Below are 72,089 nucleotides of genomic sequence, written 5' to 3' on the forward strand. Positions count from 1 at the left end.
ATAGTTGCCCAGACATTTCATTAAAAACCACAAATATCAACCTCATGATGTCAGGACCAAAGCGGTGAACCGACCAACCGACTGACAGACAACAGAACCATGCCACTAATGTTGCTAAAAATGTAGGGGTTTTTTCACCTATTTTTATCTCTATTTTAAAATGGTTTTCACAGAACTGTGAGGCCTCATGCTTTGAAAGGATGTATAGTTTGACAAGGTTGAGTGAGAATTAATAGTCTATTATTAGCTGAAAAACAGTGCAATGATAGAAAATAATTGAACTATCCTTAACTAATGAATTTACTTTTAGCAAACGATAATTTGTTTCTTATAACAGATGATAGATGAGTTATAAAACCTTTCTAGAATCTGCAGATAAGCCACAACCAAATAACACTAAGTTAAAAACCTCTACAGTATATTTTCAAGATAGTGAACTTCCAGTACGATATTTTGCAAAACAGAACTTTTACATTTTAGTTTTAGAGGAATTATCCTCTACACGGGATTTTTCCGCCATCATACCAATCCCACAGGTAGTTTCCCTGCTGTGTAAAAAACAAGTTGCACCTGAAGACATAAACAGTCCACACTGAGAACATTTACAGGACAGAGGAGGGGACATTATTCTTAGAGCTGCTATTCATACCAACAAAACAAAAGAGACAGCGTCCTATTATGGGACTCTCCTCTGTCCTAACACTGGATCTGTACCGGCACAGGTGCCACTTGCAGCTCATTTATAGTCAGGTTAGCCCATGGTTAAGGCATGGAGCTGTGGTGTGACATTCACACACACACACACACACACACACACACACACACACACACACACACACACACACACACACACACACTGTACACACACTGCACTGCTGAGTGAAAGAAGCTGCTTATGGGTGTATAAAGAGGAGATTACCCTACTGTCTCTTCTAGGAACTGCCCAGTGCATCTGTAAGTCTAATGCCTGCACAATATATACGTGTGTGTGTGTGTGTGTGTGTGTGAGAGTGAAAGTGAGAGTAAGAGTGAGAGTGAGAGTGAAAGTGAGAGTGAGTGTGTGTTTCTGTGCATGCATGGGTGGATATTTGAGTTTTTAACGGTTGTACCTCAATGTCCAGACCAGTGTGGATCAGTAAATATTTCCCTTTGACTGTATGTTATGGTAAAGATTACAGTGTATGATTGCTCATGCATGTGCACGTGTGTATATGTGTGATTGTGTGTGTGAGCGTAACAGTAAGATCTTTTATCTGGATGACAATGATGCCACAAATAGGCACATGCCTCGCTATTCTTGTCCTCTCAAGGCTCCTCTGGTGTTCTGGTGGATGTACCCAGGCATACAAGGGGTTAGGGAGAGATTTGGACTTGTGTGTATGTCTGCATTTATGTACATGTGTACAACCACATGCAAACACTTATGTGTGTGTGCTCACGCTTGTACGCACATATGTTCTAGGTGACTAAAGGGGCAGTTTTGTTCCAAAATAAGAATTCCTATATCTAAAACATGTCTCCTTGCTCTAACAAATTGGCTTTTGAAATTAAATAACACTGTTGAATATCAGTGAATTTACTGGTAATTCTGAGCCTTTTATTTGGGAATTACATTCTAGGGGGAAGTAATCATTTGTGTGGTTGCATGCCAAACAACATACAGCAGAGTTTTTCTTTTCCATTGTGGGTTTTGACTGGTTTTATCTATAATAAGACCTTCAAGTGAAATGCCAAGTACCAACTGCTGTGTGGATTGTTTGTTTAGCTTCTCCCTCTGCAGCAGTAAAAATCAAAGGAAATAATCAGCAGATAACCCAACGCTTCACGCATTCTTTATTCTTTGTTCGCTTTTATGTCTCTGTTGGGTGGTGGGGGGTTTAATGCTCTATTATGAGCTGTACACTTGGCTCCTCTGGCCAGGAAGTAAAATCATCTCCTTTTCTTTCCAGAAACATTATACTTCCTCCAGAGGGGGTCATGAAGGAAAGGTGCACCTTCTCAGCCAAATGCGGCACACCCTGAGGTAAATGGAGCGGAGGGAGCTGATTGGCCCAAAGCACCTGAAACAAGCCGGCACACGACAGGATGAGGGTGTCGGCATCCTCCCGTTAAACGTTTGCTTCCTGCTGTTTTGCTGTTCTCTCTCTGTCTTTCTTCCCTTTTTTCTTTCTCTCTCTCTCTCATCCCACCCTCCAAGCAGGAAGTCATTGGAATGGGAAAAAAAAAAGTGTTAAAGGAAGACGAGGAGGGGGGGGTTTGTGTGTTCTTCCAAACAAGCAGAGCCCTGCCCAACCTGTCCACTGCAGCAGCTGAAATTCCTAAAGATGGATAAGTTAGACAGAAGAGGGGGGGGGGGGGCACATGATGGTAACGGTGGTGATGTGGGTGGAGTGGGGGGGGGGGGTCCCTCTCTAGGGTCGTGCTCAGAGGGCGTCGGGCAGCACGAGAGGCAGGATGTTATGGTTTATTCAGCCCAGGAGTGGGGGCGACGTGGACAAGGTGTGCCTTGCCCTCAGCACCAGCCTCAGTGTGATTTATGGCAGCGCTGGCAGACGCCTCTGTCCACGGGGAAGTCTTTGAAAATGCTGGGAGTGTGAGTGTGTGTGTGTGTCTGTGTGTGTATTTGTGTGCGTTTGTGTGTTTGCATGGATGTAGGCCTGTGTGTATTCATGGTATGTACTTGACAGTGCACGCTCTCAACTGTGTGTAGCGGCTCTGTGTGTGTTAATGTGTGTCCATTTACTTGTCTACATGTGCATGAGCACTTTAGTGGCTGTGGGCTTTTAACCTGTGGTTGGAGTGTGTCCATGTATGGCCCAACAGAGGATAGATTGTCACGCTACTCTGATTAATCACAAGCTACAAACATACATTAAGCTCTATAAAAATGTCTGGATCTTATTGGCAATTTACAGCAATGTCATTAATAAAGTAATGAAAACAGTATCGGGAGTGGCACTAATTTCAAAATGAAATGCACATTGGTGGAAGAAGTATTCAGATGCTTTAATTAAGTAAAGGTAGTATCACTACATTGTAAAAATACTCAATTACAAATAAAAGTTCTACATTTAAGGTACCGAAAGGTAAGTATTAAAAGTAAAAGCACTTATTGGTAGAATGGTCCCTGTCAGTGTTAAATTATTATTACTGATGCAATAATGTACAAGCATCTTTTTTAATGTTGTAGCTGGGAAAACTGGAGTTAGTTTTAACATTTTTTTTATACTGTTGGGTTTTTTAATCTGTAACAAGGCATCATATATTTAAAAAACAAAATCAATGGGTTTTTATGTAAAATTTTCATCTGCAAAGTAATTATAACTGTCTGATAAATGTAGTGGAGTAAAAAGTACAAGATTTCCATCTGAAGTGTAGTGTAGTGTAAGTATAAGGTAGTATAAAAAGGAAGTGCTCAGGTAAAGCACATGTAGAGTATCTGAGTAAATGTACAAGGCTTTTTCAACAAATGGAAATGCGCTGACTCGGCGTCAGTTTGATGGAGCCGGAAGGTTTAATTTGCAATCAACAGGTGAGCAGAAAACATTTCTTTCCTCAATCTGTGTGCGTGGGTGTGTGTGTGTGTGTGTGTGTGTATTTGCGGGACAAGTAGGCAATAACAGCGGTCCCCTCCTCCTGACCTCCCCTAAGGCAGCCGAATCTCCTCTGGTGTGAAAGGTCAAGAGAGGTCACCGGCGAAAGGCCACTCGGCTGTGGGGAGGGCCTGCTGGGTGCCGGGCCGAACTTCCACACCGGGGGTCAAAGGTTACACAGATACATAAACCTGACGAGAGGGTGCCAACAGGTACAAGACGTGTGAACGTCCACTGCTGTAACAGGAGAGCAGACTGTTGCAGAGAGCTCAACTTATAGCCGGAGACCAGTGTGTGTGGTGAGAGAGGCACTTTAAAGCTACTTAAGCCTTGCGCATGTCACTTCGTACGCTATAGACACCTCTCTTCACAGTATTTGGGGAAGTGCAGAAAGGCTGAAGCACAGGTAACTGATCACTAATTACTCTTAATTGCCTCAGTCAGCCAGAGAAAGCTTTGTGTATGACAGAGTGTGTGTGTGTGTGTGTGTGTGTGTGTGTGTGTGTGTGTCCCTTTTAACCAACCATACAGTCGTTGACGCTATTAAAAAGTCATTAACCTGCGTTTTATTTGAAGCCCCTTGCCCCTGTCCATCATAGCCCTAATGTATTTTCCGTGAGGGTTTTTTTTCCTTCAGATTTAATTTAGCTACTCTTTGATTTTACGACTCGCCTCTGTTATTGTAGGATATCTTCTCCTTTCCTTGTAATTTTATTTTATGACATGGAGAGAGTCGAGTACAATACGCCCCCCGGGGAGGACCACTTACCTCCACGCCAACAAATATAATTACCGCTGATCAGAGGAGCGAAAACAGACCGCCGCTTATCTGCCACGGCCCGTGTTTTTTTTTTTTTTTTTTTTTTAAGCGGTATAGCTGCAGTAGAGGATAATGGCTGTGGAAATCTAAAACAGGAAAAGCGCAGAGACCGGCGCTTGATATGTATGTGCCATACTTCATTGAAAAAATTGGAAATTTATCCGACCTTGTTTGTCAACAAAAAAATTCACACATTACAGAAGAAACTTAAGACATTACACGAATCACTGAAGGCCACTTTTTGATTCGGCATTCGAGCATTGCACGAATAAACACGCATTTTGATTAAATTACAACTTTTTGTAACTGTTAACCTTCTTATTCCCTCAAGCGCTCATCAAAATACCCTACACCGTGGGGCGGTAGAGAGCAGCGTGGACCACAAAAGTTGATCCGCAAGTCAGTTTGATGAAATCAAGCCAACTCGGATGCATGCCCGATGTAGCCTATCGGTGGGCCACACACTCTCGGAATATAAGTCGAGTCAAGTGCTCGAAAATGAGCAGGCTAACAGTGGCCGCATTAAAATTGTCCCATCGTTGAACTTAGTTCGGCGTGGATGTAAGCTCGTCTCGAAATGCACTCAAAGCACCCGGACAACCAGCTGTGACCGCGGCCTTGCAGTTGAATAAAACAGGCTACCGCCAGAAGTAAACAGCTAAAGTCCTTTCGTGTTTACCAAGTAAAGTCCTCTGCTCCATGTTGACAGGTGAGAGTTCACAGGAGCAAAGTTGGTCCCCTCCCAATGGAGCTGCGAGCCTGAGTGTGTAACCCCCAAGAAATGGTGTGTGTGTGTGTGTGTGTGTGTGTGCGTGCGCGTGTGTGTCAGGCAGAGGGAGAGATAAACAGGGAGAGTTGCTGAGGGGGCTCTTTGACTTTGAGAGCATAAGCCCTTATTTCATGGTGCCATTGTTTGTTTTAAGGACGTCAGGCTTAATACTGTTCCAGGCGATTTCCCAGCATGTCTGTCCGCCCAAGCACCTCCAAGGCGCTCTGCGCGTCTGTCTGTGTGTGTGTGTGTGTGTGTGTGTGTGTGTGTGTGTGTTTGTCTGCGTGCGCGCTCCCCTGTGTGCGCGCACCTCCGTTCCTGTTGACTTTAGCCTGTCATAGGCAGAGATTTTTTAAACATTCGCGTACTTCCAAGGTTGCTCGTAAGACATGTCGAATTAACTCAGACTTGGCGCATGTCACTACTTTATTTTTCCGCCGAAGAAATTTCTAATACGCCGATAATTTCGAGGATTTTAAACACGGCTAAGACTAATAATGTTTGGAAGATATGTGGTTTTAATGAGTTTGACTCCAGCCATATTCCCATCAGCATCACTGAGCAGCATTCTTTTAATTGCCTATTACCTCCACATAGGCCAAACATATGTTGGGGAGGGGGGGGGGGTTATAATGTTAGAGCAAACAGGTTTTTTTTTATCTAAAAGCTGAAAACAGGGTCTGTTAATATCTAGAAAGATGTTGCAATACTGCATCTGCATCTGATCACTCAGAATGTAAGGACTGTTTGTGTGTGTGTGAGGAAAAGTTGAGATGCTCTAGAGGCTGTGTGTATACATGTAAATTCTTACATATGTGTATAAGAATTCTTATGTATGTGGCATCAGTGTTTTCCATTTCACATGTTATCATCAATGATTTTTCATCAGCAGGTTACTCAGTGCCTGGTTCACATTTCACTGTTACGTTGTCTTCATAGTGTGTCAGACATTTACTTCTGCAACAATGGCCAATACCCATTCATGCAAATGAAGCATATTTAAATTTGAGTTTGAGTGTGTGTTTGTATAGTATTATGTAGTCTCATTGAATGGCTCGCTAAAACAGGCCACAGAGGATGACCAACTTCTCTCTCTCTCTCTCTCTCACACACACACACACACACACACACACACACACACACACACACACACACACACACACACACACACACACACACACACACACACACACAATCGCCTCCATAATAACCACAACTTGTAGCCTAGAAAGAGGGATGTGGGTCATGGGGGGCAACACTGTGCCGGCTATCACAGCCCTGGCAAACAAGAAGTAATATCACTAATAATCACATCTTTGCAAATTGTTGTTATTTTACTGCAGCATTTGGACCTAATAGACGTTTTCTTATCTCATGTTCAGGTCACAAGGACTTGCTTTTTTTTTTTGAAACGGGTTTTTGCCTTGACAACAGAAACAAGTGCATATTTTCCTGCAACATCCTCATCACCAAGTCCTGCACACGGGGCCGAACAAGGACTTAGAGGAGATAAGAGTCAGACGCCTACTCACTTATTACACTCGGGTAAATCCTGCATCCTCCTCTCCTCTCCTCTGTCCTGTCTCCTAAACCTTTTTATTCAGGGACCCGGAGACCTCTCCGGAACAAAACAGCTTTTAGCGCTACCATCTCTCTCTGCTTGTGTTTTCGCAAATAGCTCTCTCTCTTTCTCTGTCTGTGTGTGTGTGTGTGTGTGTGTGTGTGTGTGTGTGTGTGTGTGTGTCTCTCTCTCTCTCTCTCTCTCACATTTCTCTAAAAAACTGTATCTGTGAAAAGAAATGGATTGGTTCTAGGAGCTCATCAAGTCATTATCTGATTAAGGCCATTTTTATAAACGCTGCTGCTCAAGAGATAACATTCATTCTTTCAACCATGATTCAAGCAACTTATATTCAGGAAAACTCAGCTTGGTTGTTCGTTGGGTTTTTTTTGGTTTTTTTTTTGCGTTAAATTCGCTCCAAAACTGGGATGAAAAACAGTAGATAACAGCCTTCTTTAGAATACTACAACAACAACAACAATAGTAATAATGATAATAATAACAATAGTAATAATTATAATAATATTAATGATAATAATAACAACAGTAATAATAATAATATTAATTACCATTATTATTATTATTATTATACAGATGGGCTGCCGTTGATCCAAATGGATACTGAGGAAAAATAGGCCACTGGCTCCTCTCCACTCCGGCATACCATCACCCCCCGCGCGCACTTATTGTGATTTAGTGTTCAGAATGTGATAAAAACGTACCTTTATAACACCTCTGGGGGAAATACTGTTTTCAACGTCTCCCTCCTTCTGCATTTGGGCCAAACTCTAATAAATGTGTCAATAAATTCAGCCATCAGTGCGCAGTGCCAGGGCGCATTATCAGTCTTGGGCATCGAGGTGTGTCGCACTCGACCCAAAAGAGAGGGGGGGGGGAGTGAGTTTGAAATAAATACACGCGTTGATCCACCTGGAATGGGCCGCGATAAGAGCAGCCAGTGTTAACCAACACGTTTCCTCTACACCTCATCCGAGTCTTCCTTTTCCAAACACGCGTTTCTTTAATGTCCCGGCCTGTTTTTCCAGCCTGTGTGCGCACCGACGGCACCCAGGGGAGCCGAGGCCAAATCAGCCACAGACCAGTGAGCGGAGCGAGGGGGCCGGGACACCTGCTTTGGAAAAGACACTCTAGACACTAAACTTTGCTGACTTCGTTGCAACTCGTTCGTCCTAAAAAACACTTGCTTGCGACATGGAAAAAAGACTCGCCTTTTCCTTTCTGGCACCTGACAGGGGGGCATATGGAAAATAAGATTTCTCGTTAAGTACTTTAGGATCCTGTTTGTGTAGAGGATAAAAAAAGAAGATTCTGCATGCAACAAATGATTCCAAAGTGAAAAGCTGGGGGGGGGGGTCAAAAGCTCGCCCATCAGATACCCACAGTGCATGAAAAACTTTCTCCTATCATGGTTTTACCAAACTGACTCACGCGAATAAACGCAACTCGATTCCCCGATAACGATAATAATTATACTTCTACTAATAATAAACACAATATATATTTTTTTACATGTTCCGTGTGAAATAAATTTATGGGGAACGTCTTGCATGCGCTTTAATCCCAGGCATACGGTTTCTCTTATTGCAGGAACGCCGGCCGAGTCGAAATGCAGACGAATGTGACCTCGATTATCCAGAAATATGGTTGCATCCGATGAAAAAAATAATTCTCCTGCGCACAGATTAATTTCAGTGGCACAAGAAAAAAACAAACAAACAACATAACAATTATTTCCTAATAATATTACTAAACAACTCGTGTACACACCTGTTGTAAAGGTCGAAGGCTAAAATATTTGCAGAGGGCGAAAGCCGCCGTGTAATTGCAAGTGTGTAATTTGTTAAGAAGGCAGGGGAGGATGAGGGCGAGCGGCCGTCATCGTTTCATAAATCAGGTTTGATATGTGGAAAGGATCAGGTGTCAGTGTCCGCAGGGTCCAGCGTTACAGGTGGGGAAGTTTTTTCAAAGGGAGAAAAATCTAATGGTTTCTATTAAAAAAAAGGGGGAAAAAAAGTCTTTGGATTCGTAAACACTAAGGAGGATTTTTGTGTTAATTCACTATCGGTTTTACTTAATAATCGCGTCTGATGGCAGTGCAGTCCCTACGCACGGGGATGTGTCGGTGGCAGCAGGTTGCAGATCCCAGGGACAGACGTTTCATGATGGTTTTCGGCTCTTAACTAAGCATTTCACAAAGAGACGTTTAGCCCTCCTCAGATATTGGCTTCTCTGGATAATCTGAGTTCCAAAGCAAAGCCGAGAGCCTCTGTGCTGCTTTGCTTGTCCATAAAAAAAATAAATTAAAAAAAAAAAATCAGACTTCCCTGCAACCAATGAGAAAACTCTGCACGTAAAATATCTCTGCACGCCACTTTGAACCTCCGATTACCCAAGTGACCCAGTGCTGTTAGTAGGTCTGAATCTGTCTAAATGTGTACCAGTCGTCTTTGCAGAAAAAAAAAAAAAAAAAACAAAAAAGTATGATCCTTAAAACACAAGTGCGCTATGCATCGTTATTTAGACATATAAAAAAGGAGCAGGTTACAAAGTTGGTCATCACTAAAAATGGCCGGGCTTGAATGAACGTTACTACATTTTAATGGACTCTCGTGGACACGATCGAAACACGAATTATCCCTCGCGCAGGAGAAGTCGTGTGCGATGTAAAACAGTTCATTTTGTCGTTTTACCGCCACAAGGAAAGACTGGAAGACGTCTGGACTCAAGCGGCGCAGAGCTGCCCGCTCTGACAACCCATCCGAAGCCAAGGGACGGGTCGCCCCACTGGTTGGCAAGCGGATCAACGCGTTTTGTGAGTTTTCTTAGCAGTTGTTGTCGTGAAATTATTCTCACCCTGACGTCTTCTCAAAAGGCATCGGCGCTCGATTTAACATCAGGCAGCCCTGACATTTTGCCATTTATTATGGGAGCTTTCCAATTGGAAACCTGGATGTAAGAACAGGCAACATAACAACATGTAAATCTGTGTGTGTGTGTGTGTGTGTGTGTGTGTTGTTTTTTTTTATTACGGATTAGGTGGTGTAATGTCAGAGTGCGGAACGATTCTTACTCGCGCAGTCGGTCATTTGGGAAGAAAGAGATTAGTACGAGTGGTATTTCCTTTTTTCCTCTCTCTCTCTCTCTCTTTAGTTGCAATGCCCAAGTCCCGTTCTCTGGTCAAGTTCAGTGCGTTGTTCTCCGGACCGGACGGACGCCTCTTATTGGTAGGTTGCGACGGTTACATCACGCCGCTCGTGACGCGCACGTCTTCCTGTTTCCTTCAGCCGCGTCTTAAAGTGAATCTTAGAGGCGGAGGAGCGCTCCAGCATCCAGCCCTCCGCATCCAGTGCGCCTCGGAGACGCACACACACGCACACAGACACACGCAGTCTCGCGCTGTCTCTCTCTCTCTCTCGCTCTCTCTCTCTCTCTTTCTCGCACTCTCTCTATGTCTCTCACTCTTTCAGTCACAGCAGAGGATAGAGGGAGAGACCGACGCGCAAGAGCTCTTTTCATCTTCTATATTTTTTTTTCGTTTTCGCACCTTTCGCTCGCGTCGCTGACTTTATTCCAGCTCTTCCTTCTCCGAGAAACTGTTCTTTCCCAGCGTCCAGCAATCCGCCGTGCCCCGCGTATATTCTCTATTTTGCCGTAGGAGTTCAGGTTGTCCCCCCTCTTCATCTAAAGGGTAAGTAACCTTGTCCTCGGATACCTCCCTCTCTTGTTCTTGCTCTGCCTCGCCTGCGCACGGGGGGCGGAAAGAAAGGAGAGAGAAAAAAAAAGAAAGAAAGAAAAAAAAAAAAAAAAACCCCAAACGAATCAAACCTCATTGACGGGGGGGAATTTATTCTGGTGATCGGCAGCTAATCACAGCTATATGAGATGATTTGCTCCGTTTCGCTCCCCTCGTCTTGATATGTGCCGGGAGTTGCGTGAGCAGCCCGTATTTGTGCGAGGATGATTTGCGGCCGGTAGCCCAACCTTCCTCATCAAAGCGGAGATCAAGTTGATTTGCAACTTTGCGAAGTAAGTTTGGGAAGCGTGTGTTGTTTTTGGGGGGTTTTTTTGTATCCACTTTTTTTTTTTTTTTTTTTTTGGTCTGTTTTTTTGTTGTTTGTCTTTGTTTTTCCGACGAGACGTGATTTAAACCACCACTTGTTTTTAGACGGGAACTTCGACTCACTTGTATATGCGCTCTCGTGTGAGTGCTGAAAAGCGGGACTTTGCTGTTACCTCAGATCGTCTTCATCCTGTGGGTTAAATCTCGTTTCAACACCTGATACACGCCTTTTTGTTTTATTCACGCCAAATGCCCGTCCAGGCAGTTACGGGGCTTGTCGGCTCTCCCGTGTTGTGAATGTGGCGTCTCCATCCTGCGGCTCCACTTTTGGACAGTCGCGGTGAAACGCTGCCTGGATATTGTCGTGAGTGTACGCAAACCTGTCTCTCGTAGGTCTTGATGTCTTCGCCTGTCCACTGGCAACCCACTGTACAAACAGTTGCACTCACTTTTACCATCTTATAGAGCAATTGTTGTTGGATTTTCAGTTTAAAGTGACAGCACCTGTATATTTATTTTTAATTCAGGTCAAGTTTCACGTTGGTTTTTCTTCACTTTGTGTTTCTTATCAGCTGGATGTTTGGTTCAGGGTTTAAAACAAGAGGAGGGAACGGGGTTAAAAATGATGGGGTGTAAAAGTTGAAGTGGAGATTTATAGCTCGGTGTTCATATGTGTAGCTCATAGTTGCTTGAAATTGTTGAAGGTCTTTTTTTTGAGGGGGGGGGGGGTGTTGCGCATGGGCAATGGAAGACAGGTGCGCGGTTGGAAAAGACAGGTGCTGGTGACTATTTCAAGCTCATTGTTAAGATCCTGAGGTAATCAAGTCAAGTTTTGTTTCTTGTTTGGTTTGGTTTTGTTTTTCTTGTAGATGTGTCACCTCTTGTCTGAACTGCTAGATATGGCTGTCAAGACTTGGGCCAAAGCCATTTGTCAAAGGGTTTTATTCTAGAATCCTGGTGTTACTTCAATAGCACAGTTTTTAAGGGGGGAAACGCATTGAATCCAACTGGTGCTCACAGCAAATTTGAACTTTTACGGTTTTTAATTGTAATTCCACAAAATGTCAATTTACAAAATGTTTTTGTTTTTTTTCCCAGAGCGAAAAACCTGCCAATCCATGTCACTTGTGTGGTGCATCAAACTGTTTCTAACAAACCCAACAGCAAAGTTGTGTGTGCGCGCTTGTGTGTATAATACAGTGTGCATGCGTCTGGTGAGGTTTAGTGACAAGAGAGAAGCCTACTTATTTAAAAAAAAAAAAAAAAAAAAGGAAGAAAAGAAAAAAGACTAATCACATGCAGTGATAATGTGAAGATGATACAATTGCTTTTAGTTAGAGGAAGGAAATAATCACTCAAACAGAATGTTGTTAAATCTCACCAGAGTTCGATTTCCCCTGCTGTTTGCCCCCACTTACCACTGAAACTGAGCCTTTAAAAATAAATGTCTTTGAATGACTATCGTTGTAAAATATCATATCAAAATTAAACTACGATCTGAACCAGCCGTGACATTTTTTAATTTAAAATTCAAAATTTTTAGTTGCTTTGCTGCTCTACCTAAAAGTCAACTTGAATCAGAGCAACATTTGAGTATATGCGCAACCTCTAAAATTAAATTTTTGCCTTGTATTTGTATTTTTTAATATTTTATTATTTTTGACAGAGCCTTTATGGGTCTTAACAAGGGCTGGTGTTTTCCTAAAGAGTGCAAAAAGAAAAATGTAAACTCATGTACCATTTTTCTTGATGCTGTTAAAAATCATTGGCAAATTTATAAATGTACTAACCTCAGAAATCTTTTCATTTTTTAAAGAGAGGCATACAAATTAAACAGTTTCTGATCAATACATTTGAGACTGGATGCATCTGATATGGCTCTGGCTAAGACACTGCCACTGCTGCTTACGTAGCATTATTGATGCAGGCCTGTACTGACAAAACGTTTTGCTTTCAGTAGGGCAATAGGGTTTTTTGTGTGCTTTAAGTTGCTCCTTGCCAGAGTTGACCCTTGTAACCTATTCATTTGAGCAGAATTAACTGCCCTTGCCAGATGAAAAGACAAACAAAAAAACACAGAAGTGAGCTCACGCTGGCACCAAAATCAATACGCCTATTTTGTGTTTCTTTTATGTGTCACTCTCCCCGTTGCTTAAGATATGACGTTTGTGTTGATAAATGTGAACACAGAACTTGCATTTTAAAATTACACACTGTGTAAAAATGGTTTAAAATGAGTATATTTTGTTGACCTTACCAAATGGCAGCTCACTTACAGAATAGGCTTTAGTAAAGGCTACATAACGACATGTACAATGTGCATTGCGTCTCCTTGTATGCAATATTTTTTTCAGATAATCTTAACCCTATTTTTTTATTTTTTTTTATTTTGTGAGTTAATAGCTCCTATGTTGGCTAACACTGCACAAACATGGAAATGAGGACAAGTACTTAAGTAATTATCATAATTTTATGCAGCTTTGTGTTCCGTGGGAACTGGTTCAGTGTCGCGCGCCATGTAACAGGGGACAGGATAAAATGTAGGACTTTGCCCTGGAATGTCAAGCCAAGGCCTAATTCTGACCCGATCTCGCCTGTTCCCTTTACCCCTCTGTCATTAGGGCCTAAATGTAATCACGGATGTCCCTGCCCTTGTAGAAATATATTAAGAGGGACTGCCTGCTGGCTTGAGACAATATTCTTCAGCTTGTATCCATAATGTCAGCAAATGCATTTCTCTAGAGGTTGATCAATTTTGATAGATTCAGTCTGTGGAAATCTTTCAAGCTTTTCTGTTTAATTTGGATTTTGTTTTGAAATTGAAGTGGTCGAGGACACTGCCTGAGTGAGTGAGTGACTTTGTTTCTGAAAATATTTTTCACTTCTGTGAGTCATGCATCTTTGAATTCTTGCCCACAGGTACTCAGAGGCTTTGATCCAAGAGGACTGGGTTTGTGGGATATGGCCCAATAGCAGCAGCCCGTGATGCCGGACCATGACAGCGACTCCCTCCTGAACAGACAGACCAAGCGAAGACGTGTGGACATTGGTGTTAAGAGGACCGTGGGCAGCACAGCCTCCTCCACAGCAGCAGCCACAACAGCAACCACTGATAACATTGCCCGCGCCAAAGCAGCCATTTTCAGTGCCATGAACTCTCTGAGCTCCCACTCTCACCACGGATCAGACACTGACTCCATGGAGTGCTCTGTAGTGCAGCCACATGGTGGGCCTGGCGTTGTTACAGCCAGCGACAGTGAGTCCAAGTCCAATGTACTCCGAAAGTTACTGAAGAGGGCCAACTCATATGAGGACACCATGATGCCCTTTCCTGGCACGACTATTATCTCTCAGCTTCTCAAGAATAACATGGCTAAAAATGGAGGAGGACCCGAGAGGGGAGAAAGAGGGGACAGGGGGGATAGAGGGGAGTCAGGCTTCCCCGGATCAGGGCTCTCCAATGCAAGCTCAGATGCTCCCCAGGAGGATGCCTGCAGTAACTCCTCCCAGGACAGCACCCCTCAAGAGTGCTTGTCACCATTTGGCCGTCCTCCAGGCCTGGCCACCTTTGACATCGAACGTCTCAATGATGAACACCTGCGTGCCAAGCGAGCTCGTGTAGAGAACATTATACGTGGTATGAGCCACTCACCCAGTGTGGTGGTACCTGCTGCTTCCCGTCATGAACGTGATCATGAGATGGATGGAGAGCGGGACATGGAGCTAGACTGCCCACCTCCTCAGTCTCAGCAGCAGGCCCCCAGCAGCCCACGGGGAGGCGAGGTGTGCAGCAGTAGTAGTAGCAGCCGAGAGAACAAGCGTAAGCAGCGTCTGCCTCAACAGCAACAGCAGAGCTTCACCCAGCTGGTGTGCCAGAGGAAGGAACAGAAGCAAGAGGAGCGACGGCAACTGAAGCTGCAGCTGGAGGACATGCAGAAACAGCTTCGCCAGCTGCAGGAGAAGTTCTTTCAGATTTATGACTCAACCGACGACTCGGAACACAACGACCTCCACAATGACCTCCACAATGACATAGGAAACATGTCTGAGGACAGCCCAGCCAGGTCTGACACCGGCGGCGATGACCGGGGTGGAGATGACTTGCGCTCTGACAATGAGATGTCTGACCTGGACCCGGGCCATTTCCTGGACAGGGCGCGGGCATTGCTTCAGGAGCAGGCCCTGCTGGCTGACGGAGAGAAGCCAAGAAGAGAAGGGCTCGGCCGGACCAAAGGACAGGGAGGTCCAGGATCCTCCATGCATGCAGAAGGTAAACAGCTGGCAGAAACATTGAAGCAGGAACTCAATTCAGCCATGACCCAGGTGGTGGACACAGTGGTTAAGGTGTTTGCAAAACCTCCACGCCCTACACCCCAGCAGGCCTTCCCCCCACTTTCCATACCTCCTGAAAGATTTCCGACCGCTGTCAATGGAGACAACCCCAATTTCCACACCGCCAACCAGAGGCTGCAGTGCTTCGGTGATGTCATCATTCCCAATCCCCTAGACTCCTTTGCCAGCATGCCCGGGATGCCAGGTGCTACCAATGACCAAACCGAGGCACTGCCCTTAGTGGTGAGGAAGACACCCAGTGAGCACCACCACCAGTCCTCAGCTGTGGGTGCCCATGGCGGTCACCACCACCCCGCCCTTCACCCTTCCTCGCTCTCTGCCTCCATGGGCTTCAGCCCCCCATCCTTTAGACACCCGTTTCCACTGCCTCTCATGGGATACCCTTTCCAGAGTCCCCTTGGTGCACCCACAGGTGGCTACACAGGCAAAGACCGTTCCTCTCCAGACTCCATGGACCTGTCCCGGGAGACCACCAGCCTGAGGACCAAGATGGCTTCAGGTCACCACCTGGGGCACCACCATCGCTCTTGTTCACCAGCGCACCCTGGCAGCACAGCCGAGGGCCTTTCCTTGTCCCTAATCAAGTCCGAGTGCAGTGACCTCCAGGACATGGCTGACATCTCACCTTACTCAGGCAGCAATGTATCCTTTAAAAAAATCTTGATGGTGATGGGGTGTGCGCTCGTGTGTTTGTGTGTGTGTTTTGAGGGGGTTGACAGGCAATAACAAGTGAATGTGTGTGTGACAGATGTTTTAACCCTACGTGGTCCACTTCAGACCAGCTCATGCCTGTGTAAGCCAGGAAAAATTTGATTTCAGGTGGTAATTCCCTGCAGAGACTGATGCGAAACATTGCATCTGAACCACAAAGAGTTAAAAATCAAATCTTTTTGAGCCTGAAAGTAGCCTAAGAAACTGAGAAATTGTTGATGAATCACTTTTCCTCCCACTGCTGTTCTCTTCTCCATTGTACTGCATTGTTGTATTTATTTTTATACTTATACCTCTTCCTTCTCGCGGCACCATACAGCCTTTTCTTCCATCTTCAATCCTGAGTGCTTTAAAAGCTCTCTTGTCACATATCACTTACTCACGAAGATTAGGTCCCCACGACATTTACTGCCCCAATTCCTTTTATAAAAAATAGCCTGAAAGAACATGGAGGCAGATAGCATCCCGAAACTTGGCACACAATGGTGTGTATATAGCCTCCCTTATAGTTTAACCCCAGTGTGCCCCAATCATGCCCTGCAGATAAAGAGGCTATCCCCTATGGGAGGCTCAAATTGAATCCCTCAGGGGCTCAGGACTAATAGCTTAAAAAGATACATTCAGTCCCTTCTCTGTTTCCCCTATACCTCCTTAGTCCCTAAGTATTCAACACCCCTTAACCCTTATGAAAGTTTCATTCGTGACACACCGGCTGTCCTTAGAAATCCTTGTCTTCAAGTAGTTAACATTCATTACATGCTTAAGAAATGAACCCTAGTGCTTTTTAGCTGTTATGGATATGTTAGTTAAGAGAGTATGTATATTTAACACTTTGGATCCCTTGTTTTTGCTACTGAGTGCACGGGTGCCTAGGCTTTTTAGTGTGTGTGTGTGTGTGTGTGTGTGTGTGTGTGTGTGTGTGTCTTTTCGTGTGTGCATGTCACAAAAGGTTCGCCTGAGGACTCAGTAAAGATGTATATTTATGATTGCTTGTGTTTTCTCTTGTGTTCCTCTTATCACCCATCGCTGTTGTAAAAAGCCCACAATCATTGTCGTTTCTTTTCTCTTTTTTTCATTTCATAAAGATCTGTCAACAGCCCGGGGGGCCCTTCGGCTGTTGCTTGGCAGCCAAATACTTCTTTTTTTGTTTTCCCTCCCTGCAAACCCCCCTCCTCCCTGTCTTTTCTTTGAAGCGGACGTTAACAGGTGTTTGCAGCGAGCTGTTTATCTTTCATTACCTCGCCTTGTCTTGTCTTCTGACCCAAGGGTGAACGCTTTCCAGAGATCCATAATCCTTTGCTTCTATGGGCTCCCGATGGAGGGATGAAAAGAGAAAAGGGAGAGAGAGACATACAGAGACTGAGAGAAAGTAGAAAACAATCAAACAATAACCACATATGCCAGATGCTGTGGCTTTCATTGTAACAGTTATAAATTCAGGGCATTAAAAGATGTACATCCCTAAATGGAAAGAATAGGCAGAACAACATGTCCACATATGTTGTTTTTCTTTTTCTTTTTTTCATCTTTTATTTTTGATTCCCAGAGTTTATTCCACAGGTTTAGGAACAAAGTTTGGCATTTACAAGTTATAGTTTTGTACATTTTTCTATTGTAATGAGTATGACATTTATGAATCAGTTTATTTGTATCTCTACTCTCTGTATATAGCTGGTTCTACTGATGTAGAATTTTTGATATTTCTGCTGCTCTCTTTTTTTTCCAAGCCTCTGAAGTCAGAGACAGCTTGTCATACATTTTGCGAGGTGTGTTCAAGTTCACCAGCTCTCGGCAGCATTGTGGAGCAGATGGCTGCTATCAATTTCCTCATTTGTTCTCAGTCCGACTCCAAATTTTCTTGTCCTTACACCTGGAATTAGGAAGTGGAGCAGCTATTTTCCTCTCATGACTCTGGGCTTTGGGGAAGTGTTGTGAGAATGATGATGTCTTGTCAGATGTGGCAGGCAAACAGTGGGCCAGCTGGTATGAGTGCACCATCATGACAAAATAATAGCCTTGCACGCCACCCCTAAGTCCAATCACAATTACATTTGCAAGCTGTGAGTGAATTGGAGATGAAAATGCCTCATCGGGAGATATGAAGCTTCTTAATTGTCGTCTGAAGGGAGGTGATATTGCCTTTATGGCCGGAAAGGTAAAACCTTGACGTCTTTGTTTTACAATAATTTTTAATTTCAATGATAAGAGGAAAGCAATGTTAATCCTAATTGAAAAAGCAAAAACAAATTAATCTAAGTGTACTGTAAGTGCACAGCTTTCACAGCAAACAAATCCCACCTTGCCTTACTGAAAAAGAGCTCTCTTTTTCTCTGTCTCTCCCTCTGTGTCTGAGGATCCATTGTATCCCCTCCACTTGGAGCAGATGGTGTGGTGTGGAGAGTGAAGTGCTGCTCTTTTGGCCAGGCCTGACAGAGTAACACCAGTCTGCCAGGGTTTCCCCCACAAGACCCTCGCTGCGTATACAACTAACTCTCTCTCTCTCCCTCTCCCTCTCTCTCACTGAATCAGACAAAGTAGACAGGGTCTTTAAGGAGCCAACCCAGCGTGGTTCAGCATTTGCTGGCTTTGCTGTGTAACCCTGGGGCCAAGGGCAATCCAATCTAGCAGCTGATGCCTTCTTCCCACTCTATAGTTACAGCTACATCTGGACACTTGACTGATTTTAACGATCACAGCCACCCCTGTAGATCATAAATAATGTCAAGCAATGTATTTTGTCCACTCAAGTGTAAATAGTCTTCATGAAAACTTAGGGCTGTATTTTGTGTGTAATTTAAGGCCCTGTCTTGCTTCTGCTTGATGAAAACCCTTGTTGTAACAGCCTGAGGTTTTAACATGCAGCCCACCCCCATCCCGTTCCCTTTTCAATGTCTTATCCTCCAGATTGATATTATCAGTTGCATTATACGGCCGTTAATTCACCATGGAAATGGCTTGGGCCATTCGGTGGCGCAGATGTGTTTCAGTCCCCCCATCACTGGCTGAGTCCAAAGCCTCAGAGCCCCTCTTCTCCTTCTCCTCCTCCTTCTTTTGCTCCTCCAAGGGTTTGGCAGCGGCAGTGAGGCTGGGGGGTAGGGGTGGAGCAGAGGGAAGAGGAGGGGGATGTAATTGAAGGTTGGAACCATACTATCCCTCAAGGTGCCCCCACCAGCCCATCTCCATCCTCGCTGTTCAATCCAGGCGATCCATTAGGAGGACAAGGCCTCTGACATGTATTTGAATATGGCCTATGTGAGTGTGAGAAGGTTTTTCATGTTGCTTGGGCCAGTGTTTGGGACCATCTCCTAGGCCTTGTTTTGTCACTGATATGAAGCCAACATCAGACCGTCATATTCAGGCTTGGCATGGGTTGTCGCCAAGCCATTAGGCCTTCTTGCCCGTCATTGGCGTTAACTGCTGTCTTTGTCTGTGATATGCAAATGTCTCCTTTTTTCTTCTTCCTTTTTTTGGGTGGAGGTTAGCTCAGGGTGCAGGCAAAGGCGTTTGCTTACTTTGACTGTGAAATGAGCCTCCTTATGTAAAAGCATCGGCTGTAGTGCTGGCCAGCGTTTTATTTACCGTGACGCTCTCACACCTGATACGGACAATGCTAATTGCAAGCAAATGGTTTTGCTTTGGTGCACTGTCTTCAGCATCCCCCTCTGCAACCCTGTGTTCATGCCTGAAAGAAAATTTGGTTACCCCTCATCCAAATGATAATTTCTTGCCAAACTTACTGCCAGTTATTAGCAAGCACATATTGTATTTCTGATAATATCAGTAGCTTCATTTGCTTCATCTACCATAAGTTGTTTCCCCTCCAAACAATCGTTAATGTCCTTAATGGCAGCTGTTTGCAGATCCAGGAGGGTCTCTCCCCCAATCATCTGAAGAAGGCCAAGCTCATGTTTTTCTACACCCGCTACCCGAGTTCTAATATGCTCAAGATGTTCTTCTCTGATGTCAAGGTGAGTCCAAACATAGTCTTGCCCCTTAGTGTTTCTTTTACTTTGCAAACTTTGCCAAAAATGTTGCCAAATCTCCTCCAATATTTTCCTTTTTAATTTAGGCAGACATTACTGTGCCTCTCTCTGGTTTGCTACTTTCAGATGCATTTATTGTACCTTTATTTTCTTGAAATGGTGACTGCTTTCACATTGTGTTTAACAAGTGTAATGACAAATTTTCACTCTTTCACCTGTTTTTTTCTGTCTTCTGCTGCACTCCGTCCTTGTACATTTGTCAAAGCACCTGCTTGAAAAGAGCAAATCTGATTTATTAATTGTGATTTGCCAGCATCAGTTGCTGTGAACAGTGTATACTTGTCTGTCTTAAAATGAGGCCCTTTCCCTAACCAAGTTATGGTTTTATGCAAAAGATTAAAGAAGAGGAAGTTGAATGGGTTTACATGAGGGAGCTGGAGAGCCTATGAGTATTCTAAAGATAAAGAGCGGTATGAGTAATGGAGGGGTAGAGAGGGCAGAGAGGAGGATGGAGCCTAGAGACGGAGGAGTGGTTATCTGAGCAGGTGTAGGGAGGATGGTTTGATAGAGGGAGGGGAGAGGAGAAAGAGTCAGTTTAGGGAACATGGCAAAGATGAGCATTACAGCCTCTGGGAGTTTAATGAAGGAAATTTAAAAAACAAAGCACAATATGTTAGCTGCTCAAAAAAACAAGAACAACAGCACAATGGCCGTTGTAGTGTGCACAACCGAGGTTGTTGGTGTTGTCGTTGCTTTGTGTGTGTGTGTGTGCCCCTGTCGGACCATACGGAGGGGTAAACACTGTGACAGATCCAGGCCATCTTATTCAAATCAGAAGATAAAGGTTCCCTTTTCTCCCAGCTGCCCCCTCTTGGATGCCATCACCACCAACCATGACTTGCGGCTCACATGGCTTTCTGAGGATTTCGTTGGCTAGGTTGAAAACAGGGCGCATGTTGGCAAAGCCGGAAGGCACCTGTAAATGGTGATTCATTACAAAACTCCTGAATATTACAGCAACCCATTTTCTGTTGTTGAAAGATTGCAGCAATATTAACATTAAAGGCTTTACCCACTTTATTTCCCTGACTTACCATTCCCAAGGAGGTGGCCTCTTCATGAATGGCTTCATCAGATACTTAAACAAGGTCAAGCTAGTTAAGGGGATTATGAGCCACATTGGTTTGTTTTGTTTTCAGTAGAGAACAATGAACTCAAGCTGTAAGTTAGTAGACATGTATGGGAATGAGACTGACTATCTAATTAGATTCAGCCTGCGCGGCGTCTTAGAGAGTGGCTGTCCTCAGACAAAAGTCTTGAAGGCTAATCAGGTCTCGACTAATCAGGTCTTGACTGTCGAGAACCTAATGAACGTGGGAAGTGGGTTTCCCTAACAACTGGGGGACGCTGTAGCTGTTTTTCCACTTGATTAAGCTCCTTTCAAAACGAGTGTGACTTTTTTTTGACTTTTGGTGTTTTGGAAATGTTTTGACAGATGTGTCATAATACCATTGTTGGTGCTGCTAATGACAGCCTAATGTACCACCCACCAGCTTTAAGACGTCTCATTATTATTGCAGATACTGTTTTGATTAAGGGTGAATAATTATAAAAAATTAATGAACAGATTAAATAAATATATATTCAGTCAATTAATAAAGTCAGCTGAAGTTCTTACCTTTGTAAACAGATACGGTGAAGGGATGTACTATATATCAATTATAGGATGTCTGCACCTTGATGTATTGTAGATATACAATTTTCTTTAATTTTTAAGCAAACACAGTCTAATTCACGCGCACACGCACACACACACACACACACACACACACACACACACACACACACACACACACACACACACACACACACACACACCCTGCATTCTTTGTCCAGTCCATCTCTCTGTAGCTCTTTTAGCAACAAGCCTCAGTATTTGGGCCAGTCATGTGCTGTGGAGTAGCGGAGGTCAGGAGGGTTTTCCCTTTTCTATATGTCATTCCTTCTCTTTTCTTTTTTTTCGCTGATGGTGTGGCATGGTATGTGTGCCTCGGCGGTGCCGGGGAGAAAGAAAAGCCAGCGGCTGGATTTTGAGTCGCCGCAGTAACAAAAGCCCGCTTTCCAGGGCCGCTTTTTGTGTGCAGTCAGCCAATAGGCAGCCGGAGATTATCTCCCACAATTCACCCCTGCGAAAACAGGAAACGTTGGAAAGCCCTGATGACTGTGAAGGGGCTTACGAGAGAGAGAGGGAGAAAGAGAAAGAGAAAGAGAGAGAGAGAGAGAGAAAGAGGGAGGCCCGTACAGGCTTCTCTGTCTTTCTGCTCTCCTCTCCGGTTGTTCTGGATGTAGCTTAGCATTCTGAGGTCATCTGTGTGCTTTCTGCTCCATTGTTGACCACTGTGTCACAGAAAGTGTTGGCGAGAGACCGCCTTTGGCTTTTCATCCAAATGCTTCACAGCTAAACATTTTTTATCCTATACAAACCAAAATACTAAACTGTTATATCAGTTTTACTCTACATATTAATAAAATCGCTGATATTTGTGTAGACGTTTGGTACTGACAGTCAAAGCGCCTGAATGTTTTTGGCAAGCGACTAATATAGTTTAGACCAAGGATACTTGAGTGTTTTCCTATTCTGGACTTAAGTATGTGTCTGTGCATGAGCAGAACATGTGTGTGTGTGTGTGTGTGTGCATGTGTTTGTGTGTGTGTGTGTGTGTGTGTGTGTGTGTGTGTGTGTGTGTGTGTGTGTGTTTGTGTGTGCGACGTTTGTGTGTGTGCATGTGTGTGTACCGCTTTCTATCTTGTGCTGTTAGCACTAAGCACTGACCTTTCACAGGCTCTTGAGCGTGAGTGTGAGAAACACGCTCTCGCTGTCTCTCTCTCATCTGCCTCTCAGCCAGGCACACACACAAACACACCCTTATACACTATGCTCAAATGCAGTGTGTTGACTCAAACACACACACACACACACACACACACACACACACACACACACACACACACACACACACACACAGACACATTTTCCTCGCTGCATCTCATGTCTGTGCTGGCTGACCCCTGCCAACTCCGATTAAGGAGCTGCAGTGATGTGCTTCTTTGAACCAATTCCCTCCTTTCACACTGAACACACTTGTTCTTAGCCGCTATCAGGGGGTCTCTGTCCCCCACCAGCAACTTAATGATCCAAGACTGCTGGAAGCTGTAGGGTAACTTGCCAAAATCGAGTCCCTGAGTGTGTTGAGTGCGGTAGATGTGGATATAATATCATTTAATTTAGTGTATGTACCTGCATGTACTCTAAATATTTTATCTTTTGTGTGCTCCGTGCTGTGCTTGAGCCACAGTTCAGTTCAGTTGCACAGGCCCTAATACATCTTCTCCTGAGCTGTCGGTATAATAAAGTAATCCTTGTCCAAAGTGACAAATCTATCCGTCACTCGGTTGCAGTGACACCAAAGGTCTCCTGCATGAGCGATGGTAACTCTTTCACTGATTTTAATCTCAGTATGTAGCGCTCAGTCTCACATGTGCTCAGATGCATGTACGCACACATGCTTGCGAGACCAATTCACTTATGTCTAAGATTCACGGCCAATAAGACTTGTTCTGATCTTACATACGAGGAAGGGTTTATGCCACACTGACAGCTTGAGTGTGTTTGTGCTGTCACCCTCCGACTGTCTGCTACATTGTGTGTGTTTAAGAATAGCCCCATGCAGCCGATGTATTTGTAAGTGTCAGTAGTTTGTTTGTTTGACACTCCGATGTCACGACCCCAGCTTGCTGACTGCTCACGTTCCGACCCTCTACCCCCCACCACAAGCAAAACGCCATTGTCCGACAGCGCTGACCTGCACCCGTCCTCCTCTCCTCCCTCCCTCCCTCATTTCCCCATTTATGCTCACCCTGCACTTTAGGACAGCCACCATGCTACCCCTCCTCTCCCCCTACACACACCCTCCCAAACCCCTGCCAAACAATGTCAAGCGGACTTATTCTTTTTCACTCCGCCATTATGTCATCATTCCAGAAAGGCACAGCCCTCTCCTTTAGCCCCGTCCCACCTTGGTCCAACTATCTCGCCTCTTCTGATTCGCCAACTTTTCTGCCTGTCTTTTCTATTCTGTTGCCTCGCCCTCCCATCTTCATGTGCTTGCGTGTGTTTGACTACCATCCCAGATCGCGAAGAGTGTGCGTGCATGTTTGTGTGTGTCTGTGTGTTGTCGAACAATAGCCAGAGCCTAATCTCCATGTCAAAACCGCTCTGCCTCCCCAGCGAGCAGTCCGCTCAGCGTTTAGTCGCGTTTTGTCCCCCCATTCTTCCAGCACCACAAAAAGAGCAGAGGGGAGGGAGGAGTGAAGGCCTGTGTGTGTGTTTTTATGTGTGTGTGTGTGTGTGTGTGTGTGTGTGTGTGTGTGTGTGTGTGTGTGTGTGTGTGTGTGTGTGTGTGTGTGTGTGTGTGTGTGTGTTTGTGTGTGCGCGCGCACGTTTGTGTGTGTGCATGTGTGTGTACCGCTTTCTATCTTGTGCTGTTAGCACTAAGCACTGACCTTTCACAGGCTCTTGAGCGTGAGTGTGAGAAACACGCTCTCGCTGTCTCTCTCTCATCTGCCTCTCAGCCAGGCACACACACAAACACACCCTTATACACTATGCTCAAATGCAGTGTGTTGACTCAAACACACACACACACACACACACACACACACACACACACACACACACACACACACACACAGACACATTTTCCTCGCTGCATCTCATGTCTGTGCTGGCTGACCCCTGCCAACTCCGATTAAGGAGCTGCAGTGATGTGCTTCTTTGAACCAATTCCCTCCTTTCACACTGAACACACTTGTTCTTAGCCGCTATCAGGGGGTCTCTGTCCCCCACCAGCAACTTAATGATCCAAGACTGCTGGAAGCTGTAGGGTAACTTGCCAAAATCGAGTCCCTGAGTGTGTTGAGTGCGGTAGATGTGGATATAATATCATTTAATTTAGTGTATGTACCTGCATGTACTCTAAATATTTTATCTTTTGTGTGCTCCGTACTGTGCTTGAGCCACAGTTCAGTTCAGTTGCACAGGCCCTAATACATCTTCTCCTGAGCTGTCGGTATAATAAAGTAATCCTTGTCCAAAGTGACAAATCTATCCGTCACTCGGTTGCAGTGACACCAAAGGTCTCCTGCATGAGCGATGGTAACTCTTTCACTGATTTTAATCTCAGTATGTAGCGCTCAGTCTCACATGTGCTCAGATGCATGTACGCACACATGCTTGCGAGACCAATTCACTTATGTCTAAGATTCACGGCCAATAAGACTTGTTCTGATCTTACATACGAGGAAGGGTTTATGCCACACTGACAGCTTGAGTGTGTTTGTGCTGTCACCCTCCGACTGTCTGCTACATTGTGTGTGTTTAAGAATAGCCCCATGCAGCCGATGTATTTGTAAGTGTCAGTAGTTTGTTTGTTTGACACTCCGATGTCACGACCCCAGCTTGCTGACTGCTCACGTTCCGACCCTCTACCCCCCACCACAAGCAAAACGCCATTGTCCGACAGCGCTGACCTGCACCCGTCCTCCTCTCCTCCCTCCCTCCCTCATTTCCCCATTTATGCTCACCCTGCACTTTAGGACAGCCACCATGCTACCCCTCCTCTCCCCCTACACACACCCTCCCAAACCCCTGCCAAACAATGTCAAGCGGACTTATTCTTTTTCACTCCGCCATTATGTCATCATTCCAGAAAGGCACAGCCCTCTCCTTTAGCCCCGTCCCACCTTGGTCCAACTATCTCGCCTCTTCTGATTCGCCAACTTTTCTGCCTGTCTTTTCTATTCTGTTGCCTCGCCCTCCCATCTTCATGTGCTTGCGTGTGTTTGACTACCATCCCAGATCGCGAAGAGTGTGCGTGCATGTTTGTGTGTGTCTGTGTGTTGTCGAACAATAGCCAGAGCCTAATCTCCATGTCAAAACCGCTCTGCCTCCCCAGCGAGCAGTCCGCTCAGCGTTTAGTCGCGTTTTGTCCCCCCATTCTTCCAGCACCACAAAAAGAGCAGAGGGGAGGGAGGAGTGAAGGCCTGTGTGTGTGTGTGTGTGTGTGTGTGTGTGTGTGTGTGTGTGTGTGCGTGTGCGTGTGCGTGTGTGTGTGTGTGTGTGTGTGTGTGTGTGAACGAAGGGCGTGGGTGATGGTTGGGGGTATCAACTTTTCAGTGGCCAGAATTTCGAATTTGTGAGATGTAATTATGGGGAGTCACTGAAGTAAAGGAGTTATTCGTATGTTTCTAGGGATTCGAGCTGAGCTGAGTGGGCTAGGAAGGATCCTGAGCCCCTGAGGTCCTTATCTAGTGGTTTGGATGTTTAGACAGTTTGTTTTCACTGCTGAGACCAGACGGAAAAAGTGCTGGGACCAGCCGAGGGTCTTAATAGGTTTACCTCGTCCTATTGAATCCAGCCGAGCGGCACAGATCAGATAGCCACAGCCTTCTCTGCTGTCTGTCTCTCTCTCTTTTTCTTTTCTTTTTTTTTTTTGCTCTTTTTCTTTTCCTTTCTTCCTGCCTGGGAGGTGAGGAGAGGGGAGGAGAATCAGGGTGTAATTTGTGAACGGGGTTAAGTACATGTTTGAGCCCCCTGCGGGCCAGGGCGCTTCAGATGATGACTTAATCGTTTTTCTGGTCAATTATGTGTTTGCGGTCTTGCCCCCCCTCCTTTCCCACCTCTCCCTCCACTCTCAGGGTTATGATAGGGGGGAGGTCTGCTCCCAGTGGGGAAGATGAACCCCCCCACCATCACCCACCACCCCTTGCTGTCTAACTTAATGTCTCTATTATCTTCCCTTACTCCAAGACCTGTGTTCTCTCTTATTCTTGTCTTTTATCTTTCTCTTTGGGTTTCTTCACACCCTTTTATGTCATCACCTCATGTCTCAACTCCCTGCTGTGAAATGATTTGCTGTCATCGTTACACTTCTTCCCTTCCCCTCATGCTCAAATCCAGTGGCTTAATGACGTTTAGACACAACAGTCCTACCTCTACAAGTGTAAATTTACAGATCCCATGTATTTCCACACAGAATGTCTTAGGATCTTAAGTGATAATTGAGAATAAAAGCACAGACTGACATCCTAAACAGTGCTAACTCCCCCACGTCTCTCGTTCCAGTTTAACCGCTGCATAACCTCCCAGCTGATCAAATGGTTCAGTAACTTCAGGGAGTTCTACTACATCCAGATGGAGAAGTTTGCCCGCCAGGCCATCAACGACGGAGTCACCGGAGCCGAGGAGTTGAGCGTCAGCCGCGACTGCGAGCTCTTCCGAGCCCTAAACATGCACTACAACAAGGCCAATGACTTCGAGGTAAACACCAGCGTCTTCGGTGAATGAATGCAGACCAAATTGTAAAGAGGCGTATGTGCTCAGTGAGTGGAGGAGCTGAGAGCTTAATGCTTTCCATATCAAAAAAAACATTGAATTTCACCTGATCCCTCGTGATGCAGACAGGTAGTGTGCCACCATCTCACTGTGTCCTCTCTGACACCGCCTTGCTGCTACTGCTCTCAATGCTGAGTTCAAGTCTCTTAGACATCCTGCCGCACTCTGCACACTGTACTATAATGTATACGGTCGCTTTGCTGTGAAAACCATCTCCATAAATAGCCCAGGTTTCTGCATTGTGACAATGTATTTTCTCAGAAATACCTCTGGATTTTTAAAAAACTACAAAAATTTTGTGTGTATTTGAAAACAGCAATAAGATGAAGAAAGTATTTTTCTAAAGTGTGCATCAGAGGCTCCAGCCATGTAGAGATGTGAGGAACTCTCATCAAATGAGGAAGAAACCTTAGTGACATCTCATTTTGCCTCTTCCTCACTGTTAATTTCCCCTTGGGGATTCTTAGTGTGTGTGTGTGTGTGTGTGTGTGTGTGTGTGTGTGTGTGTGTGTTTGAGAAACCACATTTTACTTCCCTGTCTACTTACCTATCATCTGTGGTGCAATGTTTATGTGTTTGTGTGGCTATCTTCCAGTGCGCATTAATCGTAAATTCTCAGCAGGCAACTTCAACTTTAATATGTTTCAGTTTTCATACTTCTCCTTTCAGCACCTTCTAGTGTGTGTGTGTGTGTGTGTGTGTGTCAGTGTGGGATCACCAGCGTTCTCTCAATGTCAGCTGACAATAGACCTTTAAAAGGCTTGTGTTAAGAAGGACCTGGAGTGATCTGGGCTTGTGTGTGTGTGTATGTGTGTGTGTATTTGTTAGAGAGATCAGGTCTATGTGCGTTCGTGTATGTGTGTGAGTGTTTTGTTGTTGCTGCATTTCCCAGTGTCCTGTTCACCTCGAAGGGTACAGCCGTCCCTTGGACCGGCCTGGCATGCTGGCAAAGCACTTCTCCAGTGTGTGTATGGGTGTGTGTATGTGTGTGTGTCACTTTGAGGGGGGAAAAATCTCACTGTTATCAAGGTTAAGCGTCCTACTGTTTTAGTGAGAGGAAGGGGAGAGAAAGAGGGGGAGAGGGGGAACAGTGAGATGGATAGATAGGGGATAGAGGGTGAGAGCTCGGAGACAAAGGAGAAAGCGATAAAGGGAGGGAGAATGGGAATCGGGGGGGAATGGAAAGGGGAGAAAGAAGGGTAGAAGGAGAGAGGGGGGAAAGAGAGATGACGTGCAGGAGAGAAGTGCCCTTGCGAGCAGTGGGAGTTTTGCAAGCGCTCACATTTAAAGTGCTTCACTCTCTTTCTCTCTGTTTCCGTCTATCTCCCTCTGTACGTTATTTGTCCACTGGGGCTCCTCTGTGTTCACCCAAAGACACACACGCACACACACACACGCGCGAACACACACACACACACACACACACACACACACACACACACACACACACACACACACACACACACACACACACACACACACACACATCCATCTTCTGTCCTCTTAAGGGAGGCTTTGAAAGACTCTGGCAGGCAGAAGCACTTGTATATATGAGGTCTCAATAAGCTCAAAGTCCATCAGAGCAAAGCACAAAGAAAAATGACACCATTCCTTCTGTTCAGCTGCTTGTGACTAGTGCGGAAATGATTTGTTTAGTGAAAGGAAAATAACTTTAAATCAAGAAGAGAATGTCCTTCACCTACAGCCTTGCCCTGGCATTTTACAGTCATTTACAGCAACCTTAAATGGGTGTTAGCAGTTTTGATTTTTACATGACTAACAGTAAAAGCAAACTGGATTACTGAAGGATAATAACAGTATTTTTTGAGGGTGGTCTAATTATTTAGGTTTCATTTTTCCTGATCCTGGAATCAGTGTTATATCCTTCCAGAACCTTTTCTGTTTTCATATAAATTAATGCCCTTCTTATTGTATATCACCTGACACCCACAACAGGAAATGGAAGTCCCTGTTGGGAAATAATCTCCCAAATACAGGCAGCTTCACAAACTTGATTGTTATATCGCTGTCTTTGTTTTGGGGGCATTGTTTTTGGTCAGAGCAAAAGATGTCCCCCGGACATGTTTTAAGACATATAAATTACTATATTTGGAATAGTAATTTGAGTCTATGTTTTTTTCCCCACAAAAAAGTTCAATGTTAAACATTTTCTTTCACTGAAGAATCCAGAATATGTGAATATAAAACTATTTTTCATTTCAAAGGTTTAACAGCTGGACACAAGACATCTCCTACTTCACTGAAAGGTCCATCCTCAGTGTATTTGCATTGGAGTTCTCAAGTTTCCACATCACACACACATGTAAATTGTATATTGGACCATGACTGGCCTCCAAACTATTTGCAATGTCACATAATCATGCTATTACACTTAAGATTCTACAGTGAGCACAGAAAAACGTTTCCCCGTCTGCAGGTTAATGTGAAAACAGCCTTCTAGTGTCGAACTTTGCACATGCATCCTCCTGCACATTCAAGCTAAAAGGTGCCTTAAAAATAAATCCTACTATGTGAAGCTTGTATTACAGAACAGTTGGGCTAAATGTAACCTGGATGTAGACATAACTTGAAAGTATATAACACTGAATGACTGATTCTTAGACAGGTTTGCATGACACATATAGGCAGACACAGACACTTGTGGAATTGCAAATTCTAAAAAAGTTTACATGCAGCACCCGGCGAATGTGCCGTGCCGGTCCAAACTGTGGTTACGTGCCATCTTTTCCCCCTGACAAACCCCCTTCATTCTGAAGCATGTGTTTCCTGTCACACCTCAGACAAGACTATCATTCTTCTCCTGGCACCGGGAAGCTACTGTTGAAAAAGGCTTAAGGGGAACAGCCTATTTGCATACATAAATGTGAAAATTTGCAAGAAGACAGACAGAGAGGAAAAGAGTGAGAGAGGCCAGGTGAATAAGTCTTCTGTTGGCCGAGGAGCTGCAGTAGTTGGGGAACGAGGGTGGAGGAGGCAGGGAAGGTGTTTTGCATATTAAGGTTTTTTTTTTTTGCTGGGCAGGTGTCTGAGAGATACAGGAGCTGATTAGAGTTTAACACAAGGAAAATTTGCCCAGCCATGCAAATTCTAACCCCCCTGACAAACCAACCGCCTTGGTGAGCACGAAGACTCTAAGTGTTTGTGTGTGGCTCTTTGGTGTGTGTGTGTGGGGGTGTTATTTGTGTGTTTGACCATGTGTGTTTGTGAGTGCGGGTGCGTGGGTTTTGTGTTTTTTGCTGTTTGATGTTTGTGTGGGAATGATGTGTTTGTGTGTATTATATATGTGCATGGACACATTTGTTATGTTTTTCCATCTTTTCTTTGTGTGTGTGTGTGTGTGTGTGTGTGTGTGTGTGTGTGTCTGTGTCTGTGTGTGTGTGTGTGTGTGTGTGTTTGTGTGTGTCTGTGAGTCATAGAGGTAACGTGGAGATGGAAATGTACTGGATGTGTATCAGGATGCCCCCAAGGCCCTTTTCTGTGGATCTCTCCCCTTTCTCCTCCACCTCCTCCTCCTCCTCCTCCTCCTCCTCTTCCTCCCCTACCTGCCTGCACCACCACTTGAAACAGGAGCCTACGCAGATTCAGCAAGCACACACGCACACACACACACACACACACACACACACACACACACACACACACACAAACACACACAGAGTTTTCCCTTTGCCAGCTTCTGCATCATCAAAGTTCCATCCACCTTGGTGGCGTCTTTGGAATGAATATGTCCTCTGTTTCAGTGATCACACAGCACACACACACACACACACACACACACACACACACACACAGACACACACACACACACACACACACACATACACACGTCTGTGGCCTTTCTTGTTTGATGCTAATCTGCTCTGTCACTGTGCTGGCCTAATACGCGCCCCATCTCCCTCCCAGCTCCTCTTTTGTCGCGATTGTTTCCCCTTTTCCTTTCATATCCCTCCTCCCTCACTCCCTCTCGTCGTTCTCTCTTCCTTCTGTTGCCTCTCTCCTTTCACTCTTTCATCCTCCTCTTTTGCATGTCTTCCCCCCCTTCCTCCTCTCCCTCGCTTTTTCCCCCCATTAGGAAGTTTTAATGGCATAATTGTCACATTCCTTCTGGCACAATGAACACCAGCGGTAATTAAAGAGCTTGCCGTTAATTACCTAGACCCTGGCTCTACTTTCCTCTTTTCTCAGCCCCCCTCCTGATCCCCTCTCTTCTTCTCTTTCTTCTCCATTTCTCATTCGCTCAGTCCATCACCATCAAAGTCTTCCGAAACACACCCGGCCTCCCAAAGCCTTGACTTTGAGCGAGCCGCGCTTTCAAGTGAGGACTCAAGTGAAAATTCTCGCTTAATGTCCTTTTCTTTTTACTCCGCAGCCCCTCTGTCTGTCTTTGAACCCCCAATGACAACACACATCATCTTTCATAAGACAGGAATGTGTGTGACCTGGTAATGGGTTAGAGACAGCCAGGGAGAGAGGGAGAGAGGCAGAGAGGCAGAGAGGTGGGGTCTGATAAAGAGGCAGTTTTATGATGGCTCTGGGAAACTCTCAGATTTCCATAAGAGAGACTAGGTTCCTCTGTCAGTGACCACTCCTCCCACAGAGGACACACACTCACGAATACATGCATGCATGCATACACACACCTCGGCATTTAAAAGAGGAAGTCCCTATGATCTCCATATGAGAGGGTGGTACCAGCGGAAGCAGTGAGAAGCATTCTTACTCACACACACGCAGGTATCGTGTGTCCTCCCTTATCAGCTGCTCTTTCTCCTTTTGGAAAGATGTGTCACCCCTTTTGTCCCTCTTCCTCTTTTGTCTATCCATCCGTCTGTCATCCCTTTATCTCAATTGATAACACCATTCCACAGACACGCACTTATCCACTGTGCTTTTATTTGTTTTCTTACCAATCGTGACCAAACAATGACAGAAAACTTTCTAAAGTTTGACTTTCCGCTCCAAGTTCTCCTTTCCTCTCCTCCTCCCTTTGCCTTTTCCTATCCCCTCTTCCTTTCCTGCTTTTCATCCCGTTGTCTCTCCGTCTCCCTCCTTTCCGCTCTCTCAGTGGCTCTCCAACTCTCCATCCATTACCAGAGCCACAGAGAGCTGAGAGCAGATGCTGTCTGTCCAACCGCCGTGCCCCATAGCATTGTGTGCTTCACCTCTCCTTCCCCCCTCTCTCCCTCGTTCCTCCTCTTCACGTCCCTCTCGGGGCTCCATTTGTTCTCCACCCAGAGAGGCTAATGTCTGTTTTCTCCTCCTCCTCCTGCTTTTCCCCTTCCTGTCTTGCACTCCTTCATTCCTGGTCTTTTTTTTTTGTTTGTTTGTTTTTTCTTGCCACATAGGTCATGGTGTGCTTGTGTGCCTGTGTGTGTGGGTTGTGTCTTTGACCGGGGTTCGACCTCAGGGAGTTTGAGGTGAAAAGGTCACGGCTGTTGCACTTGAGGGTCCATTCCAAGACACAGATACAGATTCAAACATTTATAAACATACATAAGTACCTAAAAACACACGAGTTTGGTGTTTTCTCTGAAAGGCTCTAGGGTTCTCTTTGAAGAACGACTGAATACAAAAAGAGGTAGAAGATAGAAGAAGAGAGATGAAAAGCCGGCCGTATAGATTTAGGTTCAGAGATGCCAAAAATACAACCAATAAAATATGCCAGTGGGTTTATGTCAACAACACACACACACCTCCCCTCACCCTCTTCTTCCCCCTCAAATTCACCCACTCCCATTGAGAAAAGATCTCATGGCACCAAACAGTCCTGCTGTAAATGTGCATTTCTCACTTGGCCAGTACAGGTGTAAAGGATGCTTACACATACAGCAAAAAATAATAAGTAGAGTACTTGCTGTCCTTGTATACATGCAACCATGTCTGCGTATGTGTGTTTGCAACTGCTTTTACCGCCTGGCTTTTTTTTTTTTTCTATTGAGTTTTTTCAATGTGAAATGATTCACGGATTTGGTAGATGATCATAGATACAGACTAAGAAATAGAAACTGAGAGAATAAATCAATTTGTGATGCTAATAGGCTTGAAACGCTGATGTACCCAAATTTTTTTTAAAAGCATATTTGTTCTGCTGAACCTCGTGCAAATTATTTATTTATACACTAAAAAAATTACAATCAAAAAGCTCAAAAGCAACATCTGTCTAAAAACAGGGTTGTTACTCTGGATGAGCAACAGTTTCCATTGGAACTACTTTCTACCGAAGAAACAGTCTCTCTGAAAACCGTTTACAGCGTGTCTTGGAGCAAAACCAGGATAAATAAAACCAAGACAATCTAAAGCCTTCAACCACTAAAGATAAGTGAGAAAAGGTGTTCCTTTGGGTGAACAAAGCCTTGAATTTGCGACTGATAACCGAGTCGGTCTCTTGGTATCTGCTGGCAGTGTCAAATGTATCTGCAAAAGATCCCAACAAATTTTCAGATACCACCCTGGACCTCCGCTGTGTCATGCGCATCATTTCCAGCTTTTCTTATGGCTTTTTAATTCTCTTAGTGAGAAGAGTTAGGGAAAGAAAAGAATAGAGAGCGGGATCATCTGCTTCTTAGTGAATAGCCGGGGGCTACCGAGGGCCTCCGCTTGACATAGGCTGACAGGTCTTTTCTTCACCCTGTGGTGTGTGTGCGTGTATGTGTATATGCATGCGTGTGTATGTGAGAATAAGCCACTTTATACTGTGCACTGATTAAATGACTAGACTAGCTGTGTGTAAAGCCTGGGGCACTGGGGGTAGCAAGGAATCACTTAAACATAAAGAACTACATGATCCCCTTCTCTCCTTTTCTCACCTGCTCTCACACAAACACATCCTCTCACTGTGCTCGCCCAACACTTGATTCTCCCTCCTTGCTGCTTTTCCACCAGCCCCCCCCCCCCTTGCTTCTTCTCCCCTCTCCTCCCTCCTTCTTCCCCTCCTCCTTCTGTCCCTGGTCACCTTGTGAGGGGCAGCCTGCTCTGTGGCACAGCTGCTGATTATGTCATTATTTCTGGACCATTTTGGTCTCCCTCCGTGTGTGCGCGCGTGTGTGTGTGTGTGTGTGTGTGCGACTAATGAAGCGTGGCAAAGGGACTCATGCCAAAATGACCAGGGCGTGCATCAGAGCTGCAGATGTGTCAAAGCAACTCCCCCATTCACATACACACACACGCACACACGCACACACACTTCCCATTCCCCTTACTGATGCCAAACTCTGCCTCCTTGAATCCAATATGCAGTTTATTATTTTTCTTTCTTCTCCTGCCATACCGTTCCCTCACTTGCCCTTCCATCCTATCTCCTTCTATCCACCCATCCATCTTCCATCCTCCCTCCTTCGCTGCAGCTCCTTGCTCTTCATCCTTTATTGTTTGCCCGCCCACCCACACCCACACCCACACCCACACCCTCCTTCCTCCGATCCTTCTATTCTTCCTCTCCCTCCCTCCCTCTGTTCTCCTCCTCTCCAGATGTCCTGTTCCTATCTTCCAGACTCCCTTGCTCCTTTCTTTCCCTTCTGCCTCCTGCTCTCTCTGTCTTTCTGAGCGGGGCTGACTTCCTGACCTCCAGAGGCCCCAGTTACAGCACTGCATGACCCCCCTGTCGTTCAGATCGCTTTCTCTCAGCCTGTGTCCACCATAAGAGCTCAGACAATTAATTTTCAAGTCTCTAAACAAGGGCTGAACTGAGATTTCGGACTTCCTCTTCTGTTTGTAATTCTTCTGAGTACAGATTTTTTTCTGTCAATTGTCTGTGCTGTTACTTGGCTTGATATAAAGCAAGCATCCCCCAAACAACCCCCATTTTTTAGAAACTGAGGGAAAGAGAGGAAACAGCAAGAGGGAGGAAAGAGATGTCAAGAGAGGCCATATTATGATATGAATTCTCACCCTTTGAGTGCGTGTCTGAAGGTGGGGGGTTGAGGCAAGTAAAGGTGGAGGCAGGAGCGAGGAAGATGGGATAAAAGAGGGACTTCATCATTTTCTTTGACCCTGTCCTGTCCTTGACTCCCCAGCAGAGGTGCACCTTGAGAAGAGCCCATGTGACGCTAGTCCTCATGCTCACATATGTACACACACACACACACACACACACACACACACACACACACACACACACACACACACAAATACATGTATACACAACAGTCCCTCAAGGCTCCATGTTCTCAAGGCTATCAGTGGAGTGAGGGTGGCTGGTGTTTGCTCAGCTTTGAGGCCCGTTTCCCGTCCCAGTAGTCTCCTAAGCACGGATCCACACTTCACAAATGGGCAATACGAGGAATTGAGAAGATTGTGAAATTCAAGAAAATCAAGCACTTAAAAAAAAAAAAAAAAAAAAGGCAGAACGAAGAACCCACTGTGACTCTGCCCTTCCAAGTTGGTTGGACTCTTCAGCCATGGCACAGTCTTATCAGCGGGAGAAGGGGTTGGGGACAAGTGCAGCGAGGGGTAGGAAGAAAGGGGACATGGGTTGTGTTTGCCTAAAGTGACAGTGTGCGCCAAGGGCTTATCAAGGCCTTTGTAGATTATTGATCGGAGCAGATATGTGAGGCACAGCGGCCTATGTGTGAGTGTGTGTTCGAGGTTCGGGAAGCTCTGGCTTAACTCACTGAAATGTCACAGGCCTGCTACAGTTTCAACTCGTTTTTTCAGTTTCACTGTCATCAGAAGTGAGAAAATTCTTAAAATGCAGTCACTTCAAAGAGACATATTACACATCAATGCCAGATGACCACATCCGGAGTTTAGTGCATTACCACGTCTATAAATTACCTGTTTCACACACAAATAGCGACCGAAAACCATGGGAAAGGCTGGTATTCCCAGGCTGAGATGGGGTTAGGAATTAACCTAGCTGGCAGCGGGGGCTAATGTTGTGTCCCTGCATTTCATCCTTCAAGGCTACAGCTCGCTAGCACACACACTCACTGCCTTATCTTCCAGGGTCTCGTCTTGTTTGGCCAACGCTGTGCAAATAGAAGGTGCAATACATCTCCTGACAGTTCCCAAAAGCAAGGGGGAGAAACACGTTGGACAAACAAACAGCCAACCCTGAGTCACCGAGAGAGAAGAGATTTCTCAGGCTTTACCGAAACATATGCAAAAATACTTACACACGCACGCACACACACATAGACTTGCACGCAGTGTGTGTAACAGTAGCCTTTATTTGAGGGCTTGGGCCTGTGGCTACCTTTTTAAACATTTGTCTAAGCAGTCTTAAGACAGGGGCCGCTGCTGGAGTGAATAGCTCCCAGCAAGCGGACCACAGGCTCCTATTGTCCTCTGTCATATTTTATTATCTCATCAAAAAGCAGGAAATCCGATTCCCTCTCTCTGAAAAAGAGCTTATCCTTCTGTCTCAAGGCAACCTGTCACGAGAGAGGGAGATGGAGAGAGGTAGAGAGAATGGGGGAGAGGGGGGAGTCAGTGAATGAGAGTGATTAACTACCTCATTGCTGTCAGAAGCCCCTCATTCTTTCTTCCTTTCTTTCTTTCTTCTTGATTGGTATTTACCCAACACACAGCACAATGCAAAGTTGAGGGCAAAAAGTATGTGTGTGTGTGTGTGTGTGTGTGTGTGTGTGTGTGTGTGTGTGTGTGTGTGTGTGTGTTAGAGACCAGCTTTATCCCCTATGCTGATTCATTTCTCCCTATTTCCCTCTCCGTCTTCCTCCTTTTATACTGTGTTACACAGGGGTAGAGCAGCAATAATATCCCTTTTCATGAAAGCTTTTGTTTTTTTTTTTTGGACCCCCTGCTACAAACACACACTTCCATCCTCTCTGTCTTTCTCGTACCTTCTCTCATAACAAAACCACTTAGTCGTCTAACAAAAATAACATTTCAGGTTGTTGACAAGAGTTGTGTCATGTGATTGTCTATATTGACATTAAAAAAAAAAAAAAAAAAAAAAAAAAAAAATTAGGCGCTGGCCATGACTAAGCGGGCTTATGTCATCATTTTCCAAAGGCTCAATTTTCCTTGTCAACACTGAAACATAAAGCCAGCATTTTCAGATTTATCCACTCTGGAGATCGTTTTCCAAAAGTTCTCTTTTCAGGTGAGAAAAACTCATAATGTGAACGAACGCCAAACAGAAAAAGGTGCGTTTTCAAATTTAGGCAGCGTAGTGTGGACGTACTCTGTCACCCCGTTTTGCCTTTTCCAGGCATCTTTACACACACAATCTATCCATCCCTCTCCTCTTTTTTCATGCCTCTCCCTCCCTCCCTCTCTCCTCCCCTCTTTGTACATCTGTCCTTTAATTTTGGGCTCTGCTGAGAAGTTGTTAAAAAGCCCTATGAAATATGTATGAAGGATTGTGAGCCACGCGATTGGCCCCATTTACCGGACAGCCCAGCGAATGAACGGCCACACTGGATAATCCCCCACAATGCCTCTGGAACAAAGGCCCAACAGCTGACCCGAGAGAGAGAGAGAGAGTTGAAGAGGGGGGAGTGAGATGCGATAGAGTGGGACAAGGGAGGGGTTGCAAACAGCTAAGGCTCACTGCTGGTCAGGAGGCAGCTCGCTCCCATACGCAACTCACACGTACTCACAAAACAAAGGCTTGTGGGACAGGAATAACTTCCTCTGCTCTCTCGCACAACTCTCTCTCCTTAGACTCTTCTCAGCCCCTCCTTCTCTCGCCATCTCTCTCTCTCTCTCTCTCCCTCCTATTCTCACCCTCTCAGTCAAGAGGATCTGAAATACCAATACCCTTTTCTCCTTGACATTGCTTTCTCCTTGCAGTCAGCGTTTTGCTGTCCTTTTATAGTCAAAACGTCAGGAGAAATTCCATGCAGGAATATTCTTAGTAATGCGGCACTCCCTGCGTCTAATGGTCAGGGCGCTGCGCTGCACCAGCCCGTTAGCGAGGTCTTTTGGGAAAAGTATGCGCATGCCCACACACACTCTTACTGTACAATGCATACACACAAAGTTGCCCTCAAACCGGGGTCATTGTGCCAGTATTTCAGAGACGACAGAAGCCCAAACAATGAATTATATCCACTTCAGTCCCACCTGAGGGGAATTCAATATTTGGGGAATTGGGTTAGCTTGTGTTTTCTCTCCCTCTCTCTGTCAAACACACACACACACACACACACACACACACACACACACACACAAACGCACACGTAGAGCGCACAAGCTCCTTATTCACGACTCACCTTTTCACTCATGCGGTTGACCGAGATAATGCACACACACTCACACGCATCAGACGCAGGGGCATCTTAGCCTCCATTCATCAGCCCAATGGGGGCGGGTGGTTGTCCCATGTGTGTATAAGTGTGTGTGTGTGCGTGTAAAGAGGTCTGCCTGTGTGTCAGATTGTGTGTGCACATGTACGTCTATGTGTGTGTGTTTGAGTTCCAGTGGCCACTAACCTTGCTGTGTCCTGACACTCCTGATGAGTATCTGCAGGACACTGGAGGAGAGGAGTGGCGTGGAGGGCGCACTGTCAGGCATTTGGGCAAGGTGCTGCTGCTGTATATGTTTGTGTGAGACTGTGTGTGTTTGTGTGTGTGTGTGTGTGTGTGAGCATCAAGGGAAGTGGGCAGGGAGACAGTCAGCATTATCCAAGCAGGTGACCCCTGAAGGCTGCATCGCCCTGGAGCTTTGAGCCGAGGAAAGAGACTCAGCCAAACAGACCGGGGTAGCGAGGGTGTGTGTGTGTGTGTATAGCAAGCATTATGTAGAGCTCTGTCACAGTGCAGGATGTGTCATCTCCTTGGCAAAAGGAGGTGTGTGTGCTGGTGTGTGTGCTCACGCCTGCATGGGCGTGTGTGTATGTGTGTGTGACGGAGTGTTGGCTTGGGGGAAGGTGTCACAGATCTTTGCCAGACTAATCATCTCCATGGTGTCGGTGAGCACTGCTGTCAGGGACACTAAAGAGGCGGCGTGTCTCCCCGTTCCCAAAGCATTTAGTACTTCCTCTTTCGCCAGCACCTCTCTGCCGCTCTTCACTCAGCTCCGCTCTCTTGTTTGGTCAAAGATTTACAATGGGACTCATAAAGATGTCACGCTCACCGTGTTGCAGGGAGGGAAGTGTGGGGTGTGAGAAACCTGAGAATTTACAAGAAGTCCCTTTTCTCAGGCCGATGCCTCAATTGACTTTTAAGGAAGTGGGTACTCAAGAGATGGGAGATTTATGGTTTTACATCCACTGTAAAAATATGCACATATCCTACAACTGAGGAGTTGACAGTGTTGAGGATAACGCAAAGAAACTACTGCAGACTGCAAAATGCAACAAAGCTGCAAAATGGCAGGAGTTATTTGAGATGTTCAGGGATCTGGAAGTAAAAGCTCCATCCATTTTTGTTACAGTGTCATTTGACAGTAATGGATGATTGGCGGTTGGAGCACTTAGGTTAGGTGAACACGAAACTCTCCTGAACTAATCATCGGTAAAAGATGAGCAACTGCGGTAGATAATGCCTGGTTCTTGGATAAAAAGTGAAAGGTACATGCCTGTGTACATAAAACCATAAGGAAAGAGGTTAACTATGGCTCCCAAAGAGCATTTCATTTAAAATTATACAATCACTAAAAATTGTGTAGTGTGTATTGCTAACGAAGGCAAAGTTACGCATTGTAGAAACCTGATAAAACTTTCTGCAACTTCCTCAAACATGTCCACATGATTAACCCCGTCTCTTCTTCCTATGTCTGTAAAGGTCCCTGATCGCTTCCTGGAGGTGGCCGAAATCACACTGAGAGAGTTCTTCAACGCCATTGTGGCCGGCAAAGACGTGGACCCGTCCTGGAAGAAGGCCATCTACAAGGTCATCTGCAAACTGGACAGCGAGGTCCCAGAGATCTTCAAGTCCCCCAACTGTCTCCAAGAGCTTCTACACGAGTAAATTTCTCCTCCTCCTCCTCCTCCTCCTCCTCGCTCGACGCTTTGCGCTTTTTTAAATTTTCTCTGATTTCATTGAATTTCAGAATGATATTCTCATTTGTTTTGTTTTTATTTCCTTTCCCCAACTCTACGTTTGATTTCCTGTTTTTTATTTTTTTATTTTTTGAATGTATGAAAGTTATGAAGTAGCATTCCCAATCTGAAGCCTCTGTGGCAGTTCCTAAATGACCTAGCTATTGTGTTGTTGTTCTTATATGATAATTATCATGATGGTTATTATTTGTTTTGTTTTTCTAAGATTCTGATGAACTGAAGAGACTCTAATCTTACTGGGTGTTTTCTGGACTGTGTGATCCCTCATCTGTTTTGGCCTGTTATATGATCAACACTAACTAAGTCCTCAGTGTGTGGAAGAAGTTCCTGATTTCCCATTTACACTACTAAGAACATAGGCTGGGTTCCTTAAAGACTTTATTCAATGACACCCAGGGGTGTCCCTCCAATCCAGTGGGTGTCCACATGAACTGTCCCTGCAAAGAGCAAAGTAGGTGCCTAACAGACTGTGCTACTGAAGATGTCCCTAATAGGACAGTCTCTCACACACATACACACACACACACACACACACACACACACGTGCGCACGAAAACAAGGCCTAGTGAGGTTATTGATTGGACTAAGACTGGGCTCGTGGTACTGGTCTGTACTGGTCTGTGGGACTTGGACTGGTTTCAAATAGCTACTGAGCTCTACCATGTTTTGAAGTGTGTTTTCCCCGCAAGTAGGGCATTTTGTTTATTGGGTGTACATTATTATTTTGATTATTATTATTATTATTATTATTATTATTATTATTATCGTTGTTGTTGTTGTTGTTTATGATTATTTTTTGTCATCACTGCTTGCTGAAGATTGGCACTTCGAGATTTGTCAGCCCCTTGATGCCGTTGCAGAAAAAAATAAATTATTGCTATAAATATTATTCCACAAGAGTTTAGATTCTGAAATATTTTTACCCCCATTTCCCATCCTTCTCCTTACTCTTGTTTTAATTTTTCCATCTCTGAAGTGGACTTTGGTTTTGTTTATTTCATTTTTAGTGGTCAGTGCAACTTACTTATAAAGTGTTTTCGATTTGGGTTTTAATCAAGGGCCATAAGATTGGGCTTCTCTATATGCATGTAGCGACTAGCCTACCCTGCACAGGACCAGTCTGGCAACGACACTGGAAAAGGAGTTAAGGTGCAGAAATGCATGAAGTCAATGGTGCAGAAGTGGCCTTTTGGTGCGTTACTTGCTGTCTTTTAAAAAGGCCAAATTTCTTAAGCCACTCCAGCTTTGATAACTACACTGCTCCCACTAAACAAGCCATTTGTTCAGCTATCAAATGAATCTTACTCATCTAATTATCTGTTTAGGATTGGTGAACATTAGCAGTAATGACTGCGTAGTTTTTTTGCCTTTTTATATAACTGTTCAGTAATTAGCTCGTGTGAGATGAAGACAGCCTGTTTATATGGCAAACTTTTAATGTGATTGGCCTATACAAGGTGTAAATTACATTATGAGGTTATTTCAATAGCAGTTGAAACTTGAATATATCAGAATACTGTGGCAATCTAAAGTACAGTGTTGCTGAAACAATAAATAATTTAATACATACAAATAGAAGTATAATTGACAGGAAGATAATTCAAGGAGGGGCAGAGAGAGAGGTGAATATAAGGTGAAACAGAGGCGTTGATTAATTCTGCTTCAGGTGGAACTTACCCCATAAACAACACACACACACACACACACACACACACGAACACACATCTCCTTCCTTCCATGTTTACCTGCCTTTGGGTGATCTAGCTCTTCTCTCAATACAACAGTGCTAGGTCGAAGGTGAGCACTCACCCCAGGGGTAGATGGAGAAGCTCTCAGCACTACAAAGAGCACGGACAAAAAGGCACAGAGCGAGAAGCGACACGCACCTGAAGCCCTCCGCTCTGTCCTACCGTCCCACGCTGGCAGCTTTTAAGACCCAAAGTATGATTCTGTTGAAGCCACTGTGCCCAGTTTGTTAAACACCATTCCTTTCACTTTTACCTGAGATACTAATCCTAGATTTTCCACTTGAGTTGTACATGTAAATCTAGTTTTTATTACTTAAATCCACCCTCTCAGGCTTCTTACGTTTTTTAAGAAGCAGTTAATGTAAGCTGGCCTTTTGATGAGGTAAGTTTGAAGCAATGAGAGGACTTGAATACTTTCTAAAGTGCGTGCGAGCTAGCTGTTGATCTCACCTTGGCGATATTAGCTTATATTGTGTCTGTGTGTGTGATCAAAAGATCAAAAGGGGCAGGTTGCTTAACCTACTGACTTGTCTAAGTGAGACAAAGCGCCTGACAAAAGGAGGCAGAGAAAGACAGAAAGCTACTCCCTTCATTATGTCACCCCCCTCTCCTCCTCCCCCAGACAGTTTTCTTCTTAAGATCCAGAGCCCTGAGAGAGCGAGCCGGACACTTTTCTCACTGAAGGATGGGCTAGGCCCTTCATGTCTCAGAGTCTCAAAGCACCAGCCAAGGGCTCTAAAGCGCCACAAACAAAGGAGAAGGGAAAGGACACTTTTATCTGATGCACAGATTATTATCGCTCCCCATCCTCCCCTTTCCTGCAACCCCACCCTAAAGTTAAAGAGTTCCTGCGCCTAAAAAGATTACTTCAGGATAATGAAGACTTATGTGCAAAAATAAAAGGATTAGCAAGACCTTAATACCGCGATGAAAATATTTTTGTCAAGTTTTCCTTTTCTGGCATCATTTGATTTTTAGGATATTATTGAAATACATATATAGCCTTTTTTAAGAAATGTAAAATATAAATCTATGAAAAATATATACTGTAGTGGAAGTTCTTTGAAAGGCACTGTTAGCAATTGTTTCATAAAAGAAATCTTGAGGGTATTTTTAGTGACGGCTTTGTTTAAATCTGTATTCTGAATAAGTGAGTTGTTGGTAGATTAGGAGCCATAGTTGTAGGTTTTTTGCAGGTTTTGTGACCAGTTTTCCTTTTGGTTTCTTTACCTTTTTGTATTGTGCTGAATGGCTGTCTTCTTGAGATCAGAAAAATAAACTTGGAATCCGTTTATGAAATATTGTTGTTGCTGCTGTAAATACTGTCAGGATGACACAAAGAATAGCTGTACAGTTTTTTCTATTATCACTCAGAGTGCTAGAGAAGGGTGAGAGTGGTTAAAAAAAAAGAGGGTGAAAAAATAAAAAAAAGAGAGATGACCCGTTCTCTCCAACTGGACTCATAACCACTCTTCCAAAAACCCAGCGAGGAGAATTTTTCGTTCATGGTTTTGTTTTTTTTGTTTTTTTTTCCCTGCCATGCCTTTAACGGGGGTCTGTTTCCCGTCGGCAGTGCCCTTGAAGTTGCACCAGCATCCATTTCTTTAATTTTTGCTGACAGAACAATGCATTAGGCTAGCAGTCGGGTAATGATGATGTCACGGAGCGTCCCGTTGGCAGTCTGCGGACCCGGTCTCGTCCAAAAACAAGGGCAGACTGCCACCGACGTAGCTCTAGATTTGACCCGGGAGAGAGACAGGAACTCATTGTCATCAGAAGACTAGTGTCATGGAGGGGGCACATGTTGTACAGTTACAGTTTAAAAAGAAAAAAGAGAGAGACTGCAGACAGAAAATAGTGATTTATACCCTTTTTTACTGGGTTCAAACAGTTGGGAAAAGTTTGGACTTCTGTGGAATTTCTGTACGCTTTGCATTGTGTGTGTGTGTGTGTGTGTGTGTGTGTGTGTGGATGTGGATGTATATGAGTGTGTTTCTGTGTGAGAGAAAAGACCGATTATGAGAACCTGTGAACCAGTGAGTGACACAATTCTCAACACTGTGGCCCCTCCCCCACCCCTGGGAGTACCATCCTGACATGTAAATGATTCTCATTAAGCGTTGGCAACGTGTGTTTGGTGTGTGTGTGTGTTGTGATAATTTCCTCTGATCTGTTTTCTGACCTGTTTGAAAGGGGTTTTTGTTTCTCTATGCTTTCAGTAGTAATTCTTTTTTTATTATTATTACATTGCTCCTCTTTTTTTGTAAATATAAATGATGTGGACTTACAGTGATAAATACTGCCTTTGTATAACTTAGCAATATGTTATGTAAATAGTGTTTTGTTGATGCTTTTTGTATGACATTATTATTCAATTCTAGCGCAGTAATTCCAACTGGAACAGCCATGTTTCAAATACAGTCTGAATTATTACACACACGTTGTAAAATAAAACTCATGACATGGCTGCTTTTTTTTTTTCTTTTATTGGTGTCTATTTGTCTTGCAGATTTTGTGTAATTTATTGGTTTAATTTATCCTAATTTATTTGATGTTGTTTTCTTTTGTTTTTCAAACAGGGAAGGCTGTACTGCATTTCATTAAGTAGAACCAACTTAAAAGATTTTAATCCTTATCTACCTAAAAGTGAATTCAAAAAATTTGTGTTTTAGAGTTCTCATTCAATTGACAGAAATGATTAAATGGAGATCTTGGCAGCTAAATGGAACTAGACAATTAAAAAAAAAAAAAATTAAAAAAAAAAAAAAGGTTGTTATGTTTTGTTCCTGGACAGAGCCGAGGGTGGGCTAGAAAGCTGAAACTAGTTTGAAGCAGTTTTGTATTTTCTTTTGAGATTTTTTTCCCCTGTATTACTTTGGCCCAGCCCAAAAACAACCAGTAGTCAAATTGCCTTTCGTGCCTTCACCCTCTATGAACTGAATGTATGTGCAGTATATATGCAAGCTTGTGCAAAATGAATAAAAAATGGAAATAAAAATGAAAAACAGAGCAGAAAATGTCTGCTGTTTGTGGTTTATTTATATCACCTTCCACAAGGTACATGCACGATAATAAAAAATGTTTGTGTGTGAGAGATGGGGAGATATTTTTTATAGAAAGAAAGATTTAAGTTATATAAAGATATGGTATTACCTTGATATCTCCTATCTCGCTTATCAACTTTTTCAGTTACCAGTGTATCACTGATCACAGTTTATATATTCACTGTACGGACGCTGTATCGCGTTCGAGTGAATCAGCGCTGTTTTGCTCCCTTAGTCATTCAATGCACTAATGAGGGGTTTAGCTACAGAGCGCCAACCTCCCAGCCTAGTTTTCACCACAAACTCCACGGACGAGTGCAGATGCCGCCTCATCAGGCATACACACGATGAAATCATCTCCTCAACCTACAGCATCTAAAAAGGCTGTAGAAATTATACATAAAAAAGGCAAGTTAACAAATATTTGAGATAAAAGTTTGAGAATTGAGCCGAAAAACAGACCACTTGGAAATTTGGTTTGTTCTAACTAGAGCTGCAGCTAACTGTTATTTTCATCATCAGTTCATCTGCCAATTATTATTATTAATTATTATTTAATCATTTTTTCTAAAATATATGTCAAATGTCCTAAATTTTCACATTGAGAAGCTGAAACCAGCGAATGTTTGGCATTTTTATTTGAAAAACAACTAAAGCAATTAATGAATTATCATAATCATTTGATTGATATTTGATCGTCGCAGCTGTAGTTGTTACCACTACACTGTGTGTGTCATGTGTGTAAGTGTTCCAACTTGTTATAATATGAAACGACAAATTACATTTTGAAAACGCAAGGAGAATCTATTTGCATTCAGCAAAACAGTTTCCCCACAATTATTAGATTATGATTTTGGTTTTGACTTCCTATATATTTTTAAAAGAAAATGCTGAACCCATTCACACATATTTTATGCTTTGCGAGTGTGGATTTTATTTAATGATGACTTTGGAAGTCTTTGAAGAAAAATAGAAGACTATTTTAACAATGCTCAGTGTTTTCCTCTCCGCGTCATTTTGCTGTTTTCCTATCATGACCTCTGTTGTATTTTCCATAACGCCTTCCCGTTGCACTGTTCCTTTTCTTCCTTTTGTTCTTGCCTGACTGCTTTTTACTCTTTTTGCTTTGATGCTCATTTTTGGAGTTGCTTCTTTTGTGTCTTTCTTGCTTGCTTGCTTTTATTCTTTTTTCTCTCTCTCCCGTGTTCCTTTTCCCTCTCGTCCTCCGCCTGCCTCCCCTCGCTTGCCTTAACCGGAGGCTACAGCTCCTTAGGTTGGGCTGAGACAGCATCTTTGTACAACACCGACCGTCTGCTCTGTAATCAAATACCATCTGTCGCTACATCTGAAGACTCACTCTCTCGCTCCCTCGATCTCACTCACACACACACACACACACACGCACACATGTAGGCACACACACGCACACCAACACACACACGCACGCACACACACACACACACACACACACACACACACACACACACACACACATGTAGGCACACACACACACACATGTAGGCACACGAACACACACACACACACACACACACACACACGCACACACGCACACACACACACACACACACACGCCACATCTGTGCTTTCCACTCCTGAACAATGTGTTTGCATGTGTGTGTAATTTTTATGTACAATGATCCGTGTACTTACAATCATTCCACCTGATTCATTCTTGGCCTGCAGGGAGGAAGTCACTGGAGTCACTTTCACCACTTCCTGTTTTTTCCACCTCTCCCACTGGGGGTTCAAAGGTCATTGTCTTCAGGTATCCATGTTTGTTCTGTGACTCTGTGTGTCAGCAAGACCTTGGCTGCTGTATCAGTCAGGAGATAGTGGACTTTAGCTCCTCAGTCTTAGATCAACGGCCCACTATCTCAAAGGCTGCCAGCCTTTCCCAATGTTTGCCCAATGTTTGTCCCTGCTCCGGCACAGAAAACGTTGACACGGTCCCCAAGGTCCCTCTCTAAGTCCCTCCTCCCTTCGTGGTCACTTGTTATCACACGTCCAGGTTCAAGAACATTTTCCAATTGGCGTTAAGAGTGTATTTGCAGCTGGAAAGGTGTAAAAGTGGATTTTACAACTTGACGGCAGTGGGGGATTAACAGCATGCCAACCCGACAACAAAAAGAAATCTTTCAGTAAATATCACCACACACAAGCACTGATGTAATTCCCCATGCTGAGGAACCTTTGTGACGAAGAAACCAGGGACTCAGGACCTCAATTTCGATTTCTTCTCTGCGCAATCCTCCTACCAGCGACCAAAATGAGCTGTCCACCGTTTGAACCACTTTGACACCTACTCCTCCAAAATGACTGTGGGCTTGAAACTAAAGCGGCAGAATATTACTGAAGTTTTATTTACAGAGGCTGGCCATCTCTTTTTATATATGTATATTTTCATTTGCTTAATAGTGGATTTATTTTATTACTGTACCTACAATTAAACTTTTCACAAAAAACGATTCCAGTTTCAATCAAAAACCATGAATATAGATTTCCACATTGCACAGATTGTTGGATTCATTCTGCATGTGTTAGTAATTAAAAACTGGATTTCATCTATTGTGGATGGAGCAACACACTGCATGCTCCAGAGCCACTGGCACAGTCTGGGATTAACTCAGGGTTGCCCACATTTGGCATCAGTGATGGGGACACCTAGTGGTCAGTATGTGCAGCTTACACTCACTGTGAGCCGTTTTTTGATGTCTTCCTCATCCCATCCTTGTCCTTTTCTTTGTTCTCATTGTTTTTGTGCCATTTGTTCTTTATTCTTTTTTTTTATTAATTTAATGATTTGCTTGTTCTTTCTTTTTCTACCCCCTCCTCTCTTCACATCTCCACATCTCCTGTGTGCTGTGTGCATTTGTTTTGTGGAACTGGAAGATTCCAGTTGGACAGATCATTGTGCCCCCTTTTTCCTCCCAACCACCCCCACCCCCCATCCCCAACTCCCTCTCTCTTCCCCTCTCTCTCTCTCTCTCTCTCTCCCCCTCTCCCTCTCTCTCTCCCTCTCCCCTTCTCCCCCTCTCTCTCTCTCCCTCTCCCCCTCTCTGGAAGGCTTCAACGCAACTGGAGCCTCAGAGGCTCAAGAGAGGAGCCTGGGAAAGGAGGAACAAAGGGCCGTCCATCTGCAGCCATCACCTCCTCTCCTCCTCCCCCCTGTTCTTCCCTCCCTTGGTCCCCTCACCTCTCTTCCCTCTTCCCACTGGCCAGCGCCCCAAATTAAGACTTCAGACAAGAAAATGGGCTCACTAAAAAAGGGAGCAGAAGCGAGAGAAAGAGAGAGAGAAGGAAGTCCATAACAAGCCAAGAGGAGCAGAGCGACAAAGCCTCTGTTGTTGGATTGCAGGGCCCCTCTGTTGCTCTGCGAGAAACTGTCACTGTGTCAACTTGGACCCCTTGTTGCAAGCAACACAATCTATAATGAACACATACAACAAACATACAGGCACAGGCAGAAACATGCTGCAGAGGACATTGCTCACCCACTCATACCTGCAAAAAAGGCTGCATGAGTGTGTAAACATACACAAGCACATACAAATCATGCCAACAAAATAATGATACTCCAAATTACAGTATAGGTGAGAAGACAGCAGCTGTGAATCCCCCGCAGCACAACTTCTCTAATGCCAAGAGAGGTGTGCAAAGTGAAGAAGGAGGAACCTCAATAAAAAGTCAATGTAAGTAAAGGTTTGTGAGTGTGTGCACATGTGTAAACGCGTTGGAAGCAAGCGATGGGGATAGGATAAATGATATATACATTTTATCGTTAGACCCACTGATACGTGGTCTTTACGGTGCAGTGGGAGTCCTAGGGGCAAACACCTGTTATATGGTCTTACGGTGTGCACAAACACACACATGCAGCAAAAGAGTAGAACAGCCTGTCCTTGGTAAATTTCTCAAAGAAAGATCAAAGAACTGTGGGTGCCAGTCACTCATTTTTGACCCCAAAATACTCTTTATATCAGCTTCAAGAGAGGAAAAGGTTAGGGGATGAGCGTGTATGTTTGTGTGTGTGTGTGTGTGTGTGTGTGTGCGTGTTTAAGTGTGTGCATATGTGTGTTTGTACATAACTGTGCATTGGGGGTAGAGCTAGAGACTGAACTGGTTTGGCTTCTTCCAGTCTAAACTGGGTCTAGAGGATCCAAGACAGATGGCACTCAGGGCAAAGCTGGTCTGGACTCTGTCTCTTTTTCTATCTATCTCTATCTCTGTCTCTCTCTCTTTCACACACACATACACACACACACACACACACACACACACACACACACACACACACACACACACACACACACACACACACACACACACACACACATCTCTTTTAATAGCCATTATTGGCATCCTTTGCCTCTTCCAGATCCCTGAATCAGAAATCACAGAGGCCCATTATATTTCCTATTGACCCATTTGGCAAGATGGTGGGAGCATCGAGTGCTGGATTAAATCGAAAGCAGTTTATAATCCCGTAATTCTAATGTTTTAATTACTTAGATGAACAGGAGGTGTTTGAGCAAGGGCTAATCTCTGAGACATAAGGGAGAGAGAGAGAGATAGAGAGGCAGGAAGAGATTTGTCTTCTTCCTTTGCAACACGCACACAGGCTTACTCGTGGAATATTAGCAGCGTATTAAAGTTCATCACCTGTTATCAACACAGATTAAAAGATTCACAGACTTTATATTCATATTAAGGTGAGGCCCACAGAGTGGAGGTTCAAAACAATTACCAAGAGATGTAACTGTGTATTGGTATGTAATTTACATTTGCATCAGATTTGTTCTGGTTTTAAAAAAAATCTGTATTTCTAGGTTGAGTTCTGTGAAATATTACAAAGATTTTTAATTGGAGACCTGCTATATCTTGAGTGACATCCATGGCTGTAACCGATAACACAACTGTCTTTGATAACCACCCCTCCTGTCAATCAGGCTGTAGGACAAAGGCTGCTAAAGCAAGGCTGATGACCTCATGCCTGGGGTCTGCTCCATACCGAAGGGGTCTTAACACCGTTCAACTTGCCTTTTGTGTCTAGGGCTGTTTTTCAGAGTCTGCCGAGTACCAAGAATCGCCTAGCAGTATCTCTTGGGGCTCAGGATGCACGCACACACACACACACACGCACAGACACACACACGCACACACACACACACACACACACACACACACACACACACACACACACACACACACACACACGGACCGCCACACATCCCCTTGATCCATGGGCTGGAGCGTTGAGCCAGGAGTGAGCCTTAAGACAAGGAGTGACAACCGGGACAGCTGCAGGGGCTGGAAGCCAGTCTTAGCCCCAACTCCACCCCCACCCCCTTCCGCCACCACCACCACCACCTCCCACACTGCCTCCAGCCAGCCAAACAAGCCATTGTTTCTGGCCAGGGCCTGTGGTATTTCATTTGTCATGAAATAGATACGGACACGGGACGACCATGAGGCTCTTTCTCCAAAAAAGACACTGCTACTGCTACTGCTGCGGCTCCTGGCTGCTGAGCCCAGATTGCTAACTCCCCTCATCCTTAACCTTCTTGTGCAGCTTGCTCCAAGCACCCTGCTCTGAACTATTAATAATCTGCCTTTTTCAAAAGGTAGCGAGAGAGAGAGGTAGGGAGGGAGTGGTCCGAAGGGTATTGTTTTCCAAAGGGCTGTAAGACGAAAGAAAAAGAGAGGGAGTGAGAGTGTGGGAGGGAGGGAGGTTAGCTTACGTGCCAATCTGTTTTTGTCATCCTTTATGATCTTCACTTTCTCAGGTTTCTCAGTGGACATTAGACAGGTTAGGCCTGTGAGCCAGGTAGGTCATCAATGTCCTGCTCAGCTGTTGTCAATTTCTGCTGAGAATGAATTTGGTTCTGTGGGCATAATGAGAGAGGGGCTATATGAGCCACCCAATAATTTGCCAACCTTTACACATTCACATGGCTGCTCGACATTAAGCTGCTTGCACATGCCGCATCTTAGTGCAACTTTCAACACGTTGTTAACAGCAAAAAGGAAGACCTGACAACATACAGCCTCGCTTCTCATGGCAGTAAACAGTCTTCAACAGTAAAGACGCTAAGATGTTCATCACCATCGCAGCTCCATCATCTATAAGTCCCCAAGGCCAAAAGAGTTCATGGACACAAAAACAATACCCTTCTATCTCCGTCAAGGGCATTCCTTGGCACAACAATAGGACCATCTCCTCTCCCCGTATTTTCCTTTCCTCCCCGCCCTCCTCATTCTGCAACCCCTCCATCAAAGAGCATTCCAGTTCCAGAGCCCCCTAAGCCCTTCACTTTGGGCCTGTCCATGTGACACGGCACACAGACAGTCATCTTTAAGAATTGATTCACTCTGGTATCCAAAGCCTAGGGAGCCTGGCTGCCAAGATACCCAGCATAGGCGCCACTCATGGGGTCCAGGTACACAACAGCTGCTCCCCAACAATAAAAGCAAAAAATGGGAGGCACTCAGGGGGAAGATGCAGCCCTAACCTCCCTCTCAAGCCTGAACTGGTCACCTTGAGCCAGTTGTTCTCTGACTGCCTGCCTTCAGAGACGACAAAGGATTGGGTCCAACTTTGGGATGAGGGTGGTGGAAGGGGGTGGCTATTGAAAGACACCTATAATTCACAACAGAAATGGAGAGAGAGGCGCAGGGCAACAGAGGGCAGGAGAAATATTTTTTTCCTTCCTTGGAAGAAGCACGCAGTCACGGCTGCGCTACCAAGATGTTACAGAGTGACACATGGAAGACCATAAATAAGACAAAGGCATGTTGTGTTCTTCTGCCGCACACTGTGTAGTAGCCTGAAGGTCAAGTGAAGGAGATGCAAGCCCATCCCAGAAACCTCACACACACATGCACACACAGAAGTAACACCGGGTATGGTGTAGTACTGCAGCTAGAGATCACAAATCATGCAGAAGGAGACAGGAGAGATATTACCTCACCTGAAGTGTTTCCATAAACTCCAGTGTACCAAAGCCTTGGGAAGTGGTATCACTCTTCAAGCAGGTCATGACCCACACACATACTGATTTATGATGATACAATCTAGCACATCATCCATCATAAATAAGGGAGATTAAATGAATAGACTAAGGTTGTGGATATAGCAATTCCACCCCCAGAAATTATGTATACTGTTGAGCCACCGTGTAGGCATAAATTCCATGATTGTTTAGGATAGAGACGAAACAAATCTCTCACTCGCTCAAAGTTAAGGGACAGAGCAAAGGCAAGAGATAGAAAGAAGAGAAAGAAAAAAGAACAGACAGCGAGAGGAAGAGAGACAGATGAGGACAGAGAAGAACTCAGCATCATTGGTCTTCCTGTTAAAGCAGAAAGGCAGAAGAGGGAAAGCAGGAGGCATAGAGGGCTTGGGAGAGAGGTGGAATTTACCAAAGCAGCTCAGGAGGGCCCTCATTACGATATTAAACAAGATTTAATAAGTGAGAGTGATTTGATGAGGTGATTATCCTGGCCCATTAATCAAGCAGGCTTCTGGCCTCGCTGTAATATGGCCCATCTTTCCCCCTGTACCAAAGCCTCTTTAGACGCTGAGCTCCTTACTGCACTAACGCCGCTTCAGAAACAACACCAAAAAAAGAAAAAAAAAAAGGCACATTACGTCTCATCTCTCAAGCCTGCGGGTATTTTCAATGCTCACTCATCCCTCCACCTCCCTGTCCGCTCTTCTGGTGCATCTGATAAATTGAACTCCTTAACATCTGGGTCAGAAAGTAAAGTCTTATCAGAGGGAGCAAAGAGTGATAACTGGTAATGATAACGTGAAAGCATCTGTTGGCTTTAAGGCTTTTGGTTTGAGAACAGAAGGAAGTTACACAGATTCCACTGGATTTTTGGGTTTTGTACGGCGGTAGCGGAAGCGCGTGTGTGTGTTTGTGTGTGGCTAAATGTGTGTGGATGGGCTGATTCATCGAACGCTTCTTAGGAAAATGGAGTACAAGATGCATAAGGACATGTGAGAGTGAGCACAGTCCCCTGTTTATATTCAGCCAGATCAGAAAAGACAAATATGGCCAAGACTGGCCCTGCAAAACACACCTTCTAGGACTGCAACGAAGGTTATTTTCACTATCTATTAGTCAGTCATTGCTTTGTTGTTGCTGTTTGTGTGTTGTTGGTGGGTTTTTTAAAATCAATTAATTGTTTAAACTATAAAATTTCCAAATATAGTGAAAAATTGCCCATTACAAATGGCTCCCAGAGCCCAAGATGATATCTTTGAACTGCATTTTTGTGCAAAACCTGGAGACGGTCCATTTAGAAGGATTTAAAAGAGAGAAAGGCAGTAGATCCTCACATCTGAGAAGCTCAGACCAGCAAATGTGTCACACAGGTGCTGGATAATTAACTTAAATGAATCAATTATCAAAATAGCTGCAGATTAATGTTCTGTCGAAGGACTAAGATTAATTTTCCACCTAACACTATCATTTTCATGCATCACACAGTGGGATATGTAATGTGATAACAGTATTTCAAGAAAAGATTGGCCCAAATAAAAACTGCTTTTCAAGGTCGTAATATCTGAGATTATTATTTTTTTTTATTTTAGCATTTTTGGTAAAATAAGTTCATTAATATGGTGTGACATCTGTCTCCCTGTGTTTTAGGCAATGGGCTTTGATTTTCTGTTGGTTACACTCTTTTTAAGCCTTTCTGGTTACCGTGTCTAAAGCTCATTATCCAGTTCTTCAGCTGTGTATTCGATAAAGTCACGTGTGCAGAGTTTTTACTTGGTATCCAACATTATCATCGTGCAATGTGGGACTATCACTCTGCATTTTAATATCTTACAATTGTTTTAGGATTATTGTTTACCATTTAAAGTTTAAAGTTTTCACTTGTCCACATGCTGCCATGTTTGTGTGGTGCTGATAGCCTGTGTCAGGGTTAAGTTCACGGTCCACACAGTTTACAAGGTGAAACTTGGGCATAGAGTGGTATTCCACAGCACGTTTAAAAGAGTCAATACTCCACCTTTCTCAATCTTAAATGCAACATTTTACTATTCAGCACCATGAAGTAAATGAACTATGTCATGAACTAACTGAACTGTGCCGTGAAGTAACTGAACTGTGCACCCAAAAAAAAGACCTACCAGTCTAGAGCTGAAATGATCACTTGGATAACTGGGAAATTGACTCAGTCATTTTTCAAGCAAAAATGCCAAAAATTGTCTAATTTCATCTTCTTCTCTTCTTCTTTTGAGGATTTGTTGCTTTTTTGTCATATATGATAGTAAAGTGAAATCTTTGGGTTTTAGACGGTTGGTTAAAACAAGGAATGTGGTTGTTACATGCATTTTTCACTATTTCCTGACATTTTATAAGCAAAACAATTAATCAAATATTTGAGAAAAAATATTCAGCAGATTTCTCGATAAACAAAAAAAAAAAATCTATGGTTGCAAGCTTTCATGAACAAACTGTTGGCTGAATCACTAGTGTGCTATTTAGGTGAAAGAAAGAAGCAAAATAGACTTTTATGTGTGTGAGAATTATTGCTGTAAAAGTGTAGGCACAGCTAAATCCTATCATTACAGCACAAAAATAAGATATCCAGGAGACACATTTGGATCTAAAGCAATGTCATTTTCTCAGTAGAATAAATCATACCTCTAGGGAAGCCATGAGCCTTCAAAACTTTTTTACTTACTTTAGTGGGTATACTGACTGAACAAGTCCAGTTAGGCACCATCCAGATCTACATATTTATTAAAAGTATATAATTTACTGCGGAGACTGATATGATAGAGCAATTGAGTCAAAGAGAAGAAGTCAAATACAACCTCAAGAATGGGACAGAATAGGTATTACAACGAAAGCCAACCCCCCCAAAACACTTTAAAAGCTCAAGTGGAAGAAGATTACCTTAAAGCAGGCACGGGACGAAGCTTTTTCTGGGAACTGCCTGAGAGTATTAATACAGCAAGCAGAGAAAATATAATACAAGAATGTTTTTATCAACGTAATCCGGAGAGATGAGGCCAAACCAACCTGGAATATAATCCCAAGGAGAAGGTCCCCTGGTTATCAGGCACCAGGCACACACACACACACACACACACACACACACACACACACACACACACACACACACACACACACACACACACACACACACACACACTTACGGAGACACACTCCCTTTCCATGTCTCAACCTCACTTCAAATAATCGACAGATAATCTTCAAGAGGATGCAGTCCCTTCAGTTTTATCTTTACTGCAACATCCCCGCCAGCAATAAGGGTCGAGAGGTCAGATGCTGGGTTAAGCTATCAATAGGAGGTCATCTTGTTAATATTTGCATTAATATGACGTTTCTGACATTAGACCGTATGATTACTTGGATACTGAAAAGGTTATTTGTTGGCTAAGATCCTAAATTTGATTAAGGCTGACCTTTGACCCATCCAGTGCTTTTTCTTTAAATTTAAGAATAAACCAAAGCATGGAATTAGTCACTCAGTATGTCCCTCTTGATGTTTAGGAAACAGTCATCTTAAGTAGTAACTCAAACCAAACATGTTGAAGCTGCATTTAGCTGCACAAAGATGAAACCAACTGCCAGTTGATTTCAAATGTCCCCCAACTTTAGCCCCTTTGGATTTTAAACTAAAAACTTTCTCATACCTGTGATAGATTAGATTAACTCTAGCACACATTTTTGTCCTTCATTAAATTTAAGGGTTATTGTTGTATTGAAACAGCATGTAACTATTATTTCTCTCCATTTGTATTTATATCGTATTTAATTTTATTCTACTTAATTGGTTTTATTTTTCTCTTTTAAATGTTGTTCCAATGCATTTCTTTGCCTTATTTAAATCACTTTGCCTCTGCCTCAGTATTTGAGAGGTACAAATTCACTTGCCTTGCCTTAATAATAAAGAAACTAGATAAAGGAAAATGATGAAGGAAATAAAATATTATAACTTTGATTGAGGGACACCGCGAGGGGAAAAAGTAAGACAGATGCAGAATTTGGTAGATGACACTCGGAGGGCTGTAAGACAATGTCGCCTTGGCGAGTAACTTTCTCTCTCCGGCTCGCTCTCTCTCCCTCCGTGTATCTAAGCAGCGTAATTTGAGTAAATGACAGGGGAACATCTGCTGTGCATAAGAGAGAGGCCAACACTTTAACATGCAGATGTCTCTCTCCATCTGCATTAATTCAATAATTACCGCAATGGAGGGAGGGGAAAAAATCTTTTTTTATAGCTTAAGACAATGTTATCTGTGCCAGTTGGTATGGGGTGGGCGAAAGGGAGGGGAGTGAATGAGCATGTGTGCATGTGTGTGTGTGTGTGTGTGTGTGTGTGTGTGTGTGTGTGTGTGTGTGTGTGTGTGTGTGTGTGTGTGTGTGTGTGTGTGAGTATGTGCTGCTGGAGGTTTGTGAGAGGAGGGGTAGATTATTACACCATTTAGCCAGAGCAAGCTGTCACATTGCAGAGAATCTCACTAATTCCATTGTGCCCTTGGTGAGTCACTGGCAGACTCCAAGTGACCGATGATGCCTCAACGCCACCACTTGGCCACCAGACAAGCAACCTGCTTCCCTGAGGGTTCAACGGTGTGTGTCTTATACTGTATGTGTGCGAGTGTGTGTGTTAGATATGACTAACCTGTGTATTTTAATTATTTTAATTTAGGAGTATGTGAGTGCCTGCATGAGTGTATGCTTGTAACTGCAACCACTTTTCAACTAGATGATCAACATGCTTCACACTGTGTGTGTGTGTGTGTGTGTGTGTGTGTGTGTGTGTGTGTGTGTGTGTGTGTGTGTGTGTGTGTGTGTGTGAGTGAGTGAGTGAGTGAGTATTTGAGCAGGAGAAAGATTATGGTATAGGGCAGCCCATCGGCCAAGGTCTCAAAATACCAAAATCGGGAGAATTTGAAGCACAGCAGTAAACGACAGAGACCGACAGGTCAAGGCTCTGGATATATTTCTACTGAATCAGTCCTTGTGACATTTAAAATGTCAGGCAATCATATTTTGGCTGGGCACCATCAATTACAGTGAAAATATAGGGCCACAGAGAGCATTAACATCTAATGGTTTCCATTCAAATTGAGCTAATTACTTTATTGAAAGGTGGGCCCAAATAACTAATTTTCATCAAAAGCATTTATAAAGCAATCAGACAAATCTGATTATAATGTCTTTGTTCGATAAATGGAAGAGATGAACTGTGGAAAAAAGGATTACCATGACAGTAAGACATTACTTTTGTACATTAAAGACAGACATTACATCACGTACCTGGAGACCATACTGTGAACACAACAGTAGCCTATGTACACTAGATTAACATGTGTTCCAACAAACAGCATACCAACGCCACAACAACCAGCCATACACATGACCTCTCAAATAAAAGGTCACACTGTCCGTGAATGGCTTACAGACACACTCACACTGACACACACAAACAATTAAAGGATGTAGCACTACATATATACGATTACACACATAAATAAACATACAACCTGACATAATACCCATGAGCATGCACACGCTTGCTCGTACAGCCACACAGACATGCACCCACATCCATGCACAGTCACACACACACACACACACACACACACACACACACACACACACACACACACACACACACACACACACACACACACACACACATATCTGACTCTTACATGCCTGCTAAACATAGGGACAAAGGAAAATATTTGTATACTTGGCAGGGCAACTTCCTTTGATTGCAGCAGTGCTGCTGTAGGAAACAATGCACAAGCCCTATTAATACACCAAGGAGAAAGAGAATTCCTCTTAGAGGAAAGCTCAAAGGAGCCATCGGCCAGGCTATTTACAGACGTACTGACTGATTGGATAACTGACTGCACTATACTTACTGTAGTCTCTGCATCTTGTCTTACTCTACGTTTTTTTCTGCAAGGACTCTGACATGCTGACACATACAGTACATTGTGCATTAGACGGCCAGTGGTACATATTCGTTCATAATACCATCTTTTATACATTTTGCTGACTATTCTGGTTATGGCAGTTTCAGTGTACAGCTATCAAATAGAAGCAAGTGCTTGGGAAATGTAACCGATCTCTAATGTACTTCCACTGCTGTATTGCATCCACATGCCCGTGACATTTGACTGGTGGTAAATAGCCGCCCAGCCACACTTATGATCGCCTCTCCTTTCTAAAAGTGCCCAGTTAAAGAGCATCAAATCCCCACTCGCTAAACCCACACAGGCCCAACCTTCATTAGCATAGCTAACAAACTCCCTGAAAGAGCAACAGTGGAGGAAGAGAACAATGGCAGTCTATTAAAGGGGGAGATGAGGGGGTGAAAGAAAGAGGAGGGGGGGAAGCTATTGTTCTGGTCTTATTTAGCCTTTGGTGTCACCCTGCAACTGTTGTCACTTCTAAGTTTAGCCGGACGGCTGAAGAGGACAGCGAAAAGAAGAAGGAGGAGGGAAGGCGGGCAGAGGAGGAGAAGGTGGGGAGGAGGACGAGAGGAAGATGAGGAACAGAGGGAGGGTGAACAGGGAGAGATGGTGTGAGGAAGATGAGATGATGAAGGGTGGAGGATAAAATGAAGTCAAGAGGAAGATGGAAAGAATGCAGAGTGAGATGTAAAAGAGAGGCAATGGGAGGAAGAAGGGGAGTGATGAGATAAAAATTATGGAGCAAAATCGGTTTAGTGTTGTGACGTCAGTCTTTGTAACCCTGAGGTGTTCCCAAAATACAAACAACTCAAGTCTCGAGAGTAGGGCTGCAACTAACGATTTTTATTCATTATTGATTAACCTGCAAATTATTTTTTTGATTCAGTGATTAGATGTTTGGAATACAAATCATCAGAAAATACTGAAAAATTAACATAATAATTTCCCAGAGGCCAAGGTGATGTTTTCAATAGCTTTTTGTGTTAGTCCAAAGGCCAAGGAAATTCAGTTTACTAAAACTGGTTCCATCAAATGTTTGGCATTTTTGCTTAAAATTGGACATAAACAACAGAAAAAGAGTTGCTGGTTATTTTTCTGTTTACTTACTATTTCATTAATCGACTAATCGTTTCAAGTCTCCTCAACCGTTTCTAAGAATAAGCTGAGATTCGGCTCTGTGAGTGACAAATCCAACCGTCTCAAGTCAAGTCAATCTTTGAGTTAGAGACGAGAGTCAAGTCCTAAGTCAAGTTCATGCTTAACAACAATATTTTACTGTAGACTCATTCTTATTACAAGCCATTATCACATGCAGGACATGACACAAGTACATAACTGTACTTCAAAAAAGTGGAAAACAGAATCAACAGCTTTGATATTTTAGAACTGTATTTTTTAACTAGCCAATAAATGGTAGCGGTAATGCAGTTTGTGACCAAGCAAATGTTTCTCATAACCTGTTTAACAACTTAGCAAATATCATCTGTCAAAGAAAGGACTTTGCATTGCCATGGAGACGCTTTAATGGTTTAATTCAACATAAGCTGTTTAAACAAGGTTAACAAGCAGCCAACACAGTGCTAACACCCAAAAACCTGATGACCTGTCTGGATGTGTTTTCAAAGACCTATGAAGCTGGGTCTGTTTAACACGTTACCTTGGATTTATTATGTTTACTTCAAGGTCTTAGAAGCGGCTGAATTCAAAGATTACAACTTATTGGATGGATCTCTTGGAAGCCGCTCCGAGAACAATTAATACTGCCAGCCACAGGTGTGTCAGCCAGTAGGCGCACAGTGTGATACACACAGTGTAAACAACATCATTAAAAGTCACCAAAGATTAATTGCAGGTCACGTGTTAAGTGAGATGTAGATGTAGCTCGAATACAACTTGGGTACAAGGAGCGGCATGTGTCCTGATGAGCCTGGGATGAGTCCCAACATGAACTCCTCTCCTGTGACTCCTCTATTCTCGAGCTCTACTGTAGCAGAGTGATACAAAAGGGGCATTTTTGGGGCTGGTATGTATGTGTGTGTGTCTGTGTACTGAAGAAAAAGAAACAGCAGTGTCAGTGTTTGAAATGCATGAGAGTAAACTAGACTACAAATACATGGCCAAAGGAGCCAAAAGAGGCGATGGGGCAAGACCTAAGGAGAAAGAAAGAGGGAGACAGAGGAGGGAAGAGGGAGACAGATTAGTCCAGCTGTCTGCTCATAAAGCGGCTGGATGGTGAGGCGCTAAGCCCTCCAGTGAAAGCAGAGCTTAGGTGGGTGACACAGGGCAGTGGACCCCACTCAGCCCACAGTGGCCTACAGCGTAGGGCCTGAGCCAAAGCAAAGACACATGGATAAACAGTGGGAGATGAGGCTCCGCGCCTGCAAAACGCACAGGGCTAAGACGGCCGAACAGGCGAGCAGGCAGGCAGGCGTCACATTCCCCCCCAGCCAGGAGTGGAGACAGGGGGGTTAAGGCTTAAGCCTTGGCTCCCTAACTGGCTGACAAGGGACAAGTCAGGATGGTAGACATTGTCTCAGTCAAGTCAGTGAGTTCATCAGAAAGAATGTGGATTTACTGTATATTGCCTGGGCTCGGCTCAGGGGGATATGGGGATAATTACATATGGTCTTGGCATGCACCCGCTCCTAAATCACAGGCCAGAATTATCAACTACTCTCTCCAAACTCTCAGCACTTGACGCAAACACACAGCACCGTCCATCTCTCAAGCCGTGCCCTGCGGATGACCCCTGGTTAGCACAGCAGCCTGGGAAAATCCTGCGATGACAAGGTCATGAGTTTAAGGTCAGGAGGCCTCAGTCCACCTCTACTGCAAGAACGAAAGAAGCAAAGGTCTTTAACCGTACTGGATTTCACACACAACCCTTGTACACGACCTCGTGGCAGAGGGGCATTAGCAGCTGCCGTTTTACGAGGTCCCAAATGTGACAATGCACTGCATCCATCAACAGTATGGCCAAGAGTTATACATACAGTGTCTTCTAAGTGTGTAAAAACAGCCACTGCGCGAATGTAGTCTGATCCTTGAAGAGAGGGGAGGGGAAGAGAGTTCTGACAGTGTGCAGATAAATTATGAGACAGTAAAAGTGTAGATTTGTGGTAAGCATTCTGCTTTGTTCATGTGACCCAAGCCACTGAACATTGTGTGTCTTCCCTTAGATAGCTTATTGATAAAAATAGACTGAGAAAAATACTGGAACTGCAGTGTTTCCACCGTTTGTCAAACATTAACAATTAACCAGTACACCCACCTTGATCTAAGCAAGGCTTAGAAGCACCGCACTCTAATTTCTATGACTAAATGGCTTAATCTGTATAGTGTGGTGCCCCCTGTTGAAGTACTATGGTCCTATGTCTGCTAGCCATGTCGACTTTTGTTGACAGATACGTTTAATGGAGTGAATACCTTACTGTTTACTTTTTGGAACATTTAATACAAGGGCTGAAAATGTATTCATCTATTTTGGATTCACTTTTGTCTAGGTCACTTGGACCTTCACCCTATCCCACCGTGCTCTGGAAAGAAGACAGGGAAACACCACAATATTACATTAACTTTTCACACATGAAATTTCATTTGCAAATAGTCTGGTATTTTTCACAAATTGCCATAAGGTTTGAGGAAGAGCAAGAGTCATATTTTCATAAAATTGTCATTTAGCATCTCAAGACCTTGTAAGATTTTCATCATTCTTTTTCACAGCTTTACTATAAGAAAATTTCCAACCTTTCTGGATGAAAGCACACACGAGGTGTACTCAAACCTAGAAGCCATTCATATGAAATTTTCATTATTATTAATATGTTGATTATTTTCCTGATTAATCAATTAATCATTCGGTCAAAAAATGTCAGAAAATAGTGGAAAATGTCCATCATAATTCCCTAAAGCTAAAGGTGACATCTTGAAAGTGCTTGTTTTGTTCAACCAACAAACCTTAAAATAATGCATTTACTAACAAATACGACAAAGAAAAGAGGCAATTTTCAACAACGGAGTAGCTGTAACCACCAAGAGTTTGGAGTTTGAGCTTGAAAAAAAAAAACAATTACATAAACAATTTATTGATCATTAAAATAGTTGCTGCTGTTTTGTGTCAATTACCTAATTGATTAATTGTCTAATGTTGTTGACAGTGACAGGAAAAAATGAACAAATATGTTTGAGTCGACATTTGCACCAACTAACTTAAGTACACTTGCCTGGAAGTTTCTTGACTCCCAGGAAGCAACTTGAGCACAAAGAGAAAAAAATTCACACCACCCCACACTCCACTCAGAAAACACAAACTTAAACACAGGGCCTTCCTCTGTGGGTCCACTGTGCTGCTGCAGACTGGTCTTCAAATTTCTAGTGTTGTCCGATCGACAGTCCATAACAAAAAGATATTCACTTTACCATCATATAAGACAGTGAAACACAACAAATCCTAACATTGGAAAAGCTGAAACAAAAGAACATTTGGCTTTTTTGCTTGAAAAACAGCTGAAACTGTTAGTCTATTATCAAAAAAGCTGTTTATTAATTTTCTGCTGATCACCTAATCAATGTACTTCTATCTGTGAATAAGAACAGTCAAACTTTGCAAGAACATAAGCCAATGAATGAATTCTAGATTAAATCTACAATAAGTGGTGTGTAAAACAACTTATTCTGAACCATTACAAATGTTATGTATAAATCTATCAAATTCCAGCCCAAAAAAAAAGAACTCAATTAACAGTATATCTCAGACCAAACACGTCAGGCCTGCTGTATTTATTTAATGCCACTGTCCTGTCTCTTTTCTGTCCTGTCTCTTATTCTGTTGATTTTCCCTAACAGGGTTTCCTTGAGAACTAAATCTACTTAGGATTTATTGTTTCTTATTATTTCTCGTCATTGGAAAATATAATCCTTTCACCTAATCCCCCTCTCCCTCCCTCTCTTTCAGATCATATTCATCAAGATCATCCCCCTCTGACAAAGCAAGAAATCAGTACAGTGGGGAGGTCTAAAGGGATCGCACACTGAAACAAGGGGGTTTCTTCCAAATCAAATCAGGTTCCTCTGATGTAATCAAGACGAGACGCCAAAGACGACGACATAATCTCCCGGGGACATGCCTCCCTTGCTTGCACGTTATTAAAAAATGAGGAGGAACAAATCTTTAGATTGAAAGACTGAAAAAATGGAATTATAATAAATCGGTCGAAACTGGGGCAAGGTTGGATAAAGCCTTCAGATACAGATGAGGTACAAATCTTCACAGTGGTTTGAGCTCGTATGTGTTTATGTGTGTGTGTGTGTGTGTGTGTGTGTGAGAGAGAGAGTAGGTGCACGGGCATGTAATGTGTTCGTGTGGTTGCTTATGAAATATTTCAATTTACTCAAGATCAAGTCCCTGACCTGAGCTCTCCCTCTCTTCTTCTGTGTAAAAAAATCAGGTGTGCTGGTCGTCCCACTAGAACTCACTCAGTTGTTGGGTAATTTGTCTGTATCTAGGGTGACTGGTGAACTGTGATGCATCATGGATGGGTTTCTTGATCATTTGAGGGTGCACTTACAAATAACACCCACATGATGGCACAATGTGACAAAAGTGGACACCAGTTAGGAACTTGAAGGCTCTTTCGATCAATCTGCTCAGGTCTGATCTCCGTGATGGATGAAGTATAGTATAGTGCATAATGCAATCAAAGCTAGTGTTGCTACAGTTGAATACTGCAGTTACAGTTGAATTTACAAACTCTAATTTGCCACAATGCAAAAGATAAACTGTACAAGAGAATAGATATCAGCTTTAATGACGCACTCTGTCTTCACCACCAGATGGCTTCAATGACTGCAGTAAAAAGTCCCAAAACTATGTTGACAAGCTGTAGGCTATTCATACTATACATATATATATAAAAAAAAAAAAAGGATTACAACAACAACATCAGACATGAGTTTAACATGTCTGATGTGGATGTCTGATATCTAAGTGTAAAAAAACCCTGTCCTCTCCCCTCATTTCTTGCAATCTCTCTGCTGTCGAATCTCCAAAAAGCTACAAAATGCCAAAAAAAATTACATAAAACAGAGTTTATTAAAGCCTCCTTAATGCACTGTGATGCCTTGTAACATCAACGACAACAACAGTAAGGCATTAAATGTACAACCAGTGTCACAACACCTCCATGAGAGCTTGTTGACTGTTTAAAGCAAAGAGAGGGTGTGCTGATATGGAGCAAACACAGCACAGGGCTCAGACAGAGTGAGGACATGACCATCGTATCAGTTCTTGAACCTTACACCAGAGGCCCCCTTCACACACCTTGAAAGAGCATAGCAGACATTCACGGTGCGAGTGTGGCAGCACAAAGGACTGAGAATCACAGCCTTGAGTAAAATAAAAATAAAAAAATACATGGGTAAGTGTAGTGGTTCAGAGAACAACAGACAAAGCAGTCTCAGACACCTCATACATGAAACACTATAATCAAGAGAGTTCTCATACCTGTCTTTCTGTCTACCTATTAATGAAGATTTGTTCATGTTTTTCATTGTTTCCTGTATTACTAATAGCATGAACAGCAAAAAGACTGTTGATGTAAAAAGCATGATTTACATCAATAATAAGGTATAAGTATTGAGGGTTGCTAAAACTCCATAATACAATACTACCATACAATGACTACCATGATATCATACACAGTACTTATATTGCCTTATGACAGCTGCAATATGAAATTATAATATGTTAAAAAGGTTCAGAGCAATTTGGATTATGGTATTTTAATGTGCATTTCACATTTAAGCAAGGTCAGTGTATGTAATTTAATTCATTGTTTACCATGAGAGATTTCATCATACCATTTACACCGTAGTGTCCGTCTTGGTCATATCTCTGGGTGATTACTCCAGTGTTTGGAATACTGAAAATGAATGATCAAGGCGGCTTTATTGCAATACTGGATTTTTATAGTCATACAACAAATCATCATCAATGTGATGAAACACCAATTATTTGTCAGGTATATAATTCACTGCATTAACCAAAGCTAGACATTAAAAGGTGGAGTGAGCATTTCTGGACAAAGACTGTTGATATTTGAACTCAACAACAAAACAAATGCACCTCTCCCTTAAGTGCTACTTCAGAAGCTCACTACCCAAAATTTATGAAAACTCATTCCAAGGCAACGACACAATGGCGAATTCCACTGCGTCTTATACGGCATGCAAGTGGATACTCTTTCTCTTTGCTGAACCAGAACAAACCGTGTAACATAAATGTCATAGAACAAACGACATGCACACAAACACAGCAAACAAAACACAACAGAGTAAAAACTAGTGAGAGTTAGTTGTTTTGATTGTTTTGACAAAACTAAAGTGACAGAAGAGAGGACCATAGGTTTGTAGCTAAGCTAACAAGGGAGGTAACGTTACCTGGCATAGCATCTGAATTAGGCATCCTACCAAACAAATCTATGCTACCAAAGTTCTGTTTTTAGGACTTTGTGGCTATAAAACCCTTCACTCGTTGTGTGGACAAATGCCACGATATAAAGCAAATAATGAGACAGCAAACTGTCGCTACAGTTGCCGCTGCATGGCCGACATGCAGAGTGGACGTGATGGTTTCCACGTTGGACTGGCCAGGGGACTACCGAGAAAAATGCCGGTGGGCCACTGCATCAGTGGGCCGCCGCATCGTTGGGGCAGTTGACCATCAAAACATATCCATATAGTTTTTAAAGTTTTTACCAGTGCCATCAGTCTCTTTACTGGTCCTCTCCGTGTACCTGTCATTCTGGGTGCAGGCCGGTCCCAGCGGATAAGTCCAGGGCTTAATTTCTTTCCCTGTTCAACCGTGCAGTCTCCATTGTTGAGAAGCCTCAACAACGTTTACGCAGCTCTTGCCTCTCACCTGATCATAGCACTTCTTTTTCAATTTCTGTTCTTCTGACCTTCTCCTCTTTACCTGTTCCTCAGCCATCTCTCCTTCTTGACCATGCGATTATGTTGTGGAGTATACGCTCCCGTCACGCTGGCGCCGGTGGACGATCCTTTCCTGACCTCACCTCAGTGACGCCGCTGCAGTCCCAAACAATCCCATTCAAAACCCCACACGGTCTGGCGACAACGGAAGGGTAGGCTGCCCCTTCTCCTTACCCTGGTAATCCTTAAATTGGCACTATCCATTACCCTGTGCAAGATTTACCATCTCTCGCTCCCACTGCCCCCTCCCCCCCCATCTCCCCCTTCTCCTTCTTTCCCTCGTCCCATGCATGAGCATGAGCGCGCCCTTTTGCTGATTGGCTGGAATAGTGTTTAGTGGGTTGTGGTCCGGGCCACTATGTATTGGATTAGAATTGCTTGCTCTACCTTTAATGTCTTACTTTTAGACAGCAGATGTATGTTCACTTCAAAAGGAAACAGGGCACATAACATAGATACACATGTACACATGATTACACATGTTTCTTATGTGTATTCATAGCATAAAAAATATACAGGCTTTCACTGTCATACAGATATGTACAGATACAGATCAGTTTTTAATACTAAAAAGACTGAACAAAAAAAAACAAAAAACACCGAGACTTAAAAAATGTTTGCGTCAAAAAGTCAGTCAATGCATGTATCAAATACATGACTTACACACCCTTCTTTCAAAATCAAAACAAGATTTAAAAAAAATGTTCACATGCAATTTGCAGACCCTCTGCACATCCTAATTCACACATCACAGACCATCACCAGGCGACTGAACAACAAATAAATGCAAAACTGAGGACTCCATAACATCAACAACAACAACAACAATGCAGCAGCAGCTGGATACACACAGTGTCAAAGAGACAGGGGTTAAAACCACGAGAAAAAACAGCGAGCAAAGAGGCAGAGGGGCAGAAACGACGGGAAAGTGTGGATGCATCTGACTCACGTTATCTGACGCAGAAAAGCCCACCCTTTCACGGAGATGAGTGGGTGAATATCCATGTCACACAGTCCCACTGCACTTGTTGCTGTGATTGTTGACAGAACTCCTCCTCTCCTGTGTCCATCGCTGCTAACTAGCTGCTAGCTAACTGGTCTAAGAAAAACAACAACATGTAAACCAGCTAATATCATTTCTTATCATTAGCAAAACTGGCGAACAAGCTAACTCTTCCCTTTTTTTTCATTTACATTGTGTTAACTTTCTGTTGTCTCTAATGAGACCAGAGTATGACTTCACAGTTCACTCGCGAGTTTTTTGTTTGTTTGTTTTATATCAACTTCACTTCACAACAGGTTTTGCTCGAACTGTTTTGAGCACAACATCACTGTTGACCACAGAGACTCGCCGCTAGAGGCGCTGTTTCGTTCACTTGAGGAAACTCAACTTGGGGAAGGCAACAAAAGAAGATCATGCGACAAGGATCATCATTAAATATATCGATTAAAATGATAATGGAAGCTGTTTCGGATAATGAGGGAGTCCTGACTTTCCTTGGTTACTGAGGGGAAATAGAAACAGCATTTTAGTGGGTGGGGGGATTCAGTCTCTTAGGGCTCCCTAAACCAGCTACTGTGTGCTTTAACAAAACAGACTTTGCCTGTCAGAAAAAAAGTTTTATATAGTTTTCTTGGATGGTATAAAAATGGCAGCTGGGCGCATTCTGTGCCTTTGGGTGCCACTATTAACTGTTATTGGGGGAGGGTAACGCCCCAACACATGGAGCTGGGGGGGGGGGGGGCGCATCCCAGTTCTCTCCCTCTGAGTGAAGAGTCATTCAGAGGGGAAGGCAACCCGGAGGAGGCACAATGACGGGCAGCATCGAGGGACTCGAGAGGTTCGACAGTCCGGGGAAGGGACGAGGTCTCCGCGTCAACAGACGCTTCAAAGTTGGAGAGCTCCTGTTCTCCAGCCCGGCGTACTCTTACGTGCTCACGGTGAAAGAGCGGGGCTGCTACTGTGAGTTCTGCTTCACCAGGTAACGACGGGGATTATGTTGCATCCCCTGCGTGCGGTGGCAACTCCAAGTCATTCCCCATCCCGCCTCGTCGTCTGCTTGTATCAGATGCAGCTTTGTGATGGTGGCACGACTGCCCCGCGGCGGCACGTCCCGCAACACCTCACAACACGTGATTTATTTCTCGGTGGACCTGCAAACACGCGGTTAAGACGCTGGTTAGCTGCGAGGCGGATTCTCTGTTTAACCACGCAGTTCATTCGTGATGGAGTCGTAACGAGCCCCGACGGCCGGACGCACATGCGGCGGAGGCATCTTTATCATAAACATGTCACTACATAAAATCTATTTCGGTTGCGTGGCTCATCTTTCCGAATGGTGGTTCCTATGTATCTTCTTTCACAGGTCTAAGTGCTCTCTCTGTGCGTATAGGAATAGTGACCATAAGAAAAAGATTTTGTTACCTGAATGGCAGCATGATTACATAATTTTAGTATTATTATTTTTTTTTTACTTTTTCAACTCTAGCTGTAGTTGGCATTGACGAAGGGGCCATGCCATTTTATTTATAATATTTAAATGATCATTTAAAAAGGTAATCATAAACACAGGTGCATATAAAACTTCCCACACAGCACCACCTATAATTTTATTATAAATCAGGTTTTCTGCATTTTACATGCATTCCTCACCATCTAGCGAGTCATTCTTCCCTCATTGTGCAGATGTTACAGTTATAATAATAACAGTCAGTAATGTTCCTTATTACTAGCACCACTCCATCGGTCTATTGTTTATTCTTTACATTTCTTTATCTTCATATATGCATATTTATATGCACTTTTGCTACTGTTTGCACTCTCTGGTTAGACTCTAAACTGCTTTTTGTTGTACTAGAACCTACTGTGTGTAATGACAATGTTACAAAGTTACATCTCATCTAATATAATCTAATGTCTAATAATTTTCTTTGTGCTGCATCCGCATCTGGTTGCACTCTGTACACACATCTTTCTCTGTATTGAGAGTACTGTGCTGTAAAAGTTACATCGCAGTACTCAGTACTCACTCTTGCAGTGGCAGTTTTGTTGCACTTTGTTAGGATTTCTCATGTTTAACATTGAGAAATTAGTTGTTAGCTCAGAGTGGTGTGAAAACTGTATTTTTTGGGGTTTGTTTTTTGTTTTTTTGGGGGGGGGTTCTGTGAGGTTCATTGTGGATGATTTAATCTGAAGCTACGATCATTTGTCCTCTTTGACTCCTTAAATGATACTGAAGTACTGACAGAGGTGTATTGCTTGTGAGTAAGTGCTGTAATGATGCTCCCTGTAAACTAATTTGAAAAGTTGCTGAATGAATATGTCCAGAGTCTCAGAGACCTGTACAAATTTCCAGTACAAACCTGAATTCAGGAGACATTTGGAGATTCATTCATTTAGCTGTGAGTCCGAAAACACCACCTGTTGAGACAGCATTCCTCCCCTGGTACAATCAAAGCTTGTTTCATCACTTTTAGATATGTTGAGAGGGATGAAAATCAGACATATTTGATACAGCTTGCTTTAACCAGACATTTGACCAGAAGGCAGTAATTTTGCACCCTAAAATAACGTGTGCCCTACGTTACAAAGACCAGTGTCGACTCATCAAGATCTTAAATGAATTGTTCTATTAAAAATAGGAGTTACAGCTGGACTTCACATCAGGTAGTGTTTTCCCAGCATTGGCTTGTCATGTTTTCCCACCACTTATCCCAACCACCGGCATTTTATTTGGACAATGGGTGCAAGTGTCTCAAAACTATTTTGGTGGACTTTTGGAGTGCTTTCATTTTTCAGTGTGGTAGAGAGCCAGCTGGTCCATCATAAGGTCAGTTCTATTAATACCACCGAATGTTTTAAAGCCCTTCATCACTATCGGCTATGACAGGCCACCAGCAACTGTTGCTTCTTTTCTCAGAGCAGGATGTTTAAATGTCCATACACACACTTACACACTGACACACTGATGCAACCAGATACTAACTTATGGCCAGATGCACATGTACAGATACATTCACAAGATTGAGGACTGATGGGATCTGATGTCTGATGTTTGACTTGTTTCCTGTGTGATGTGTGAAGCTCTTTCGGTAACTTCTTTGATATGCTACTTGCATTCCAAAGGATAATTGATGCTGTTTTTTGTCGCTCATAGGAAAGAGGGATTGGCAAGATGTGGGAAGTGCAGGAAAGCCTTCTACTGCAATGTGAAATGCCAGGTAGGAAAGACTGAGGCGAGCGACAGAGTGACTCCTGCAATGTAATGATTCATGTGCGGATGCTCAAAGGACAGTGACTCAGTATTTTAAAAAAAAACGTACCCTGTGTAAATTGAAGCTCAGTGTTCAAAACTGCTACATTGTATTTCCTTTACAACAGCTGCTGTTATGTCATTGGTCTGAGTCTGACAATGTAGAGCTGAGCCTGAAACGCTCAATCTGTCCTAAAATGGCCACGGTAGAGAGCAAGAACCCTTGTGTTTAAGGCAACAACATGTCCTTCCCTGGGGTGATAACCTCAAGCCAAAACTTGCATTTTTGGCCCCACCAGTGCTAAAGATATAATAATAGCAAAGGTGATCCATCCATCAAGGAGTTCTTCCTCTGTCCAACAATAATGTACTGAGCATTACAGGTCTGTATACTTTTAGTCTAGTTCCCTTATACTATGGTGTAATTTTTAAGTAAATTTGTGTTGATTGATATTGAAAATTATCTGGAATGGGGGACTGTGGGTGGACCACTGGTGCAGGTGAGCCCTCTAGCCCTAAAGCAAGAAGGTCCTTGGGCAGACTTGCTAGTTTCCTTCCCCAGTCCAAAACACTGCGTTCAACTCAACTGAGGACTCCAAATAGCCCATAGGCAGGTCAATGTTAGTGCACATGTGGGATAAGGAGCTTCTGTATATAAATTAACTTGCCCTAACTTGATTTAAATGAATTAAACCAGAGGGGGGGACAGAGCAGTAAAGGAATGGGTACATTTGCATATTGGAGGGGTAAATGTTTGGGGTTTACATTAAATTAAGACGGTGTGGAGTCACATTGCACCATGCTACTTAAGGCTATAGCTGGTAGTGTAGCTCAGGGGCCGTATACACATGCCAACTGTTAGGTCCTTGGTTGTGGTGGGTGGGATTTAAACCGGTTGCTTTTTTGTATGCCGTTATAATGTTATCAACGTTTGTGTGTAGAGAGGGGACTGGGCCATGCACAAGCTGGAGTGCTCGGCAATGACTGCATTTGGGGAGAACTGGTGCCCGTCAGAGGTGTCCCGCCTGGTGGCCCGGATCCTCGCCAAGAAGGTTGAAGAGTCAATAAAACACACAATGTCCTGTATGAGAGTTGTCTGGCAAATACCGTACTGTAGTTCACTGTGGTCACGTCCGCCATTTTCCACAGAAAACGCAGAAAGAAAGATGTGTGTCTGAGAAGATCTTGCTAATAGGAGAGATGCAATCGCGTGAGTATTTGCTTAATAAACACACAGGAAAGCATGCATGTTAATTTTTGTGACTGTTCTTTGATTTCTCTTTTGGGGGGCGGGCCCTTATAAAACAGCCCCAAAAGGTATCTGTGCAAATTCAGGATAGAGTGAGCACTGGGTTCATAGACTTTGAGTCTCTGCTCTTCAGTCCTAAGTGCCCCCAGATGTCCCTCTTCAAAAAGCACAGCCCATTAAGATTAGAGTGACAGATACAGCCATGTCCACATCTATATATATCCTATAGATGGGGCTGGAATGGCCCTTACGCAACATAACAAGTGTAACAGCTTGAATGGGAAGCAGGAGCACTTTCGATTAACACACAGTGCTGACTACATATGTGTCTGTAAGTCAAATGGTGTTGGATAAAGGAAATCATATTGAGAGAATTCATACTTGAGGCTCAGTTCAAAATTCTAAAAAAGAATATTAACTTATTATCCCTGATTTTAAAAAATATTGCAGGTATAAATATATACAGTACTTAGTGCATGTGGCCTTAAAAACAA

General features: G+C 43.6%; 2 protein-coding genes across 9 annotated transcripts in view; both read left to right on the forward strand.

Moving 5' to 3' along the window:
• The first annotated feature begins 9,258 nt into the window (after positions 1 to 9,258).
• On the forward strand, positions 9,259 to 44,811 carry prox1a (prospero homeobox 1a). Of its 6 annotated transcripts, none has more exons than XM_040125293.1 (6): positions 9,259 to 9,576; positions 13,744 to 15,819; positions 19,749 to 19,856; positions 27,055 to 27,249; positions 40,035 to 40,216; positions 40,518 to 44,811. In XM_040125293.1, exons 2-6 carry the CDS (start codon positions 13,810 to 13,812, stop codon positions 40,522 to 40,524), a joined length of 2,502 nt encoding a protein of 833 aa, XP_039981227.1. In that variant the 5' UTR covers positions 9,259 to 9,576; positions 13,744 to 13,809; the 3' UTR covers positions 40,525 to 44,811. The 6 variants fall into 6 exon arrangements, with proteins under 6 accessions (XP_039981227.1, XP_039981224.1, XP_039981222.1 ...); XM_040125290.1 differs by lacking the exon at positions 9,259 to 9,576 and adding an exon at positions 9,946 to 9,988; XM_040125288.1 differs by lacking the exon at positions 9,259 to 9,576 and adding an exon at positions 10,184 to 10,452.
• A 22,163-nt stretch (positions 44,812 to 66,974) lies between these two features.
• smyd2b (SET and MYND domain containing 2b) overlaps positions 66,975 to 72,089 on the forward strand; it is an 11,535-nt gene continuing 6,420 nt past the window's right edge. For 2 of the 3 annotated variants that reach the window (XR_005707287.1, XM_040124729.1), the window contains exons 1-4: positions 67,847 to 68,075; positions 70,251 to 70,314; positions 71,288 to 71,398; positions 71,496 to 71,556. Coding sequence is in view for 2 of the 3 variants with exons in the window: in XM_040124729.1 (XP_039980663.1) it covers positions 67,906 to 68,075; positions 70,251 to 70,314; positions 71,288 to 71,398; positions 71,496 to 71,556 (406 nt within the window). In the remaining variant the exon portion in view is untranslated. Of the gene's footprint in view, positions 67,087 to 67,846; positions 68,076 to 70,250; positions 70,315 to 71,287; positions 71,399 to 71,495; positions 71,557 to 72,089 lie in introns of those variants that run through there. The other variant, XM_040124730.1, reaches the window with a different exon arrangement.

Source organism: Xiphias gladius, chromosome 4 (assembly GCF_016859285.1).
Source record: "Xiphias gladius isolate SHS-SW01 ecotype Sanya breed wild chromosome 4, ASM1685928v1, whole genome shotgun sequence".
Classification (NCBI taxonomy): Eukaryota; Metazoa; Chordata; class Actinopteri; order Istiophoriformes; family Xiphiidae; genus Xiphias; species Xiphias gladius.

Bases quoted from the DNA above. Each gene is read 5' to 3' on its own strand.
- prox1a (XM_040125293.1), top strand. From the start codon at position 13,810: ATGCCGGACCATGACAGCGACTCCCTCCTGAACAGACAGACCAAGCGA. The intron at 15,820-19,748 runs GTATCCTTTAAA...AGCTGTTTGCAG, and splicing joins CACCTTACTCAGGCAGCAAT to ATCCAGGAGGGTCTCTCCCC. The intron at 27,250-40,034 runs GTAAACACCAGC...ATGTCTGTAAAG, and splicing joins ACAAGGCCAATGACTTCGAG to GTCCCTGATCGCTTCCTGGA.